At 35.3% G+C, this 72,089-nt stretch overlaps 2 protein-coding genes across 2 annotated transcripts; both read left to right on the top strand.

The window, feature by feature from the left end:
• The first annotated feature begins 3,007 nt into the window (after positions 1 to 3,007).
• LOC142550474 (heat stress transcription factor A-6b-like) lies at positions 3,008 to 5,028 on the top strand. Its single transcript, XM_075659566.1, has 2 exons — positions 3,008 to 3,603; positions 4,086 to 5,028. The coding sequence occupies exons 1-2, from the start codon at positions 3,304 to 3,306 to the stop codon at positions 4,923 to 4,925; spliced, it is 1,140 nt and encodes a 379-aa protein (XP_075515681.1). The 5' UTR covers positions 3,008 to 3,303; the 3' UTR covers positions 4,926 to 5,028.
• A 44,399-nt stretch (positions 5,029 to 49,427) lies between these two features.
• On the top strand, positions 49,428 to 50,105 carry LOC142552403 (secreted RxLR effector protein 161-like). The gene is made up of 3 exons (XM_075662179.1): positions 49,428 to 49,500; positions 49,619 to 49,777; positions 49,885 to 50,105. The coding sequence occupies exons 1-3, from the start codon at positions 49,428 to 49,430 to the stop codon at positions 50,103 to 50,105; spliced, it is 453 nt and encodes a 150-aa protein (XP_075518294.1).
• The last annotated feature ends 21,984 nt before the right edge of the window (positions 50,106 to 72,089 follow it).

The following is a 72,089-nucleotide window of genomic DNA, read 5'->3' as shown; positions in this document are numbered from 1 at the left end:
TCACGTTATATTTTTGATGTAATGTCAATATTCCAGTAAATGATAACTAATGATTGGATTCCAACTCATAGAACTTGTAACAAAAATTCAAGTACACGACAGATTGGATAATAGTCTTTTTTAAAATAATAATTCAAATAGATGGTTTCTAAGCTTATTTTTATTATTATTAAAAAGACCATATACCACATTTGTGGTTACATTCGATATAAAATATATACCGTCATTAATATCTCATGTCGGATATTATGTGAACAAGTGTCGTATAAGTACTCTGAAAAAATTACTAAAAATGAAAAGAAAAAAACTTATTCTACTAAGACAAGATTTGTCAGACTTAAGTTAGTTCTTTGAGCTATTTAAATTTATTCAAATCCAATCAAACTTGTATGCAACTGGATTTCAAAAAAAAAAAGTTATTTAATAATCATAATAATATTCTTTATTAGATTTAGATAACATTAATTTAATAAAACATAGAATATTAATTTAATAAAAAATTATAAATTTAGTTATCTAAATTGTCATATTTTATATTTTCATCCTCTCCTGTGAAATTAAATCACACACACACACATATTCATTGAAGTACTGATTTAACGTTAGATATATCAGAATTTTGCAATGTCCCATAATTGGTTTGGTGAAATTGACAAATTTATATAATAATAAGACCAAAATTTGATAAGCGAGAGTACGGAAACAAAAAAAAAATATGAATTCGACAATTTTTCCCGTATTGAAGTTTTTCTAGAGTTCATCATGATTGAGAATTTCGTTTTACATTATACATTATTAGTAATTTACATGTTCAATCAATATAATTTTTAATTTTAATTAATATGCCCGTGTAATTAATATAGATATATGTAAACATTGATATAATTTCGGACCGAAAAATAATTATTCTTTTTATGCGATGATGTAACATAACTAGCTACGTGTCCTTTATTAGATGTGTTTTAAAGATATTTACCATAAAAAAATAATGTTGTGCTTTCCAAAATACAATCTGTCCCTCACTAATTGGTTAGAAATCTTTTCACAAATCTTCGTGTTGGTCATTTTGGACAATAGTAAATATAATCTCAACAATTCCCACTTGTCTGAAATTTTTATTAACAATTCCCACTTGTCTGAAATTTTCGAACAAAATTTTTCCTTAGATTATATTTCCTTGGGAGTACACTTGTCGTTGCCACCACCATTCATGGGTCATATTAACACAACAATCATTTTTTTTAAAAAAAAAAAGAGCAAGTTTTTTGGAATATTATTATAATAACATTATCAATAACATTTAAATAAAATCGCATCTCCACTCACAATTCATGTATTACAAAGATTGCTTTTTGCATTAACCTATTTAAAGAGTATTTTAAATTTAATTCCATAATTCTCTATATTATGTGATTATTTAATAAGTAAATCTATATGAATTTGGAGAAATTATATCAGCATCTCTGTAAAAATTCGAAAAAGCAAAAAACTTGATGATATTTTTCGACCACGAAAAGAAAACGCGCTCAAAAACGGAGTCATGCCCTCGATTCGATGAAACCAAGAAACGGTTGTGTTGTTTCGATCTTTTTGAACAAGTAAGGTTATAATATTCGTATCTAAATTACGAAAAATTTAGCAACAAATATTAACGAGATAAACGATCGATCTCAAGCGAACCTTCAAAGAACTCGTCTTTGACAATCCGAGTGAAGAACAATCGAAAAACGCCACAAAGTGTTAAACTTAGATAAGTTTGATTTAAGAAAGACACAAAGGTGTATACAAAACCATGCTTTGAATTTGAGATAAAAACTCACAAAATATTATTAAAACTCCAGCATTCTTTTTTAATTCGTGTTTACAATGGAGTATATAATAAAATAAAACAAAATCGCAATTTAGGGTTTCCATATCTAAAATCTGCACTGCGGCGCGGCGCTGACCAAATGGCGCCTAGACGTTGAAGCTTCGGCAGAGCTAACGCCTAGGCGCTAGGCAGCTTCCTTTTAGCGCTTCTTCCTTAGCGTTGTGGCGCTAGTCCATCCACCGTGCTCCACAATTAATAACATTCATTTGGCCTTCAAGCTCACTCCTATGCATCACGACTTCTTCGAGGCTTGGAACTTTGATTTCAATCTCATCTCGATTTCTCATGAGTCCATATAATGCTTCTTTGAACCTCCTTCCAATCATTTGCACTTCATACCCAACCAGATTCATATAAAAAATCTTTGTAAAATTGATTGTATTCAGAAATTTATGTTTTTAAAAATCATTCATAAAACCCCTCGTGAATGAGGTAAATATATTCTAATTAAAAAAACATAGGATTAAATATACTATTGTGTCGAACTTTCCTTTTTGGAATGGTCTGCATCGTCACATTCATGTCTATTTCACCGAGCCTTATTTTAAAAAATAAAAAACATAATAGACTATTAATATTTTTCGGAGGTTTTAATAGACCGATCTTGGGCAATTAGCCCGAATTTTATATTGTAAACAATATAACAGAACATATTATTTGTTTTCCAATGTATCCTTGACCAATCATGTAATGCCAGAGAATCCAATATAGCAAGGTGCCGCGTGTCTATATTGGTTGGCAATAAATTGTCGATATAATTGTAATTTAATTTGGAGATTAATTGAATGTTATTGCAACAATAATAAATAATTGTCACTTTTGCTAGGAAAACGAGAAAGATTTACTCAAAATAGATAAGGTTAATCAAACATGAAAATATATAAATATTAAAATAAAAATGTCATAAATATTCGTGCTAAAATAAATTTCATATGAAAAATATCCATTTTATTAAAAAAATTTACGAAATATAAAATATCAATTACATCAGATATATTTCCGTCACAATTACTTGATCAATCAAATTTAATTCTATATTTAAAGTATTCAACACTTGGTTTAAAATAATGTTATATAATATAAATTAATGCATGTTGCGATTAAATAATTCAACGCTTATTCTGATTAAATCTTCTCTCCATCTTCCCCAAAACCTAGCTAGCCCCATTCATTTCCACCGGCTGCTACTTGTTCTATGCCTTTTTTGAAACGAGGAGTGATTGAATAACCTCAATTTTCTTGTTACTCGTAGTTTAATCTTAATCTTCTTGTTTCATTTAGTGACCATCGTAGATTTTTTGGTTTTCGAATTTGAATTCTTGATAATCTTCTGTCAAAACCCTTTTATCCTCAGATTTGTACAAGGAGGTAAACAGCCAAGAAAAGAAGGGATATAACTGATCTTGCTACATCGAAAAAACCCTAAAAATATTATGAACTTTTCTGTAGTTTCCATGAAGGAGGAACATGTTGGATCAAGTTCATTCCTATACTGGGATAACGAGGAACTAATTCCACAGCCACTGGAGGCTTTACTCGAGACCGGTCCTCCGCCATTTCTCAGCAAGACTTATGATTTTGTCGACGATCCGAGTACGAATGAAATCATTTCGTGGAGTCGAGGTGACAATAGTTTCATTGTTTGGGATCCTCAAACATTTTACATGAATCTTCTTCCAAAGTACTTCAAGCACAATAATTTCTCCAGTTTTGTGAGGCAGCTCAATACTTATGTGAGCAATATTCTCTCTTTTTCGCAATTTATTTCATAATGTATTCTATTTTTCTTTCTCCGAAAAATAGATCTTATTGACCTTGAATTTAGTATAATTTCGATCCACGTCTAGGTATAATTATAGTTGATATAAGAGTACTTATAATAAGTTGTGTGGATAATTCCATTGTGTTAGTTTAATTTTCTGCGATTCTAGTTCTTCAAAATCATTTCGATCTAATTGGTAGATACCGAATAATTATGAAAACATAATGAAGAAATTAATTCTTAGTGTTGAGCGCTTTTTTTTTTTTAAAGTGTGTTGAGCTTCTTAATTAAATTATTTCGAATGAATTTTAGAGCAAAGTCCCGGATGCTAAGACTTTTCACCAAATATTGCATTTTATACTAAAAACTTGCGATTTTTTTTGCAATATTTCACAAGATTTCCTGGCTTTCTGTATTATGAAATATAGAATATGAATAAATGTAATGTTCCAGGGCTTCAGGAAGGTTGATCCAGATAAGTGGGAGTTTGCAAATGAAGGGTTTTTAAGGGGACAAAGGCATCTTCTAAAAAACATTGCAAGAAGAAAGACTCAGTATTCGAGTTCTCAAACGTCGATTAACCAAAGTCTAGGCTCGTGTGTGGAGGTGGGAAGTTTTGGATTAGATGCAGAAATTGATCGTTTGAGTCGCGACAAACTAGTTCTAGCAACGGAATTAGTGAAACTTAGGCAGCAGCAACAAACCACTTTATTATGCCTTAGAACAATGGAACAAAGGCTAAAAGATACAGAAATGAAGCAAAAACAAACTATTAGTTTGTTGGCAAATGCTATACAAAGCCCCACTTTCTTGCAACAAATATTGCAGCGAAAAGACGAGAAGAAAGAGCTTGCGGTATTGTTATGCAACAAAAGGAGAAGAAGAATATTGGAGCATGTCTCAAAAAATGTTGGTCTTGAAGAATTAGTTTTCCAAGAAGGGGGAAGTACCAATTTCTCCACAAATATTGGGATCGGGTTTTCGGAATTAGGTCAAGGAAGTATGGAATATGCAATCAAAAACGATGTTGGAATTGGGCAACTTGGGGATGGAAACTTTTATGTTAAGCTAGAGCCTCAAGAGTATGGTGACATTAATCCAAGATTTGGTGATTTGCAGCTTGAGAAATTGGCATTGAGTATTCATAATCCTCAACTGATTATGGCGGAAAAATCTTCGGAAAAAGGGGATTGTGAGCCAATTGATGAAGGGTTTTGGGAAGAATTGATAAATGAGGGTATTGATGAAATTGGGAAACTTGGTGTTGAGGAGGGTGTGCAGGATTTGGCTTGAGCAATTGGGAATCTTGGGTGCAAACCTAAGATTAAAAAATAAACATTTATTTTTTTAGGGTTCATGATTTTTGGCTCATAATGAGGCCTATTTGGTAACATTCGGTAGTGCAATTGTTTTTCCATTATGGATTCTTAGGAGTAATATATTCTGATTTTCTTATATATTATTGGTCTCACTAGCATTGTCGTCCTACCCATGGTTTTCTTAGTATCCAATAAGGACGTTTCATTTTCGGAAAATTATCCCATTACCCTCATTTAATTATGTATAACATTATTTTTACCAAATTATTTAATCAATAAGTTTTTCAAATTATCTTTTGTTCGTCATTTATTCAATTGATTTGACGTTGTTACAAATTTAATTCAAAGGTGGCACATTGCTGGTCCTTTATCTTCTTGAATATCAAGAATTAATCTTTAAACTATATTCAATTACCATTAATCAATATTCTTAGTCTTTTATCTATTTGATCATACAAAATATAGTCCAACAATTACTATTTACATATTCTAGTCTTTTTTAATATCAATGTTAAGTGTTACTGGTTTTTATCCATTTTATCTAATAATACAAAAGTTAGGTAGTGTTTTGCAAAACTTTGTATATAAAAAATCTATAATATTATTTTTAAGCATTTACAAAAACTTTACTTTACTAAATCTATTTTGTTTGCAATCAGGGATGGAGCTAGCAGACTTGTCGAGGCATTTTTTTTCCCCTCCAAAATAGTTACGCTCCTCCACTGGTTTGCATGTATGCAACATTTTTAATTGCAAATAACTTACAAATTAATACGAGAAACATAATTTTTATAGATGAATTTTCGTAATTTTTGTTATAATTCAATGTAAAAATTTCTAATTAAATATCCAATAGAAGAACTAAAGTCATGTTAAATTTTAGAAAAGTACTAAAACATTTTCTATTCTTCGAAACCAGAAATAATACTATTATTTCATTTTTAACTATTAATTCAATTTCAAACCTTCTATTATACTTACCACCCATAATTCAAATCTAGATAACAAGCATAGCAGTCCCAACGTTATGATCTCCTAACTTAGAACCCTTTGGGATTTAGTATGTGACTGGTCAAATTGTTCACTAGATGGTGGAGTTTGGTGACATTGACATCAAATTTGAGGATTTTATCTTCGTGGAAAATTTAGCCACCTAAGATGACACATAGCTTGTTAAGCATTATTTTATCTTTTATCTTATGATTTCTTTAAAAAAAAAAAAAAGAGAGATACGTGCTCTCTATTAGTTGGTTTAAGAGAATTTTTGTTTTAAATTATTATTATATGTTTTTATAATACCACCTGTGCCAAAGTAATTGGGTAGAGGTCTTTGTACTCAATATTATACTCTTAAACATGACACGAGAAATCTTTGTATGGGCATAGATTCGTCTTTTTGAAAGAAGTGATACGTTTTCCCACGAAGGATGAAAAAGGGAAAACAAAACTCTCTCACAATTGCTTCAATTCCCACTTGTCTTAAAAACATTTTTGACAAATTCCCACTGGTCGAAGTATCCAGCAAATCGCTCTCAATACTCTGCAGGAAGACACCTGTCCTCACCACCATTCATAGTCAGACCAAATTTTGGGTCGTGATTCGTGTAAGTAGTAGAAATTTAGTTTTACTCTCACAACTTGATGCTTGTTTTACATTTAGGGTTTTTTGACCGTATTGTTTATGTGGTGTCGGAAATAATAATAATGTCTAATATCACATGATCAATTTATAGCACCACATTAATACAATTAAGGAGAAAAATTAAATGTGAGACAAAGATCGACTTCTCGTAAAAAAATTAATTTTGACGACTTAGATGATAAAAGTTGAAAATATCCAATTTAATACGAGTAAAATCTTAATTTTTCCAACATAAATGTTTCAAAAATCTAATTAAGCTTTTACATATTAAATACATTTATCTGGATTCTTTTTATTTTAAAGTATAAAAAATATATTATTTTTATCATAACATTTGTTACCTCATCAGCGATCATATAAGCGTTCATAATAAGTATCCACGAAATCAATTCTATAGATATATATCATAACATATTAAACATGTATTGTTCGATTTTTGTTGGATATAACAAGGGTTAATTGGTTGAAAATCCTTCTGCACAAAGTTTTGTTTGGATTCAGAAACCGTCGCCAATAGCGATAATTTCATCAGAAACCGTTGTCTATTAGCGTGTTTTTTTGGACAAAAGACAATTGTTTTCTAAAACCGTTGTGGAGTAGCGTGTTTTTTTAGAGAAACGACAACGGTTTTCATGAACTATTGTCGATTAGCGTGCATTTTTAGACAAACAACAACGGTTTTATGAAATAGCGACGGTTTAAACTAACACCGTCGCCAATAGCAATAGTAGTATATTAACCGTCCCTAATAGCGACGGTTTCTGATGAAACTCTCCCTATTGGCGACGGTTTAGTACATAACCGTCGTCAGTCGCCAATTTTTCTATAAATAATCGTATTTTCGGTCCATTTTCTCCACACCTTCCCCATCTACCATACATTTTCCTCTCTTGTATGATTTCCGTTTCGATTTATGTAAGTTTTTTCGCTTCAATTCTTGTTAAATTTCTAAGTGTTAGTTATGATTATGAATTTTATTAGCTTAAAAAGATATCAAGTTTTTTTTTTATATTTATTAAATTAAAAAAGTAATTTTTTTATTTTAATTAAAACATTAGCAACAGATTATGTCTAAACCATCGCTAAGTAGCGACAGTGTTCTTGTAAAACTGTCGCTAATTAGAAATGGTTTAATTAAAAACCGACACTAATTAGCGACGAATTACTCTAAACCTCGCTAAATTTAGCGACGGTATAAATTAAACCGTCGCTAAAATTAGCGACGGTTTAGACATAATCCGTCACTAATTATTCAAAAACCGTCGCTAATTTGAGCTACTACAATGGTTAAAAACCGTTGTCGTAGAACACACTTTCAACAACACTGTCAATTACAACAGTTGTAACAGTGCCTACGGTATAAATTAAACCGTTCGTTTGACGTTTTTCTTGTAGTGAGTTGTGAATCCACGGCTAGCTATATACCTGAATTATTAAGGATCGAACAAGCACTTGATCATTTTGTTTCATTGAGAGAATAAATTCAAGTAGTTGAATTTGTATAAAATTATGATATAGTAAATTCAAAAGGTTGAATTTATGATAATTAAATTTTGAGAAAATAAATTCAAGAAGTTGAATGTATGAGATAGTAAATTCAAGAAGTTGAATTTATGATATATAAAATTTAGAGAGAATAAATTCAAGGAGTTGAATTTATAAAATTTGAGAATTTAATTATTAAATTAAAAAGTTGAGTTTGTTAAATATTAAATTAAATATAGTGGGAAGTATGTTTAATGGGCTTTTAGGAGTACTAATCCAACATACTAAATAATTAAAGTTCTTAATGGACTTTGATTAATTAATTGGGCTAGTCCAACTAGTCCAATTAATTAATCAAGCTCTTTAATGTTAATTAAGATGCCTAAATCTATATTTATGGATATTAGGTCTTGGTGGCATGTTTTTTTAAATAGGAGACTAGAAACCCTAGCTTGCAATCATTCCAAGTTTCCAAACTGCCTCTTCCCTCTCCAAGATTTTGGCCACCCCTAAAGAAAGTTTAGGGTTTGAGCTGCCTCTCGAGTTTTTGATCTCAACGAAAACTTCTTCTAAATGTTCTAGTGCTATTTAGAAGATGAACTAATCTTCTAGTTGTGGACCGGGTTGAGAGATTAAAGAAAGGAGATTTGAAGAACGTACGTAGGGATTTAAAACAGGAGCTACGTCCGCTTATACCGGCGTAGTTGGAGCCAAATGAAAATTGTTCACTAAAGGTATAAACTGCTAACACCCTATGAATGTTTATTCTATTTAAACCATACGAGTGTCCAAACATTTTTATTGTCAAAATAAAATTCTAAAATTTTCGCTGCGATTTGGACACGAGAAAACAATAACCCAACAATTACAATTCATAATGGTGCGACGTTGATGGAGCTTTTCGAAAGTCTTAGATAAAAAATACGTGCAAATTAATCATCAATTAACTTAAATGCAATTCATTGCTCCCATGAGAAAATTGGAGTGACTTTGAATGACGATGATGACGTACATAACATGATAAATCTCTATATGTATTTAAAGAAGATCATAATTCATTTGAGGGCATACAATAAATTTGAAGATAGTAGGAGTAGTAGAACTTTTGAAAGGTAAATTTTATTTTTTTATATTCTGAAGCAACATCTATTTTTTGGTAAATTCTTTCAGGCGTAAGAGGTTGCTAGAGCTAAAGCTAGAGCATTAAACAAGTGTCGATAGCTTTTCCAAAAGGCGTATAAGATCTGGTCCCATTGTGTTCTGAATTGATTTTGATGGTTTTTTTGTACTTTGTCATGTAGCATGTTGTGTATTACTACATTATCTCGTACTCCATTAAAACCTTGTTATAGTTCAATGCTTCATGAAACAAACACTTATTTGCTGTATTGGTGTGAGATAATTGGTTGTTGCTGGTTTGATGTCTGATAAACATAAAATTGTACATTAATTAAATGTTTTATAATATAAATTTATATTTTTTGTTTTATTAAATTTTTAAATATTATATGTTTTATAATAAAGTGTATAAAAAATATGTAGTTGTGTAATTATAAGTTTTTACTATTTTTACAGGTTCAATAAAACAATAATAACCTTGATGTTGCAAATGAGATTAAGATGATTCTTGGACCTGTAGAAAGTTGATAATAATATCTACAATATTGGTGACAAGCATGAGATAAAAATCTTCTCACAATTGAGATCAAATTAAACAACAAATAAAGTTATCAAAGGAGTGGCAGTTTTACCATGCTCTAGCATTTGAACCATATCTCTCAAATTACTTGGTCAAATGGTGAAAAACAAATACCATAATTCAAACAACTCAATTATCTACATGTTTTGTTTTATGTGGAAAAGAAAATTCGGATAAGAAGATTTTCAAAAGTGATATGAATGATGACATAATTTCTTGGAATACCAATGAAGACTTGTGTGTAAAAAAATAATATTTTATTTGCGGTTGTCTCCCCAAATTTGGCTATAAATAGGGGTTCATTGTAATGTATTGAGATATCCCTCATTTTATAAACAAACATTTGAATTCATAATATTTCTCTCTTTGTTTTTCCTTTATTTTTTTTTAAATATAATTAGTACGTTAATCTCATATTCAAAGTTTTATACTTTGAATAATGAGTAGCTAACTTCCCAAAGTTAAGATAAAAATGTGAAACTCTTGGCATGATAATAAGTATACATGTCAAAATGGGCTGATGGGGCCACCCGCCACAACCCGCCATTAGGCGGGGGGGGCCTCTAAATGGCCAACCCAGCCCAACCCACCTTGGGCCGCGGGTTAGGCGGGCCAACCCGCTTATTATTTTTTTTTAAAAAAAATACTAAACAATATTAAAATAAACATAGAAGAAAAATATATTTCAGTCAAATAGTTTCATAAAAAACTTTAAAACATTGAAATAAGACATTGAAAGCATATAACAATCAACATAATCCATAAAAAAATAAAATGCTTATTCTAATTCACACAAGATTTCATCGTACACATGTACTAAAAATTAACTCATGTAATATCACCAACGTAAATACAATGAAACCTTTAAATGTGAATTCCAAATCTTTTTTAGTATACACTTTCTCCAATTTCTTAAGGGTTTGTCATCACAAGAAAACAAAAATTAACGATCTTAAGGGTTTGTCCGCACAAGGCACCTAGCTCTTACCATCTACATTTTCTTAAAAAGTGAGAAACATTGCAAGATAACACAAAGTCGAGAAAACAGACGGTTGTAAATTTCAGAAAATATTATGTGTTCAACAATACACATAATTACTTTATTTACTATATTATTTCGATAATTCTGGATTAATTCGAGTTAAACATTAAAAAAAAGGAGGAGACTGTAGAGTATAACATCTTCAAAAAAAATAGAAGCATAGAGATTTTACCAGATTGATCGAAGTTAGACACATGAGAAAAAATAAAGAAGAAATAGGAATTTTTATGTAAAACTTAAAAATATAAAATTCGACCATAATTTGGCGGGCCAGCCCGCAACCCAAACGGGCTCGACCCGTTTGGCCCGCCTCCAAACGGGCTGCTATTTTACCAACCCAACCCGCTCAATTTTTATGGCGGAGCGGGCCGGCCCGACGGGCCTGACCCAATTTGACAAGCCTAATAATAAGGTTATAAAAGGTAATAATCTATGTTTTATATTATTTAATTATTATTTATTATTTATGTTATATTTATTTCTTTAAGTATTATTATACCCCACTTATAAGTAGGAGTTTTGATTTATTGTTGTTATATATTACACTAAATTCTTGAAACCATTTAAATGTTAGTTTGGTATTACCAACCATTTAAAGTGGATGCCTTGATTTATTATATATGAATATATCATAATATTAATTTCTTGGTACCATTTAAATGTTTGTTTAGTTTTACCAATCATTTAAAATAAATTCCTTGATTTATTATATATCAATATATCATAATATTAATTTCTTAGTACCATTTAAATGTTAGTTTGATTTTACCAACCATTTAAAATGAGAACCTTGATTTAGTGTTTACAAATATATATAGCACAATAAATACTTGACAATATTTATAAGTTTTGGTATATATACTTATAAGATAATAATATATAACATAATATAAATATGAGTATTTAATATATTGGAACCATTTTATAAACTGAATTTTAATAATATTCATTAATGTTAACTTTATTAAAATATCAATAGTAAATCCTTTAATCTCAACTACATAAATTAAAATTTGAACAATTACAAATTACCAATTAAATATTCAAACAATTAAAAGAAAAAAAACAAAACAAAAAGACATTGTAGTGTACTTGTAATTACTTTAGCTTCCCTGTGGATACGATATCAGACTCATTAAATTATACTACTTGTGGACAACCTGCTCTTGGCAGTGCAACAATCAAAGTCACATCAACGTCGTCTGTAATGTGCACTCATTATCTAATTTAATTGTTGTTGGTCTGTGGTGGGTTTAACATTTTGGTTTGACATTTTTCAAAGGTGTAATGTCAAAATCTCATCAGGATTCGATTATAAAAAATGAACAAACAAAACAACACCACACGAATTCCATGTTCTCCAAATTTTTTCTCGGGTTTCAGAGTGATCGTGTGGCATATATGGCATAGGTTGAGCCGACCTATGACCGGAGGAACTGATGATTGCTCGTTTACTCTGGAATGGACATTATTATAATCACATATATATAATCCCTCATTTGTCACTAATGGATGATTATTCCACATAAAGACAATCTGGTACCTAATTAATAACAATTAATACACGAAATAGGGTAATATGTTCTGGAATTGGCTATATTTATAGCAGTTTTAATGTTGAAGATACAAAATCGAAACATATTTACTTAATGAATATTTGTTGATGTTAGGATTATTTTATCCGACATATGCTAAAAATAATAAGACTTTCAATATAGGATGTAAAACAGTAAATTTGTGTTTTATCAGAATTAGGTGTTGTTCCAGATGTTACAACATCTCGGACAACATGCAGCGGAAAATTATATTTTGTAACACAAATTGACTTTAAATAAATAGATGGTCAAGATTAAATTTGCACAAGTATTTTTGCACAAGTATAAATACTTGTGCGGTGCCTTATGGCAAAAATTAATCACTAGAAAAAAACAATCGTTTACAAAAAAACCAATCACTAGTGATTCTCACTAAAATCAATTTCCTCAACAAGTTGAGAAAACAAATGCTTTCTAAAAACAAACAACCAGAATAAAACTAAAACAAGAAAGCAAAAACGTGTTGCCAAACAGTAGATCCACGAGAAGCAATCTTCGGTCAACTTCTTCCCAGATGTTGTCCACAGATGTTCTCAACATTCACAGCAACACCTTATCACCACTCTTCTATACACAACACGTCTCTTGAATAAAGTTTTCTCTGAAATTCTGAACGTGCACATCTGAGTGAATATTTGACCGAGAGAAAAGACCACCACGAAAATCTCCCACGAAGAACTCCCACGAAAATCACCTCCACGAAAAACTATCTCTACGAAAATCTCTTCTACGAAAAATTTCTTCCACTAAAACTCTCTGAATTTTTTTCGTATCTCTCTCTCTCCTAAGCTTTTGAATCTACATCTCTTATTTATAAATGTCTCATCTTCTATGATTTATCTTCAAGGAAATCTATAAGATATGATATACAAGAATTATATTAGAAACAAAATCAATAATATCATATCATGTAAATCATTATCATAAATATTATATCTATAAAATCTTTATCATAAACATAATATCTAGAAAAGTAAAACACAATATTCCACATAATCTTATCAAGATGAAATTAAAATTAAGGAAGATATTATATCACAATAAAATCTTAACATAATTATCTAGAAAGACAAAACCATAATTAAATATTATACTCAATCAAATCAACAAGGAAAAGATAATATTAAGAAAATCAATTTAATATGGAAATTATATTTCCCTTCGGTTGACCCATCAACTTGGTATTTTAGTGTTAGATGTATAATGATTGATCGAAAACAGGTTATGCCATATGAATTGGTCCACCGAATCATTACTCAACTTATACAATTGTAATCCATATTAGAATACATTGTACTAAAGAATTTTTAACAATATTTGATTGATCCATACACCATTGCATTATGTTCAATCATATATTCTCCCACACATATTAACCACATATAATCACTCATTTGTCACAAATTGATTATTATTCAACATAAAGAAATTCGGGTACCCGATTAATAATAATAAATACACGAAACAGGGCAATCTATTCTGGCATTGACAATATTGATAACACTTTTAATGTTGAAGATACAAAATCCAAACATATTTGTATAATGAGTGTCCGTTGACATATCAATATGATATTCAAGGGTTAGATGCATAATGATTTTGATTGAAAAATGTTAGGTAGTATGGATTGGTTCACACTAATTAGATATCACTTGAATCAGTACTCAAGTCTATATGAAACTATACGTGTATCATTGTACTAAAGATTTATTAACAATATTTGATTTATACATACACCATTGCATTGCGTTCAATCATATATATATATATTCTCTAACACATATCATAATGGACCTTCAGTATACAAGTAGTCACTCGATGTGGTAATTGACCTTAGTCACCACACTATGTTATCATTAGGTACCACTAACCTTGAATTAGATATTAATATATTTTAATCAAGAATCGATTGCTCTATTTCACGTATTAGTTAGCAATAAGCAGGCACCAGAGGTTTCATACTGATCATAGGTGGTTACACTGATTATGAATAAAAAATTTGAATGTCATATTGATGTCTTAATGAACATTCATTTAGCAAAGTATAATATATTATATAGATGAATAAAAAAATATTGAGAAATACTTGGTAGAAGTTTACACATCTAACCTCATATGGATAACAATTGCATTACTTGAGTGGTTAGTTAATCAAGTGATATCCACTTAGCATGAACCAACTCATACTACGTACGTAACTTATTTTTAAACAAAGTGACTACGAATCAAACATTTTGAATGCCATATTGACGTGTTAACGGACAGTCATCACACAAATATATTTTAATTTTCTGTCTTTAACCTTAAATGAGGTATGATTGTAGTAAATTCGAGTATGTATCTTCCAATAATTTAACGTATTGATTGATAGTAACGAAGCTCAATTTTGTCGTTGGATGAAACAAACAAACTAATTCCAACGAGGGATTGTGTGTGGTTACAGCGACTGTAGAATGTATGATTGTACACAGCTTTTTTTAACAAAATGAGAGGAATTTTTGGAAGATTTGTTGGATAATTTTGATGCTTAATGAATGAAAATTAAGTAAAATAATCAATGTGTTTGATTTGAAAAATTCGAAACGAAGAACGTGTTAGAGTAGATGTCCTGCAAGCCAACTGTTGGCTAGGGATTTTATTGACTCAGTTGTAAAGAATAATCTTTATTTTAATATAATTCATTATTTTATGGTTTGTTATCTCTTTATCTGTATACCCATGTTATCAAACATAGATAAAGACCTTGATTATACTTTAATACAAATGAATCGTAATTCGATGTTGAAACTCGTTTGTAAACACTGTATAATCTAAATTCGTTCCTAGTCGATTCAGCCGCCTAAAACATGGATAAAGGTCGCTTGAGCTTGAGACTAGCATCTGTGATGTTGTGTACTGCGTTTCTTGGTAAGGACATAGAGATGTCCAAACATGCAGATGAGTAGTCATATGATGATTATACCAAACAACCCTCCCTCGGACTTTCCAAGTGGTTATCATTCATCGAGAGGATAAGTCTGTGGTTATGATTGTACACCATTAGTCCTTACGACCCGGGACAACACTGAGGCTCTATATGCGAGGGTTGTGCTTTGACTCGTTTACCGGCTCCAGGAGAGTCATCAGGTGGCGAGGTTGGGTACAGTTACGACACATATAGGAGCCAGTGCATTGTAGTCGGGAATTCACCGCTCACCTACGGGTGTGGATATCCTATGTGACCTAATGTAATAATAGTGCATGGAATCTCTGGCCAGAGTATAAGATGTACGTTGGAGAAGGAGTTCTCAAATAGTACACGCGATGCCTCTATTATAGTTATCACATAGTTATCGAATTAATATGCAACCCTCAATGAACCAATGGTTGCTGATTCGATCGGGATATATGAGATGAAGGGACCGTACTGTACGTTAATCATAATCGACTGGTTCTTGCAGGCACTATCAGTGATACGTAGGGGATCATGGGGCGATGGTACTAGACGCTCTTACCATGATCCGAAGGGTGCAATCAGAAATGAGTTCTGACATTCTTGATCAAGGTGTTGATGAAAATAATGGGGCTAACTGGGGTAAGCCCGAATAAAGGATTATGTCCTGAATCACAAAGAGTTGTGAACCCACGGCTAGCTGTATCCCTGAACCATTGAGGGTCACACAAGTACTGGATTATTTGTTCCCGATGAGATAATAAATTCAAGAAGTTGAATTTAAATTATGATATAGTAAATTCAAAGAGTTGAATTTATGATAATTAAATTTTGAGAAAATAAATTCAAGGAATTGAATTTTATGAGATAGTAAATTCAAGAAGTTGAATTTATGAAATTTGGAGAAAATAAATTCAAGGAGTTGAATTTGTAAAGTTTAAGAATTTAATTTATTAAACTCAAAAGTTGAGTTTATTAAATATTAAATTAAATATAGTAGGAAGTATGTTTAATAGGCTTGTAGGAGTACAAGTCCAATATACTAAATAATTAAAGTTCTTAATGGACTTTGATTAATTAATTAAATCAGTTGGACTAGTCCAATTAATTAATCAAGCCCATTAATGTTAATTATGATTATTAGGTCATGGAATTTTAAATAAATAAAAATTCTTGACCTAAAATCATAGCCTCCACAAAATTGAGTTGTGCCAATTTCGAGAATCACCAAGTTTGGAAATGCAATAAGAATCTTTCATTAACTTAATTAATCCAATTAATTAAGTAAAGGAATGATTATTATGGAAAAGGATTGATTAATTCTTAAAATTGATTGCATGTATTCGGTGGATTCTTTTCTTTTGAAGATTTGAGAAATAAGGCATCCGATAATTTTTTCTTGCCTTTTGGACAATAACTTTCGGCTCCTCCATAATTCTTCTTTATGTTTAATTCACGTAAACCATACGAGTGTCCAAAAGAATTATTTTGTTTTTCAAAATAAAATAAAAATTTTAAACTTCCGCTGCGTTTGGGCACGTAGAAAACCAAGATACAACAGAACGAAGCTTAATGAACGAATATTAAGTTCGGTGGTTCTAAATTAAACTCGAATTGAGTTAATCGAATGTTGAAAGAACTTCAAACGAGTAGTCGGAACATGTAAGGGACGGAAACTGAATGAAAAAAATCGAGATCAGTAGCAGGCACGTGTGCCGAGAGCTCTAGGTAGGCGCTGCCGAGAGCGCTCGGCAGTGCGCGCGGTCTCGGCAGCGCGCACGGTTTTTCGTGTCCCTTCGGATTTTTCTGGTATTTTTTCATTTTTTTGGCATTGTTTGATGCTTTTGGTCAGTTATAATGGCCAAGGGACACCCCTATGAATGAAAGATCATTTATTTTCACATGAAAAAATTAAATGCTTGATTTATTAAATATGAAACACACATTATTTTTCTAAAAAAAGGTTGAAAATCATTTTGCATATTGTTCATTTTCCTTTCTTCAACAAGAGAGAGTTCCATTTATTTCCTTGTTATAGAACATGGATATTTGAGTGCTCATTATCCAAGAGTTGTAGCTGTATCTTTGGAGAAGATTGCCACAAAACTCTAGCACATTGTGAGGGGCAAATTCTTCTTAAGGAGAAAATGTTCAACACTTGCATCTACAAGCCAATTTTTTTGTTTTCTTCTTGTTTTTCCTATCAAATTTGAATCACTAAACAAAAATCTTAAGAAGAATTTCTGCATTTTTAATCATTTGCAAGAAGAATCTCATTGACATCATCATCTACAACACAACATGCAACCGTTGCACCAGGAGAGAAACCAGAAAATTTTTCCGGTGCAGATTTCAAAAGATGGCAACAAAAGATTCTCTTCTATCTCACAACCTTGAGTTTGTCAAGGTTCTTGAAGGAAAATCCTCCCACTGTTGCTGAAGACGAGACAGACACCAACAAGGGGGCCGCTTTGGATGCATGGAACCAAAGTGATTTCCTGTGCAAGAACTACATTCTCAATGGACTTTACAATGCTTTGTACAATGTGTATTGTCAAGTCAAGACCGCCAAGGAACTTTGGGATATGCATGATAAGAAATACAGGAAGGAGGATGTGGGTTTGAAGAAGTTTATTGTTGGGAGATTTTTGGACTACAAGATGGTGGACTAAAAAACCGTGATGAGTCAAGTGCAAGAATTACATCTTCTCTTGCACGAGATTCATGCGGAAAGAATGAGTCTAAGCGAGTCTTTCCAAGTTGCTGCTTTGATCGAGAAAATCCTTCAATTGTGGAAGGATTTCCAGAATTATTTGAAGCACAAAAGGAAGGAGATGGAATTGGAGGATCTCGTTGTGAAATTGAGGAGAAGAGGACAACAAAAGCACCGACGCCAAGGCAAGTAAAATGACAGCAAGGGTGAACATTGTTGAATCGAGTTTCAAAAGGAAGAAAAGGAAGTTTGAGAAGAAACCAAACAAGGCCAACAACCACCAAATAAGAAGAAGTTCAAAGGCACTTGTTATAACTGTGGAAAACCGAATCACATGGCTAAGGATTGTAGGAAGCCAAAGAAGGGAAATCCTCAAGCCAACGTAGTTTAAGAAAGGTCGGTACCATTTGATTTTTCTTAACTTAATTTGGATGCGGTTATTTTTGAAGCAAATTTGGTGGAAAACCCCAACGAGTGGTGGGTTGATACTAGAGCAACTCGACACATATGCTCCAACAAGGGAATGTTCTCCACACACACTCTATGTACCGGGAGAAAACTATACACGGGGAACTCCGCTACATCTGAGGTGGTGGGACCGGAAATGTAGTACTGAAGATGACATCGGGTTTGGAAGTAACACTTGTTGATGCACTTCATATACCAGACATAAGAGAGAACGTCGTGTCGGGGTCTCTGTTGGTCAAACACGGCTTTAAACTAGTATTTGAGTCTAAAATGGTTGTATTGACCAAGAATGATCATTTTATTGGAAAAAGATATCTCGATGAGAACCTTTTCAAGTTGAATGTAATGGCTATAAGCCAAAATGTTGTTGAAAGTAATAAAGACAAAAAGTTCTATTTACTTGCTTGAGTGTTCATTTATGGCATGTTCGTTTAGGACACGTAAATTTTAACACCTTCCAACATTTAATGAAACTGAAATTATTGCCTAAACACAACATCGATCCAACACACAAATGCGAGATATGCGTTCAAGCAAAAATGACCAAAGCGCCTTACCACTCGATTGAAAGATGTACAACTCCTCTAGAACTAATACACACCGATCTTGGTGATTTAAAGTTTGTAAAACTGGAGGAGGGAAAAGATACTACGCGACATTCATTGATGATCATACAAGGTACTGTTACATATATCTTTTGAGGTCGAAAGATGAAGCTCTTGAAGCATTCAAAGGTTATAAGACTGAAGTTGAGAAGCAACTAGACAAACAAATAAAGAGGGTTCGAAGCGATAGAGGGGGCGAATACAGAGCACCGTTTGATGAATTCTGCACATCTGCGGGCATAATTCATGAAACGAATGCTCCTTATTCACCCCAATCGAATAGCATTGCCGAAAAGAAGAATCGAACTTTGAAAGATACGATGAATGCTATGTTAATAAGTTCAGGACTACCCCAAAACTTGTGGGGGAAGCAATACTGTAACGCCCCGAAAATTTAAAAGTCCACGCAAACCACATGCATGCAATTATTAAATTCTCTTGTATTTCAATTAATTGTTTTAATTGCATTAATTAATTATGTTATTCATATGACATGTTTAAATTATATTTTTCTACATGGTTGCATTAAAATGTATTTTTAAAGGTTATTCGAGTTGCGATCGATGAATGGATACCGAGGGCTGGAAAATAGAAAATGTTTTTATTGGATAATTATTTTTAATTGTTTAAAATATGAGTGATGGTTTTTCTTATTTTTGAAAATAAGAGGTTTTGAGGTGATTTTATACGTCGAGACGTAATTTTTATCGGTATTGGTTTTTCAACAAAAACTTGAACTTTTTGGCAACCCAGCTATTAAATTCACAAATTATTTTACTAAAACAATTTTATGATTTTAATTAAACTCTAATGAAGCACTAATGAGCCTAAATTGTGTGCTTAATAGGCCTAAGCCTTGGTAGGTGATTTTATCATATTTAAAGTGTTAAAACCTACCATAAACCATCACATAACTCACGCCACTTCTGAATTTTCACTCTCAAATTCTCTCCCAAACACACGGCCACACACTCACTATTTTGAAGAAGAATTTTCGGATATTCAAGGGAAGCATCAAAGCCATCGTCTCCTCGTCCCCGTTCTTCGTCGTCAACGTATATTCGTGCGTTTAAAACGCAAAGACATGCCATATTCTCCTTTTACTCATCATCACACCATATCAAGATTTTATGCATGAAAATTATGGAAATCAAGTGTCACTTTGAATTATTTTCGGAATTTCATCATATGTCAAACTTTTGGCTTCCATATTCCTTCAAAAATCATGTTTTTGTATGGTTTAAAGGCTGCCATGATATAGGTATTGATCAAGCATTTTTTTATATGAATTTAGAGCCCTAGCACATCACCTAAACACCACACACGATCATGAAAATAATCTGAAATGGAGGTTGCTGTCATGCGAGTTGAAGGGCTTCGGGTTTGTTCTTAAGGGCTCGGCTTGGGCTTGGCTAGGGTCAGGGCTTAGCCAGGGACGGGGAAGGGTCAAGGGAAGAGTCCTAGACATGCTAGGACTCGAACTAAGTGGGCTGGGAGAGTGGCAAAAGGCACGCGCAGGTTGCTGGTTTGTGTAGGAGTCAAGGGCTTGGCTTGGGGTTTGAAGGCTGGGCTAGAGTGAGTCCTAAGGGTCCTAAGTGAGTGAACAAAATGTTGGTTCAAGGGTTGAGTTCGCTTGTAGGGTCCTGAAAACTAGAACAAAGAGCCCGTTCACCATTGAAGTTCTCGGCCATCTTATGCTTGGGGTTGGGGCTTCGGTTTCGTGGTTTGGGTTGGTTCCTAAGGGTTCCAAGGGTCCAGTAGGGTGCCTTAGGGGGTTGGTTAGGGTTTGGTTCATCATGGTTCGAGGGTGGCTCGAGGAAATCGAAAGATGGCTCGAGGGGTTCAATCATGGGTCAAGTTAGGGTTTTTAAAGTTAAAAATAATCGAAACACGGCTCATGGGGGTCAAGTCATGGTTCATAAGGGATAAAATAATACAAAAAGTATAAGTTTCAAATTTAGAAATTTTATATTAAAGTTTGGGGTTTTTTCGGGATGAAAACGCCTTTCAAACGACAAATCATGAATTAATTGAAAAGCCTAGTTTTAAGCTAAATAAAATTATGAGAATTTTAATTATTTGGGACATGTTAGTCCATGAAATCATGAAAAATATAAAAAGGGAAAATGTTACGTCCAGGGGTAAAACGGTCTTTTTACACCTAAAAATTTGTAAAGATCATGGCGGTGTCTTGAATGCTGTTTTGTATGCTTATATGATTATTCCAAATGTTCATGAATTTTTATGACATTGATTTTAAATGTTTATGATTTATTATGTCAATTTGACATTTTAAATGTTTACGATTTATTACGTCAGAATGTTATTTTATAAGGTTATGATTTAATATGTCAAAATGTTTATTTAAAATATTGATGATTTAAATGCATAATTTAAAGGTTTATGATGTTGAAATGTTTATTTAAAAGATTTATAGATTTTTATATGTAAAAGATTTCTTTTAAAACGTTTATGGATTTTTAAGAGGAAACAATAACGTTAAAAGATATGTTGCATTCTTGTTTTAAAAAGGAAAAAGATATTAAATGCATGATTTTTAGGAAGTGATGAAAAAGCAAAACGTTGATGAAAGTGAAGTAATTGTGATTATTGAGGATATGAGGATATGATTGAGGATAGGCCAAGGCTCAGTTGACGATTTTATGTCGCTGATGTCCCCGCCGCCCAGTACTGTTGTTTCATGTAGATGAATCCATCGACTATTGAGGATATGAGGATATGATTGAGGATAGGCCAAGGCTCAGTTGACGATCTTATGTCGCTGATGTCCCCGCTGCCCAGTACTGTGGTTTCATTAGATGGATCCATCAACTTTTGAAGATTGAGGAAAGTCATAATTAACGATCTGAATTCAATAAAAAGAAAATGTTTATGATCATGATGAAAGGATACATGTTATGAATGAGGAAAAGGAAAATGTTGAGGTTTAAAGTATACATGTTCATATGAATATGTTGAGGGTGATATGAAAACATTTATGAAAAAGTTTACGAAAATGTTTATGAAAAGCTTATGAAAATGTTTATGTTTAAAGTTTATGCATCATGAAAATGTTTATGAATATGATTATGTTTAAAGTTTATGCATCTTCATGAAAACGATATTTTAAGTACAAGTATTTTTTACTGTTGCATTGTATATGTATATGTATTACATGTTATCAAGATTATAGTGTGTTGAGTCTTTAGACTTACTAGGTATGATTGATGCAGGTGATTATGATAATAATGTTAAAATTGGTCTTGATGGTTGACTTTGGTGGACTGAAGGTGCACATAACCCGAGGACCGACGCTAGTTTTCCGCACTAGTTATGATTTATGATTTTAAGTTATGTTAAAGATATTTTTACGACGATTTATTTATGAGTGGTTTTCAGAGGTTATAGTATGTGCTATACTTTTCAAATAATGTTTTTGAGTTGATAAAATAGCTGGTTGTTTTACTTTTAAAATGGTTCCAAAATATTTTATGATTCGGTCGAATGCTATGTGAGGTTTGAAAAAAAAATTATAGCAGGTTTTAAGAAAACAAGTAGCAGAAGTTTCAGTTGGTATTAGAGCAATGGTTCTGTAAAGGGTTGTGCCACCATCAGTGCCAGGAAGCTCAGTCGTCAAGCCTCAATCTGTAAGTTTACATGCTTTATTTGATGTTATGATGTTATCCGCATAATTACATGAATTATATGTTTACGTCACATGTTTAATAGCTCTATGAGGATATATGATTTTTATGCTTTGGAATTTTATACGTGATAAGATATGAAATAAGAATATATTTGATTTCATCGCATGTTGGTTTCGTGGTGGAATTGGACTATGTTTGTAGAACCCGTAAGTCAGTAAACGTATAAGCCGTGCATAATTCTAGATTTTTAAATTTAATTGACTTCATTGCATGATTATTTTAAATGCATTTATTTGAAGTTAATTATTTTATTATTTCAGTTCAGTAGTTTGATTTTTAGCATTTCAGTTATTTCAGTGAGGCCGGACCGGAGTTGGAGTTTTGAGATAGAATTTAAGATTCGAGAAATATTTCCAGAAGTTAATTTAGCTAGCAACCAAGTTCTTTAAGTTAGAAAGGGAGGTTTGAGGATTTAATTTAATTATTTGAGGTGATTAAGAAATAAACTCATTTAAGTTATTAAATTAAGGGGTTAGCTCACTAAAATTATTTAAAGGATTAGTAAGGCTTTCAAGGATTATTAGTTGACTAGATAACCAACATTTCCCCTTTATTTTATTATGCATTTTTCGGCCACCCTTAGTTGCTAGAAGATTCATTTTCCAACTCATCAACTTTGACCAATTCTTTGCATGTAATTAGTAGGATAATTCTAGGATTTTTGGGAGCACAATTTAATTAATTAATGGACATATCCTAGACTAGAAAACAAGCTAATATTCGGCCACCTCATCCCCAAGTAGACTTGATATCAAACAACAATTCAAATTTCAAAGGAGAGTGGACTTAGTCTTGATTCATTCCTTATATCTTGCACCATTTCTCCTCACCTTCCTAACCATTTTTCCCCCTCTCTTTTCTTTCGAAATCTGAGTGAAATTTTAAGCTGAGAACCGTAGGAATCCAGTAGGAAAATAAGGGAGAGAAATCGAGAGCAAGAAAGGTAGACAAGAAGCGCTCCACCTCCTCCGTGCCGCGTCGTCGTCGTTTCGTTCGTTTTCTTTCGAAACGAAACCAGGCATGTCTAGATCTCTTTCAAACCTCAATCAAGTCATATTATTAATTATTTTTCAGTACATGATCAGATTTTATCATTTCAAAAACCGAAATTTTCAGCAAAACAAGAAAGAAAATTCTGCACAGATTTTTTATCGACTTCCATGCTTCACGATTGGTATGTTTTGTTTCGATTTCAGGGATGGATCGTTCCAGGGGCTCGAGGCTTCATATAGACATGTACTAGGACATGTTAGGGCCATGATAGATCGTGAATTTCAATTCCATACATGCTGGAACGAGCACATGACAGCAACCTCCCCATTAGTGCAGAATGTTGTTCGAAAAATTCAGTTTCTTGTCATGGAGGAAGGATCTGATCTTGGCTGCCCCAATGGCCTATAGCCATGGTTGGATCACTTCCCTAGCATGTCTAAGACGTGACTAAGTTGCCCTTTTGGTGGCTTGGTCCATGGTTCATCGGTTTTTAATAAAAACGTCAAAACAGCCCCTATACCCCTTCGGCTTCTTCATTTGTTCAGCTTTTGGTTCGTTCTTTTGTTGCTTGGTATGGATCTTGGTTGGCCTATGGCCCTTAGCCACGATTCTTATCATGCTCCTAGATGTCTAGATCGTGCCATGGTCAATCAAATGGCCACTGGAATGACGCAAGACATCGATCATAGCATAAACACTACACACGCATTCAAGATGCTCTCGGTTGGACCCTTCGGTTGAGTTATGGTGTGATGCGGATTGTGGCTGGCCTAGGGCCCTTAGCCATGGTTCAAATCATTCCTTGGGATGTTGGTAAGAGTCTCTGGTCGGTGGTTCACTCCCCTAATGGCCGATAGTCTCGAAACCAACGCAAGTCTTGTAGTTGCGCAGCTGCTGGAAATTACAGCAAGTTGCTGTGTCGGTTCAGAGGCTCGTTCGAGTTCTTGGTTGGCTTTTAGCCCATGGCCTTGGACTGGACAGTGCCTCATTGAGTTAGGAAGGTCATGTTTTTGACCGTTTGTCATTTGGATCATTTTTGAGGTCGTACGAGAATTTACGGTGCAATGTGCCAAATTGACTCTCGAAAGAGCGTTTCGTGTTTTGGCCTCCATTCCACCTAGATTTCGACCCTATCATTTTAGGAACATTATTTTATGATTTTTCGGTGTATTTTAATCATGACTATACGTCGGTTCAGTGTCGGTTCAGGTTGGCTCGGAGTCATGATTAAATGCGAAGTCATTAGGCGTCATAGTCGCATCTTTTGAACGTAAATTGCATAGTTGGTCAAGTTTAAGCTATTGCATAATTTTCATGGCACAGTTAGGTTGCAGCGAGCCTGGGAACGATCCAATCCAATCCAGTTGGTAAAATTACGGGACATTTTCATTATGCCAGTTAATTATTTTACGTGCATTAAATAGAAAATGATTATTTTTGAGATTTATGCGATATGGCTTGTGGTTCATTCACTATGTGGGAGTGTTATTTTATACGGTCGCCAGTGACCGATCAGTTCAGTATGGTACCACCCGGTCGCCAGTGACCGGCCAGCTCAGTTCAGTTTCAGCCTCCCCGGTAGCCAGTTACCGATCAGTTCAGCTTAGTGCAGTGGCCACAGGCGTAAAACATAATCTCAACAGAAAATTTTACCAGATATTTCAGTACAGGCTCCAAGGAGCAAATATTTTTACAGTGATTTCCAGTTCAATTATGCACGTATTATAATTGCTCCGTACAGATTATTTTCAGTATGCCTCAGGACAGGATATGTTAACTCATGCATATTTTTAATTCAGATTTTTACTCGTTACCTGTGATATATGCATGCTGAGTCTTTAGGCTCACTAGACTTGATTGTTGTAGGTACTGATGAGGCCAGGGCCGAGGGCGGGGACCAGTGAGCCAGCTTAGGTCGGCAGTAGTGGCACCCGAGGACCTCAGAGCAGCAGTTGTTATTTTTTTCCGCAAACAATTTTATCAGTCGTTGGATATTTTTAAATCGTTGTTGTTGGCAAAACTTTAATTTTCTTCCGCTGCAATATTTTGAAATATTGAACTTGATTCACCAGTGATTTTATGAATGAGGCCATTTAAGTTCTTTTAAAAAGAAAATTTTTAATTTTCCGCAAATTTTCAAGAAAGGAGTTTTAGGCCCTTCACAATGTTGATTTTTGGGTTTTAGTATTGACGTTCAGCTTTTTTGGCCATAAGTTAATCGTGAATATTATGAATGCTTTGGGACACATAGATTTTCTAAGAAAATATTTATGATTCATGGTTACTAGTAGAATTAATTTTTAGGAATTAGACATAAGGGATAATTACTCGAAGACTGTAGTTATCTTTGGAAGTAAGAAAATGTATAAATTGTGATTTTAAGATTGATTAAAGGTAAATATTGGTTATGAGAATTGATTTTGGATAATTAAGTTTAAAAATTTTGAAATTATGTTATGGGAAACCTGTAGAATGAAATTAAGAACGCCAAAAACTTATGGGTTAATAGTAGGATTTTTGGAATTAAGAATCAATTAGGATAATTTTTGAGGAAATTAAGAATTGATTTTGCAATTATTAAGGAATTTGGGGACTAGTTTAGTAATAAGTGAGAATTGAATTGGTTAAATGATAAAAATTTTCGATGATTTAGACTTTTAAGAATATTTGGAACCTTGGGATATCTTGGTTATAATGTGATAAGGAATGTTAATCAAGGGTTTTTAAGGATGAATCGATATTAGGCTTGAAAATCTAAGCGTTAGCGGATGTGTTTGGGATTTTAAGATTGAAATTTGATAGGTTGATGAACATTTTGGGTATAAAATAAGGAAGGTAATATACGATAAGTATGTTCATCCATCTTTTATTATAGAGAATTGTAAGAAAAGTTGAAATTCGAGGTTACAATAGTAACAACACTAAGTCATTATGGGTCTTTTTAAGTTACGATTTGCAAATAAGGATTTAGAAGGTAAAATTAATTGGGATCAAGGAGACGTAAGGACATTCTAGAACTTAAGTTTGATCAGAGTAGCGAAGCGAAAGCGTGGATTTTTGGGATACTAGAACTAAGGCCAAACTTTGGGTTATTAAGGATAAGCGAATTTCGAGGACGAAATTCAATTTAAGGGGGGAAGATTGTAACACTCAGAAAATTTAAAGGTCCACGCAAAGCACATGCATGCAATTATTAAATTCTCTTGTATTTCAATTAATTGTTTTAATTGCATTAATTAATTATGTTGTTCATATTGACATGTTTAAATTATATTTTTTTAAATAGTTGCATTAAAATGTTATTTTAAAGGTTATTCGAGTTGTGATCAAGGAATGGAGACCGAGGGTTGGAAAATAGAAAATGTTTTTATTGGATAATTATTTTTAATTGTTTAAAATATGAGTGATGGTTTTTATTATTTTTGAAAAAAAAGAGGTTTTGAGGTGATTTTATACGCCGGGACGTAATTTTTATCGGTATTGGTTTTTCAACAAAAACTCGAACTTTTTGGCAACCCGGCTATTAAATTCACAAAATTATTTTACTAAAACTATTTTAAGATTTTAATTAAACTCTAATTAAGCACTAATGAGCCTAAATTGCGTGCTTAATAGGCTTAAGCCTTGGTGGGTGATTTTTATCATATTTAAAGTGTTAAAACCTACCATAAACCATCACATAACTCATGCCACTTCTGAATTTTCACTCTCAAATTCTCTCCCAAACACACGGCCACACACTCACTATTTTGAAGAAGAATTTTCGGATATTCAAGGGAAGCATCAAAGCCATCGTATCCTCGTCCCCGTTCTTCGTCGTCAATGTATATTCGTGCGTTTATAACGCAAAGACACGCCATATTCTCCTTTTACTCATCATCACACCATATCAAGATTTTATGCATGAAAAGTATGGAAATCAAGTGTCACTTTGAATTATTTTCGGAATTTCATCATATGTCAAACTTTTGGCTTGCATTATAACGCCCCGAAAATTTAAAGATCCACACGAACCACATGTATTTGAATTATTAAATGCTCATGTATTTTAATTAAATGATTTAATTGCATAAATTAATTATGTTGTGCATATTGCATGTTTAAAATCTATTTTTCGAGATGGTTGCAAAAATTCTATTTTTAAGGAATATTCAAGTGACGATCGAGGAATGGGGACCGAGGGCTGAAAAACATAAAATGTTCTTATTAAATAATTATTTTTAATTATTTAAAATATGGTTGATGCTTTTTAGTATTTTTGAAAATAAGGGGTTTTTGAGGTGATTTTATACGCCGGGACGTAAATTTTATCGGTGTTGGTTTTTCAACAAAATGCGAGCTTTTTGGCAAACACAGCTAATAAATTCACAAATTTATTTAATCAAAGCTATGATAATATTTTATTTAACCCTAATTAAAAATAATGGGCTTAAATTTCAAGGTTTAATAGGCCTAAAGCCTAGTTAGTGGTTAATTAGAGTATATAATATATTAAAAATCTCAAAACACTACACCTTGCAAAGCAAATTCACGGCCACCTAGTTTTAAAATTCTGAAAATTCTCTCAAGCACCTCTCCACACCCACGACACTTCACTCGATACTTTGAGGAGCAATTCGTAAGGTTCAAGCACAAGTACAAGCCAAGGTGTCCCTCCGTTCTTCGTCGTCAACGGATATTCGAGCGTATTTAACGCAAAGGCACGCCATATTTATTTCCTTCAAACATCTATCATATCATAATATTTATTGGAACATGATTTGAAAGAAAACAAGGCACACAACTTGATCCAAAAACATGTTTGTTTTGTTGTCAAAGGGGCTGCCATGATTAGGAATTGTTAGGGGATGTTTTTACATGTTTTAAAGAGTCCTAAAACACACCAGAAACGTTGCAATCAGGAAGAACCAAAACTGAAGGCATGAGCAGCAAAGTAGGGGCCGAAGTGTGTTGGGTTGTGCAAAAGTCAAGTGGCTCGTTCTTTGCATGGACTGTTGGGGCTCGTCCAGGGGTAGTGGGGGTCTCAGTCTAGGGCTAGGAAGGGTCCTAGAGTGGCTAGGGTTTGAGTTCTAGGCTTGTGGAAGGAGTCCACCCGAAGTGGGACTCCTCCCATCTTCACGCGCAGGTTCTGTTGAGGCTGAGAAAAAGGGGCTTGCGGCTAGCCTGGGGGTGAGCCACGTGGGTCCTTTAGGGTCTAATGATGATGGGAAAGGGCTGGGCCAGGGGCTGGAGTAGCGGTGCTGGCCGCTGACTCGAGAGGAGAGGGAACCCGTGAGTTTCAAGGGGTAGTAGCGCAGGTTGCTCTCATCTGGTTCAGAGCTTCGCTGCTTGGGTTCAGGGGGATTGTTCGGTCTGGGCTTGGTCTGGGCGTGGTCCAGGGAAGGTTAGGTTCATGAGGGGTCGAGCAATTCACAGCTAGATGAGTCCTAGTTCAATTGGGAGTCCTATGGCTCAAGGATAACACACGCACACACAGGGGCAGAACTTGGGTCAGTTTCCAGGAAGGTTTGTGCGGATTAGGGGCTGGTTCTTGGGCGTGGGGCTGGTCAGTAGGGTTCATTTACGGGTTGGCTAGGTTTTGGCTCAAGGTGGCTGGGGCGTGGCTCGGGCAAATTAGGAGATGGCTCGGTGTGTTCGATTAGGTGTCAAAAACGAAAATTAAAAGGCTAAAATTGAATCCATGGGTCCACGGGTGTGGCTCATGACTTGGAAGGGTAGAATAAATCTTAAAAATGGTATGTTTAAAATTTGGGATCAAAATAACGAGTTTTGGATTTATTCGGGATTTAATCGCCGCACGAAACGATAATTAAAGAATTAATTGAAACGCCTAGTTTTAAGCTTAATAAAATTATGAAAAATTAGGTTTAAGCTTGAATAATTATTAGAAGTCTAAGTTTTTAATTTGGGAATTTTATATTAAGGTTTGTTTTAATTCGTGATTAAAACGCATTAATACGTCACATTTAAAGATTAATTTAAAAATTCTCGATTTAAGCTAAAAAAATATGAGAAAATTCTTGTAGGCTTAAATATTTATTTGGGACATGTTAGAGTCAATGAATTCAAGAAAATGTCAAAAACGGGAAGTTTTACGTCTAGGGGTTAAACGGTCTTTTTACACTTAAAAATTAGTAAACGTCATGGCACTGCTCTGAATGCTGTTTTATGTGCTAATATGATTATTTTTTTATAGTTATGGATGTTTGTTGAATTTTTATGTTAAGAGGATATTTTAAATGTTTATGAGATTTTATATGTTAAAATGATATTTTAAATGTTTAAAGAATTTTAGATGGTTATGATTTAATATGTAAAAATGTTATTTTAAATGTTTTGAGGTTAAAATATCATTTGAAATGTTTATGAAATGTTCATTATTAAATTATGATTTTTAAATGTCTATTTGATTTTTATGATTGAGGGAAGACAATTAAAATACATGTTGCATGCTTGGTTTCAAAATGAAAAATGCAAATATTATTCATGATTTTCTAAAGTGATGGGAATAAAAAATGTTGAAGGAAGTGAAGTGATTGTGACTAATTCGTTAATGATGGCGATGTCGTGAGGGTGATGGTCCCAGTGGGAGCCCGACGATCGTGTTTCCATTATTGCGAATATGAGGTTATGAGGATATGGGGTTTGAGGTAAGAATGGGAATATTCTGAGGGGAGGAGGCCCCAGAGGGAGCCCATTTATGGGAGAAGGCCCCAGAGGGAGCCCCGACGATCGTATTTCTATTCGATCATGATAGGCCAAGGCTCAGTTGACCGGTGAGAGTGTCGCTGATGTCCCTGCCGCCCAGTACTGTGGTTATATGTAGATGGATCCATCGACTTTTGAGGTTTGAGGAAAGTCACAATTAACGATCTGAATTCAACAAAGGAAAAAGAAAAGGAAAAGGAAAAATGTTTATGATCATGTTAAAAAGGTTTTATGTTATGTCATGTTGAGGAAAAAGAAAGGAAAAGGTTAAGGTTTATGTGATGCATGTCATGAAAATGTTTATGCTTAAAGTTGATGCATCCTTTTGAAAATGTTTCTATTTAAAGTTCATGCATTATAAAAGGTTTATGAAAATGTTCATGTTTGAGGTTTATGCATCTTCATGCAAACGATATTTTAAGTACAAGTATTTTTCACTGTTATATGTTGACTGTATTACGTATTATTTGTTATAAAGATTATGGTGTGTTGAGTCTTTAGACTCACTAGGTGTGATGGATGCAGGTGGGTATGAGGGAGGTCTTGACGGGTGATTCTACTGGACTGTCGGTGCACACTATCCGAGGACCAGCGCTTCTACTATTTCCGCATTATGTTTTATGATTACTGATTTTAGATAAAGATTTTTAATACTATTTATTTATGCTTTTGAGAGGTTTTTGAGAGGTTTAGTATCGGCTATACTTTTCAAACTTATTGCTTTATTTAGGTTGGGTAAAATAGTTGACGATTTCATTTTATGACTATTGCACTTGATTTTTAAAATACTAGTTGGTTGAGATTTTATTTTAAAGGGTAAAATATTTTCATGTGTTATTTGTCATGGCCAAAAATTGAGTGTTAAAAAAAAATTTCTAGTACTTTTAAAGCAATAAAAAGATCAGACGTTTCAGTTGGTATCAGAGCAATGGTTCTGTAAAGGGTTGTGCTGCCATCAGCGCCGGAAAGATCAGTAGCCAAGCCTCAAATTTGTAAGTTTACATGCTTTATATGATTTTATGATGTTACCTGCATAAGTACATGGTTTATAAGTTCACGTCACATGTTTAATACCATTATGATGATAAATGTTTTATATGCTCTAGAATTTTTATACGTGATATGATATGAAATAAGAAATTATTTGATTTCAACGCATGTTGGTTTTGTGGTGGAATTAGAGTATGTTGATTTTTTGGTATTAGTATTGAAATTCTACTTTTGGGGTATAAGTTAATCATGAATATTATGAATGCTTTGGGACACGTAGATTTTCTAAGAAAATATTTATGATTCATGGTTACTAGTCGAATTAATTTTTTGGAATTAGACGTAAGGAATAATGATTTAAGGATTTGTAACGACTTGGGAGTAAGAAAATATATAAATTGGGATTTTAAGTTTTTGAGAAAGGTGAGAATGATTATGAGAATTGATTTTGGGTTAATAAGTTTAAAATTATCGAAATTATGTTATGGGAAACTCGTAGCAGAAAATTAAGAATGCCAATAACTTATGGGTTAATCGTAGGATTTTTGAAATTAAGAACCAATTAGGATGATTTTTGATGAAATTAAGAATTTGTTTTGCCATTATTACGGAATTTGGGGACTAGTTTATCAATAAGTGAGGATTGAATGAGTTAATTGATAAGAGTTTTTGATAATTTAGACTTTTAAGAATATTTGGAACCTTGTGATATCTTGGTTATAGTATTATAAGGAATGTTAATCATGTGTTTTGAAGGATGAATCGATATTAGGCTTGAAAAATCTAAGAATTTGAAGGTGTTTTTGGGATTTTAAGATTTAAATTGATAAGTTGATGAATATTCTGGGTATAAAATAAGGAAAATAATATATGATAAGTATGCTCATCCATCTTTTAATATTGAGAATTGTAAGAAAAATTGAAATTCGGGGTTATAATAATATAGCACTAAGTCATTATGGGTTTTCTTAAGTTGCAAATCGCAAATAAGGATTTAGAAGGAAAATTTAATTGGGATCAAGGAGACGTAAGGACCTTCTAGATTTTAAGTTTTATCAGAGTAGCGCAGCGAAGGCGTGGATTTTTAGGATATTAGAACTAAGACTAATCTTTGGGTTATTAAGGATAAGCGACCCTGAAAATTTAAAGGTCCACACGAACCACATGTATTTGAATTATTAAATGCTCATATATTTTAATTAAATGATTTAATTGCATAAATTAATTATGTTGTGTATATTGCATGTTTAAAATATATTTTTTGAGATGGTTGCAAAAATTGTATTTTTAAGGAATATTCAAGCGATGATCGAAGAACGGGGACCGAGGGCTGAAAAACATAAAATGTTCTTATTAAATAATTATTTTTAATTATTTAAAATATGGTTGATACTTTTTAGTATTTTTGAAAATAAGGGGTTTTTGAGGTGATTTTATACGCCGAGACGTAAATTTTATCGGTGTTGGCTTTTCAACAAAATGCGAGCTTTTTGGCAAACCCGGCTAATAAATTCACAAATTTATTTAATCAAAGCTATGATAATATTTTATTTAATCCTAATTAAAACTAATGGGCTTAAATTTCAAGGCTTAATAGGCCTAAAGCCTAGTTAGTGGTTAATTAGAGTATATAATATATTAAAAATCCCAAAACCCTACACCTTGCAAAGCAAATTCACGGCCACCTAGTTTTAAAATTCTGAAAATTCTCTCAAGCATCTCTCCACACCCACGACACTTCACTCGATACTTTGAGGAGCAATTCGTAAGGTTCAAGCACAAGTACAAGCCAAGGTGTCCCTCCGTTCTTCGTCGTCAACGGATATTCGAGCGTATTTGACGCAAAGGCACGCCATATTTATTTCTTTCAAACATCTATCATATCATAATATTTATTGGAACATGATTTGAAAGAAAACAAGGCACACAACTTGATATTTTCGTAACTATGCATATATGTGTTCTAAACTCTTGATTTTTCATCCGAAAACATGTTTGTTTTGTTGTCAAAGGGGCTGCCATGATTAGGAATTGTTAGGGGATGTTTTTACATGTTTTAAAGAGTCCTAAAACACACCAGAAACGTTGCAATCAGGAAGAACCAAAACTGAAGGCATGAGCAGCAAAGTAGGGGCCAAAGTGTGTTGGGTTGTGCAAGAGTCAAGTGGCTCGTTCTTTGCATGGGCTGTTGGGGCTCGTCCAGGGGCAGTGGGGGTCTCAGTCTAGGGCTAGGAAGGGTCCTAGAGTGGCTAGGGTTCGAGTTCTAGGCTTGTGGAAGGAGTCCACCCGAAGTGGGACTCCTCCTATCTTCACGCGCAGGTTCTGTTGAGGCTGAGAAAAAGGGGCTTGCGGCTAGCCTGGGGGTGAGCCAGGTGGGTCCTTTAGGGTCTAAGGATGATGGGCAAGGGCTGGGCCAGGGGCTGGAGTAGCGGTGCTGGCCTCTGACTCGAGAGGAGAGGGAACCCGTGAGTTTTAAGGGGTAGTAGCGCAGGTTGCTCTCATCTGGTTCAGAGCTTCGCTGCTTGTGTTCAGGGGGATTGTTCGGTCTGGGCTTGGTCTGGGCGTGGTCCAGGGAAGGTTAGGTTCATGAGGGGTCGAGCGATTCACAGCTAGATGAGTCCCAGTTCAATTGGGAGTCCTATGGCCCAAGGATAACACACGCACACACAGGGGCAGAACTTGGGTCAGTTTCCAGGAAGGTTTTGTGCGGATTAGGGGCTGGTTCTTGGGCGTGGGGCTGGTCAGTAGGGTTCATTTATGGGTTGGCTAGGTTTTGGCTCAAGGTGGCTTGGGCGTGGCTCGGGTAAATTAGGAGATGGCTCGGTGTGTTCGATTAGGTGTCAAAAACGAAAATTAAAAGGCTAAAATTGAATCCATGGGTCCACGGGTGTGGCTCATGACTTGGAAGGGTATAATAAATCTTAAAAATGCTATGTTTAAAATTTGGGATCAAAATAACGAGTTTTGGATTTATTCGGGATTTAATCGCCGCACGAAACGTTAATTAAAGAATTAATTGAAACGCCTAGTTTTATGCTTAATAAAATTATGAAAAATTAGGTTTAAGCTTGAATAATTATTAGAAGTCTAATTTTTTAATTTGAAAATTTTATATTAAGGTTTGTTTTAATTCGTGATTAAAACGCATTAATACGTCACATTTAAAGATTAATTTAAAAGTTCTCGATTTAAGCTAAAATAAAATATGAGAAAATTCATGTAGGCTTAAATATTTATTTGGGACATGTTAGAGTCAATGAATTCAAGAAAATGTCAAAAACGGGAAGTTTTACGTCTAGGGGTTAAACGGTCTTTTTACACTTAAAAATTAATAAACGTCATGGCAGTGCCCTGAATGCTGTTTTATGTTCTAATATGATTATTTTTTTATAGTTTTGGATGTTTGTGGAATTTTTATGTTAAAAGGATATTTTAAATGTTTATGAGATTTTATATGTTAAAATGATATTTTAAATGTTTAAGGAATTTTAGATGGTTATGATTTAATATGTAAAAATGTTATTTTAAATGTTTTGAGATTAAAATGTCATTTGAAATGTTTATGAAATGTTCATTATTAAATTATGATTTTTAAATGTCTATTTGATTTTTATGATTGAGAGAAGACAATTAAAATACATGTTGCATGCTTGGTTTCAAAATGAAAAATGCAAATATTATTCATGATTTTTCTAAAGTGATGGGAATGAAAAATGTTGACGGAAGTGAAGTGATTGTGACTAATTCGTTAATGATGATGATGTCGTGAGGGTGATGGTCCCAATGGGAGCCCGACGATCGTGTTTCCATTATTGCGAATATGAGGTTATGAGGATATGAGGTTTGAGGTAAGAATAGGAATATTGTGAGGGGAGGAGGCCCCAGAGGGAGCCCATTTATGGGAGAAGGCCCCAGAGGAAGCCCCGACGATCGTATTTCTATTCGATCATGATAGGCCAAGGCTCAGTTGACCGGTGAGAGTGAAGCTGATGTCCCCGCCGCCCAGTACTGTGGTTACATGTAGATGGATCCATCGACTTTTGAGGTTTGAGAAAAGTCACAATTAACGATCTGAATTCAACAAAGGAAAAAGAAAAAGAAAAGGAAAAATGTTTATGATCATGTTAAAAAGGTTTTATGTTATGTCATGTTGAGGAAAAAGAAAGGAAAAGGTTAAGGTTTATGTGATGCATGTCATGAAAATGTTTATGCTTAAAGTTGATGCATCATTATGAAAATGTTTCTATTTAAAGTTCATGCATCATAAAAGGTTTACGAAAGTGTTCATGTTTGAGGTTTATGCATCTTCATGAAAACGATATTTTAAGTACAAGTATTTTTCACTGTTATATGTTGACTGTATTACGTATTATTTGTTATAAAGATTATGGTGTGTTGAGTCTTTAGACTCACTAGGTGTGATGGATGCAGGTGGGTATGAGAGAGGTCTTGACGGGTGATTCTACTGGACTGTCGGTGCACACAACCCGAGGACCAGCACTTCTACTATTTTCGCATTATGTTTTTTGATTACTGATTTCAGATAAAGATTTTTAAGACTATTTATTTATACTTTTGAGAGATTTTTGAGAGGTTTAGTATGAGCTATATTTTTCAAACTTATTGCTTTATTTAGGTTGGGTAAAACAGTTGACGATTTCGTTTTATGACTATTGCACTTGATTTTTAAAATGCTAGTTTGTTGAGATTTTATTTTAAAGGGGAAAATATTTTACATGTGTTATTTGTCATGGCAAAAAATTGAGTGTTAAAAAAATAAAAAATTCTAGTACTTTTAAAGCAATAAAAAGGGCAGACGTTTCATGCATATTCCTTGAAAAATCATGTTTTTGTATGGTTTAAAGGCTGCGCTCTGGTCTCTGCCCAAACACCGCGGGTGCGGTGCCTTACCTGGCGCGGGTGCGGTGTCACCTGAAGCCAACAATATACTCTTGCAACTAAAATCGAATCACAACGTCGCTTCTCCTCATAATTCGGCAACACTCTCAACATGAAAGTTGAACCTCTATGTCTTATCTAACCACTCCAATTGGCCTCATACCAATCAACTCAACATACGAATTACCATGAATTAAATCGCAACGACGCTACAATAAAACCACATATCAAGTATAACCAACGATACTATAAATCATAAATCGAAACTCTTAACATCTAAACTATACTTAAACATGACCAAGTAGTCAAAATCATACGAAATCTTAAACCGAACCGTTCACCAGGCTTGGCTATTACAGCTTGGCTTGGGTCAGGGCTTAGCCAAGGTCGGGGAAGGGTCAAGGGAAGAGTCGTAGCCATGTTAGGACTCGAGCTAAGTGGGCTGGGAGGAGTCCTTGTTGGCAAGGACTCCTACCCGAGAGTGGCAAGAGGCACGCGCAGGTTGCAGGTTTGTGTAGGAGTCAAGGGCTTGGCCTGGGGTTCAAAGGCTGGGCTAGAGTGCGTCCTAAGGGTCCTAAGTGAGTGAAAAACAGGTTTGTTCAGGGGTTGGGCTCGCTGGTAGGGTCCTGGAAACTAGAACAAAGAGTCCGTTCACCATAGAAGTTCTCGGCCAGCTTATGCTTGGGGTTGGGGGCTTCGGTTTCGTGGTTTGGGTTGGTTCCTAAGGGTTCCAAGGGTCTAGTAGGGTGCCTTAGGGGGTTGGTCAGGGTTTGGTTCATCATGGTTCGAGGGTGGCTCGAGGAAATCGAAAGATGGCTCGAGGGGTTCAATCATGGGTCAAGTTAGGGTTTTTAAAGTTAAAAATAATCGAAACACGGCGCACGGAGGTCGGGTCATGGTTCATAAGGGATAAAATAATACAAAAAGTCTAAGTTTCGAATTTAGGAATTTTATATTAAAGTTTGGGATTTTTTTGGGATGGAAACGCCTTTCAAACGACAAATCATGAATTAATTGAAAAGCCTAATTTTAAGCTAAATAAAATTATGAGAATTTTAAGGTAAGCATAAATAATTATTTGGGACATGTTAGAGCCAATGAAATCATGAAAAAGTAAAAAATGGGAAATGTTACGTCCATGGGTAAAACGATCTTTTTACACCTAAAAATTTGTAAAGCTCATGGCAATGACCTGAATGCTGTTTTATATGCTAATATGATTATTCCAAATGTTCAGGAATTTTTATGACATTGATTTTAAATGTTTATGATTTATTATGTCAAATTGACATTTTAAATGTTTACGATTTATTACTTCAGAATGTTATTTTATAAGGTTATGATTTAATATGTCAAAATGTTTATTTTAAATGTTTATTATTTAAATGCATAATTTAAAGGTTTATGATGTTGAAATGTTTATTTAAAAGATTTATGGATTTTTATATGTAAAAGGTTTCTTTTAAAACGTTTATGGATTTTTAAGAGGAAACGCTAACGTTAAAAGATATGTTGCATGCTTGTTTTAAAAAGAAAAAGAATATTAAATGCATGATTTTTATAAAGTGATGAAAATGCAAAACGTTGATTAAAGTGAAGTATTTGTGACTATTGAGGATATGAGGATATGATTGAGGATAGGCCAAGGCTCAGTTGACGGTTTTATGTCGCTGATGTCCCCGTCGCCCAGTAATGTGGTTTCATGTAAATGGATCCATCGACTATTGAGGATATGAGGATATGAGGATATGATTGAGGATAGGCCAAGGCTAAGTTGACGATATTATGTCGCTGATGTCCCCGCTGCCCAGTACTGTGGTTTCATGTAGATGGATCCATTGATTTTTGAGGATTGAGAAAAGTCACAATTAATGATTTGAATTCAATAAAATGGAAAGGTTTATGATCATGATGAAAGGATACATGTTATGAATGAGGAAAAGAAAAAAGTTGAGGTTTAAAGTACACATGTTCATATGAATATGTTGAGGGTGATATGAAAATGTTTATGAAAAGGTTTACGAAAATGTTTATGAAAAGCTTATGAAAATGTTTATGCATCATGAAAATGTTGATGAATATGGTTATGCTTAAAGTTTATGCATCTTCATGAAAACGATACTTTAAGTACAAGTATTTTGCACTGTTGCATGTGATCTGTATATGTATCACTTGTTATCAAGATTATGGTGTGTAGAGTCTTTAGACTCACTAGGTGTGATTGATGCAGGTGATTATGATAATAATGTTAATAGAGGTCTTGATGGTTGACTTTGCTGGACTGAAGATGCACATAATCCGAGGACCGACGCTAGTTTTCCGCACTAGTTATGATTTATGATTTTAAGTTATGTTAAAGATATTTTTACGACGATTTATTTATGAGTGGTATTGAGAGATTATAAAATGGGCTATACTTTTCAAATAATATTTTTGGATTGATATAATAGCTGGTTGTTTTACTTTTAAAATAGTTCTAAAATATTTTATGATTCGGCCGAATGCTACATGAGCTTTGGAAAAAAATTATAGCTCGTTTTAAGAAAACGACTAGCAGACGTTTCAAATACTATCGACTAATCACATCCTAAACAAGACACCCCACAAGAAAAATGACAAGTCACCGTACGAATTGTGGAAAGGTCATAAGCCTTCCTACAAGTACCTCAAAGTGTGGGGGTGTCTAGCTAAGGTTGTGTTGGAACTTTTCAAGTTCGAAATCTTAATTTTGATGTTAACAAAACTTGTTATTTTGTTTTACTAATGTTTTACCCTAGTGTGCAGAAGCTAGGATCAGTTACGAGCTGTTTACATCGCAAACTGAAGATCCAACTGATCGCACAAACTGAATCAGGCGAACTGATACGTCAAATGAATAGTTCAGCTGATTGTCCTGTTGATAGGTGGTTCAGCAAGAGAACCTTAGAAGCCCAGCCAGCCAAAGGAGTGTTTAACTGATGAAGAAACCCAGCTGATCAGTTTAACTGAACGAGATTGAAATCAGTTCAACTGATGAGTCAACTGATTTCACCAGCCCAACTGAAAGATCGGTTCAGCTGACTAGTTCGGAGCGTCAGTTAAGAATCTTTTAGTTGTAGAAGAAGACAAACTCTTTCAGTGGATTCCAGCTATACACAAAGTTACAAAGCAATTGTCCAGTCAAATGACAATAATGAACGTTGCATCAGAGCATTAAAGACAAACGTTTCAGAAGTACAGTCGAAAAGTCGAGACACAGAGTCCAAGGAATGAATTCAAGATGCAACGGATACAATAATTTAGTCTCACTGTACGATCATTTTCTCGCCTATATAAAGAGGAAATCAGTGAAGACGAATAGAAGAGAAAAAAAAGAGACACAAGAGCAACAATGCAAACACCAGTGAGAGTGTGGTAAAAAAAAGGGAATGCTTATTGCATATCAGCTTTCAAAAGCAATCAGCCTAGATGGAACTATTCTCAGTCATATCAGCTTAGTTTAGAAGCTTATTTCCCTCAGTGTGTGAGAACATCCTTGTTCAGTTGTCACACACGAACACACTCACCACCACCCAAATACACTCTTACATAAAAACGTTAAACTTGTTTATGTAGTCTTTCTCACATAGCCGTTACAAAAGTGTTGGCTGGAAGGTGCTGCCTTCAGCTTAGTCTAGGAGTTCAGTTAGGCAGTAGCGTAAGTTCTAGCTGAATGAGTTTGTACGAGTAGTTGTATAAATCAAAGTTTTCTAGTGGATCCTTCCCGAGGTGGTAGAATGGGTGACGTAGGAGCAGTTGAAGTCTCCGAACATCTATAAACATATCTTGTGTATTTAACTGATTAAATGTTGTTTTCAAACTGACTTGATCACTTAGAGCATTCATCAGTTCAGTTCTTGCCATAACTGAACTGATATATGCGATGTAATTTCCCGAAAATCTGAAGGTCCACGAGAACCACATGCATTCAAGTTATTAAATTTCTTTGGTATTTTATTAAATTCTTTTAAAACATAAAATGCATGTTTATTTTATTAATTTGTGTTGAATTATTTTCATGCATTTTATGCATAATTATTGCATGAGGGATTTATTTCATGAATTTTATCTGTTCATGTATTAGGATTTCTAGGCGCATTTTACGCTTGAACGATGAACAGAGACCGGAGAAATTTCAGGAAAATTATTTTAATTACACGATTTACTTTTATAAATTAATTTAAAGCGTTTTTAAGTGTATATTTCAAAAATGGGATTTTTATTGGGTATTTTTACCCTCATGACTTTATTTTTATCGATACGCAAATTTAATCGAATCGGGGGACGTTTTGAGGAATCGGTTAATATTTTCAAAATCTTTCCAACATGAAACATTTTTCGGGAGTGTGTTTGAATTTATTGGGCCTACTTTTAAGCTTATTGGGCTTAAAACTCTTTTAAAATTTTTAAAATGCAACTTTGAGGCCCATCAAGTAATTATTATCAACATAATTGGCACTTAATTACTTCCTAAGCGTTTCCACTATCTAATAACTCTCCAATCAACCGCCCACCCCTTCCACTCACAATCATTCTCGTGCATTGTTGCTGCAGCCTGCAAAGGTTTTCGGTGTCTTCATTCTTCATTTCAAGCAAGGATTCTCCACTTCGGCCGTGTGTCCTCGATTGTTTGTCCAAAAATAATCACCGAGGCACGTTTTTGTATCTTTCTTCATGCATCATACATGATATATATGCTGTTATACTTGTTTGTTTGTGTAAGTCCCGATCCCCAGCATGTAGTAAAGAAAGGCTTCGGTTTTGTTTATCCTTGCATTGTATTTTTTACCAACTCACGTTTGTTTGATTTTGCTGCGAGGGGGCTGTAGGATTGATGTCATGAGGGGTTTGAATCACGTGAGTCAGTAAGGGAATAGGGTTGGAGTCGGTTTGGTTGAGGGAGTAGCTCGGTCATGGGAGATAGATCTTAGCCGAGAGAAAATGGGTTAGGCTCGGCCGTTTTATGCCATGGTTTCGTGCAGCAGCTTTTGTTTGGGTTTGGCTTAGTTTATAAGGGGTCATTAGGTTCCTAATGGTGTGTCTTAAAGGTTGGATAGGTGTTGGAATTAGAGAGGACAGAAAGGTTATGAGTTGGAGGCAATGTGTTGTCATGGGATTATGGGAAAGGGATGGCCGAGAGTTTTGCCTCTTTTTGGATCCTTCAGCAGAAAGTTTTGCAGCTGTTAATTAGAGTTTAGGGGCCTTTTAGTGTTTTTAAGATATGGTTAAAAAAAGTGGGCAAAATTTGATTAAAATTCGAGTCGATTTGGGTTAAAACCGAGACCCCGACCCAAGTCTTAAAACAATACGGTTAAATTATGAAATGGGCTCGAGTTTACGTCTAGGAATGATTATAAATGTGTTTTGGGACATTTTTAAGAGTTTGATAAGCTTTGGATCAAAATAATGAGTTTTGGACTGATCCAGGATTTAATCGCCGCACGAAACGTTAATTAAAGAATTAATTGAAAGCCTAGATTTAAGCTTAATAAAATTAAAAAAAATTATATTTAAACTCAAATAATTATTAGAAGTCTAATTTTTTAATTTGAGAATTTTATGCTAAGATTTGGTTTAATTCGGGATTAAAAAGCATTAATATGTTATATTTAAAATTAATTTAAAAGTTATCGATTTAAGCCAAATAAAAATATGAAAAAAATTCATGTAGGCTTAAATAATTATTTGGGACATGTTAGAGTCAATGACATTAAGAAAATGTCAAAAACATGAAATTTTACGTCTAGGGGCAAAATGGTAAATTTTGGGTTTCCAGGGGCAAAATGGTCATTTTGCACCCGGGGTTAGATTTTTGTCCTAGCAGCGCCCTGAGCACAAATATATGATATTTTAAATGTTTATGCATCATTTTTACGATTTTTACGCAATTATGATAAATATGTTGCATGCTTGGTTTGAAGGAAAAGTTACGCATATGCATATTTTTATTAAGTGATGAAAATGATGATATTTTTGAAGGATGAGAATTGGTTGTGACTGAGGATGTATATGTATACAATGACATGAGATATGATGAGCTGAGGCCCGGGCTCAGTGAGCGGGTAATGCTGTCCCTGATGTCCCTTGCCGTCGGGTACAACGGTTTTATAGATGGATCCATCATTAGAGCTGATACGATAGAGCTGATACGAAAGTCAAAACTAATGAACTGAATTCAATTAAAAGAAAATGTTTAAGTTTATGCTGATTTGATGAGCTGTTTTGACACGTACATGATGACATGCTTTAATACGATATGATTTTACATGACACGTTTACGTATATGATGAAATGAGATGACATGCTCTGACACGATATGATTTTACACGACACGTTTACGTTATGCTTTTAATTTCATGAAAGATATGTTGAGTATGATGTTTTTCACTGTTGTGTGTTATGTATATGTACTTGTTATTTCTGGTACAGGTGTGTTGAGTCTTTAGACTTATTAGGCATGTGTGATGCAGGTGAGCTTAACGATGAGGAGACTGGAGGTGCCGAAATCTGAGTAGGCAGACCTGGTGCGGTGACACGACCCGAGGACCATATGTTTTCCGTATTACGATTTATGAGATCGAGAGGAGATGAACATTTTATATACGCTATATTACGATTTTTACTCCTTTACGTTTACGTTTGATGTTGGTCATTTTAAACTGTGAGATTTTTATTGTCAAATAAAGACGATTATTTTAAATGTTATTTTGTAATGGCGAGCTTTAAAAAAAATATTTCCGTACTTTTAAAACGGTAGACGTTTCATGCGACAACTGATCCCCTGCTTTTCAGTTATTCAGTTTACATAAGTTAAAATATTTTCTAATTTATCAGTCTTCTTCATGAAGGATTATTTCGAGTTTCTTCCGCTTGGCTTTTGACCAAACTCGATTTAATTCATTAGTGTTAACATTCTTAGAACATGAGTTATTGCAGCTCATAGGAGAATATTGTGTTTGAAATGCCTTCAAATGCACCAACACACGATCCTTCAGGTTGAAATACCAAAGCCTAAAGAAGAGCGAATTGGACCAAAGACGGTCGGCTGCATATTCAACGTATATGCACATAATAGTAGTGCCTATAGGTTTATAATGCACAAATCTGAAAATGCAGAAATGAATACGGGCATGACAATTGAGTCAAGAATGCAATATTTTTTGAAAATATATTTTCTTATAAGGAAATGAATGAAAATGGTTCTAGCAAGCGAAAACTTGAGACGGAGCATGCAGGTCAAGTACCTACACATGAGCCAACTCTAAATGAAAATGCTATACCATTGGAAGACTCTTCAAAGGAGCAAGAGACAAGAAGAACCAAAAGGACTAGAATCTCAAAGTCCTTTGGTCCAGACTGTAAAATCCAAGATTTTTGTTTAATTGTGATAATATTTTGTAATTTTAGGATACTACGATTTTCGCAAATCGTCGGGTACCTATTTTATTTTAAATATAAGATTTGCAAGATTTTCTAAAGGTTGAGTGGATAATTTTGTGCAATATTTTAAACTCAAGGTTTAAAGATAATATCGTGTACATATTTTCGAAATGATAAGCAGATAAAGATCTAAGATTTGAGATGATACTAAGATACCGGGATAAAAATCAAGCAAAGGATAATGTGATCCCCTAGATTTCGAATCATGGTTATAATTTTAGTGTATAAATTCGAAATATTCATTAGATGGGGATGTAGATTTTGGTTATCATCCAAGATCATGGATAAAATATTGATAAAGATCCTAGATTTAACTTTGATTCAGAAATTCAAACGCAAGGATAACACTCGATCACGATAGCAGCCAACCCCTATAAATAGGAGGGCCCTGTATCTCGAAATTCAAACTCCAAAACTCATCAAATTTTCGAGTTGCTCTCCCTAGTCTCCCTAGGAAGTTTTCGAGATTTGCTCTCGTTGTTCTGCTGAGTACCGAAGTGCTGCTGTAGTCCAAAGCCAAGGAAGGAAATTCGAAATTTCCAGTGCAAGAAACCCCTAGTCTTTCACGTTTTTCTCAAAAAATTTAAGGTAAGTGGGTTTGTTTTAAAGATTAAAATTCGTTACGCATGTATCTTCATTTTTAAGAAAATACAGTCGAGTACACATTCTTCTTCTACTCCGTTCTTATGTTGGTTGTCATGTGATTTTAGGCACTGTGAGGATTTGACTATATATGGGTGGGAATCCCAACCATGATATGAATGTTACACGGTGGGGATGTAACTGATTTGGCCTCGCCCCCTTAGAGGAGTAAAAATTAGGGACTGATATCAGTAAACCATAGAAAGTTGAGGAATATCAGTGTATGGTGAATGTTATGCATGGTATATGAATGTTATTGTAACACCCCGAAAATTTAAAGTTCCACGCAAACCACATGCATACGATTTATTAAATTTCTTGTGTATTTCAATTAATTGTTTTAATTGCATTAATTAATTATATTGTGCATATTGACATGTTTAAAATATATTTTCTTTATGGTTGAATTAAAATATATTTTTAAAGGTTATTCGAGTTGCGATCGAGGAACGGAGACCGATGACTGAAAAATAGAAAATGTTTTTATTAAATAATTGTTTTAATTATTTAAAATATGAGTTATGATTTTTTTATTTTTAAAAATATGAGGTTTTGAGGTGATTTTATACACTTGGACGTAAATTTTATCGGTGTTGGTTTTTCATTAAAAATACGAACTTTTTGGTAAGCCGGCTAATAAATTCACAAACTTATTTTAACAAAACTATTTTTAATATTTTAGTTAAAGATTAATGGGCTTAAGTTGTATGCTTAATATGCCTAAACCTTGTTATTGTTTAATTAATTATTTAAAGTGTAAAACTCACCCCCAAACCCTACATATGCACGCCCCAAATTCAGATTTGCACACACAAACCTCTCCACTACAATACACGACACACACACCTCAAGTTTGAGTAGAAAAAATCGAAAGCTTCAAGGGTTTGTCAAAGCCTAGGACCTCTTCGTCATCGTTCTTCGTCGTCAACGGATAATCATGCGTTTAAAAATGTAAAGACACGCCATATTCTTTCCTTAAACATCTATCACACCATATTATTTTATTTAATTGAGTTTTTGCATGAAAAACAAGTGCATCATGAAAGAATTTCGTTTTTGTGACATATGTCAATTTTAAAGCTTGTATTTTCACCAAAAATCATGTTTATTATGATCTAAAGGGACTGCCATGATTTGGATAGGGATAAGGGATGTTTTTACATGTTTTATAGAGTCCCAAATCACCCCAAAAAGCTTGCAAACGTGAATATAAGAAGCTTGGAACCCAATTATGTGAATGTGTCTTGGGGGCTCGGTTAAGGGGAAAGGTGATGCATGGCTCGATTTGGCTGGACCAGGGCTAAGCTAGGATCATGCTTGGGTCAAGGGAAGAGTCCTATCCACACTAGGACTCGAACACCAGGGCTGGGAAGGAGTCCTAGCAACCCGTGAGTTTCAAGGGGAAGGAGCGCAGGGTTCAACAGATGGGCTGGGAGTGATGGCTCGGCTTGGGGGCATTGGGCTGGGCCAGGACGAGTCATTAGGGTACTATAAGGTCTGGGCAGGGGCTGGTGCAGCTTGGGTGGCTGCTGGCTCGAGAGGAGATGGAAGCCGTGAGTGAGCAAGGAAGTTGCGGAGGTTGTGCTGCTGAAGTCAGGAGCTTTGCTGCCGGGTTCTAGGCATTGGGATAGTCTGGGCTAGGTTTGGGCATGGTCCAGGGAAGTTTAGGGTCATGAGGGGTCAAGTGGTTAAGGGCTGGAAGTGTGCTAGTTGGGTTAGGAGTCCTACTATTGCTAGGATACACACGCACACCACGTACAGATTTTGGGTTCGGTTCCAGGTAAGTTTGAGCGAGCTGGGGCCTTGTTCTAGGGGCTGGGCTTGGTCAAGAGGGTGCCTAGGTGGGTTGGCTCGGGTTTGGCTTGGGTGGCTCGAACATGGCTCGAGTATTTTGGGAGATGGCTCGGTGTGTTCAGTAATGTGTCAAAGACAAAAATTAAAGAGGAAAAATTGAATCCATGGGTCCACGGGTGTGGATCATGATTCGCAAGGGTAGAATAAATAATTAAAATATTATGTTTAAAATTTGGGATCAAAATAACGAGTTTTGTATTTATCCGGGATTTAATCCCGCACGAAACGTTAATTAAAGAATTAATTGAAACGCCTAGATTTAAGCATAATAAAATTATGAAAAATTATATTTAAGCTCAAATAATTATTAAAGTCTAAGTTTTTAATTTATAAATTTTATATTAAAGTTTGGAATTTTTTGGGATTAAAGCCTTCAAAACGACTAATTACAAATTAATTAAAAAATCTAGTTTTTAAGCTAAATAAAATTATGAGAATTTTAATTTAGGCTCAAATAATTATTTGGAACATGTTAGAGTAAATGAAATTAATAAAAATTCATAATCGTGAAATTTTACGTCTAGAGGTAAAACGGTAATTTTACACCCGAAAATTAGTAAACGTCATGGTAGTGCCCTGAATGATGTTTTATGTGCTAATATGGTTATTTTCAATGGTTATGGATGTTTATGGAATTTTATATGTTAAAATGTTTATTTTAAATATTTATGGAATTTTATATGTTTTGGGATTTTTATGTCAAAATGTTATTTAAATGTTTTGATGTTAAAATGTTATTTTAAATGTTTATGAATTTTTAATATGTTAAAATGTTTATTTTAAACGATTATGGATTTTTATGATAAAACGATAAAGTTAAAAGACATGTTGTATGATTGGTTTAAAAGAAAAACATTATATACATGTTTAAATTTTATAAAGTGATGATAATATGAAACGTTGAAGGAAGTGAAGTAATTGTGACTAATATGATGATATGTTGGAGATATCGTGAGGGTTATGGTCCTAGTGGGAACCCGATGATCGTATTTCCATTGATACGTATATGATGATATGATGATATGAATTGAGATGTCGTGAGGGGAGAAGGCCCCAGAGGGAGCCCATTTAGGGGAGAAGGCCCCAGAGGGAACTCATTTATGAGAAAAGGCCCAAGAGGGAGCCCGTCTATGGGAGAAAATCCCCGAGGAAGACCGACGATCGTATTTTCATATGAGGATATGATAGGCCAAGGCCCAGTTAACCGTTGAAAATGTTGCTGATATCCCCGCCGCCCAGTACTGTGGTTATACGTAGATGGATACATCGCCCAACACGTAGACGTAGATGAACACGAAAGTCACAATTAACGATCTGAATTCAACGAAAGGAAAAAGGAATATGTATATGTTGATGATGATATGAATATGAATATGAATATGACGAATAAGGATATGCTTATCATGATATGAAAAAGTTTATGAAAATGTTTATGTTTAAAGATGAAGCATCATTATGATAATGGTCTTAATTAAGGTTTATGCATCATGAAATGTTTACGAAAATGCTCATGTTTAAATTTTATGCATCTTCATGAAAACGATATTTTAAGTATAAATATTTTTCACTGTTATGTGTTATTTTTATACGTATTACTTGTTATCAAGATTATGGTGTGTTGAGTCTTTAGACTCACTAGGTGTGATTGATGCAGGTTATTATGATAATAATGTTAATGGAGGTCTTGATGGTTGACTTTGCTGGACTGAAGGTGCACATAACCCGATGACCGACGCTAGTTTTCCGCACTAGTTTATGATTATGATTTATTTTAAGAATATTTTTACGACTATTTATTTATGTTTGATAGGTTTTTGAGAGGTTATAGTATGTGCTATACTTCTCAAATGGTATTTTTATATTTAGTAAAATGTTAGATAATTTTATGCTAAACTATTTCCTTTAGTTTTCAAATTATAGTTGGTTGATTTATTTTAAAATGATGTCAAAAATATTTATGGTTCGGACGAATGCTAAGTGAGGTTTGAAAAAAAAATTCTAGTACTTTTTAAAAAAACGAATAGCAGACGTTTCAGTTATGCAAGTCATGTGATTTCGAAATTTTATGCATGTTGTTATTTTGTGCTCGAACAGCCCTCACTTGCTGAGTATTCTCATAATACTCACTTCTTACTCTCCTCTCCCCAGATTTTTATCCGAAGAGCAGGTTGAGGAAGAAGAGTCCGAACAATTTTGGGGCTGGTGATTCACAATATTTTAGTAATAGCCATTTTTTTTTGTTATTTTTGAATTTCGTATTTTTAATTCCATGTAAGACGTTTCCGCATTTGTTACTTCAGTTGTAAAGACATTGGTATCTTTTCGAGAGTTTATGAAATAAAATGGTTTCGATTTATACTGTGCTACGAGGCTGGTTGTTTTTCGATTGTGTGATTGATGAACAACGCTAATGTTGACTAACTCCGGTCTCGGGACGTGACACATACTTCCATACTTTTATGTTTTAGAATGAACATACAAGATGCTCTGGCTAGCCCTGAAGCTTCTTATTGGAAAGAAGCCATCAACGCTGAAATGGTTTCCATTTTGCAAAACCATACTTGGGAACTAGTGGATCTTCCACCAGGTACCAAGCCATTGGGATGCAAATGGATATTGAAAAAGAAAACTAGAGTTGATGGATGTATTGCAAAATACAAAGCCAGGCTTGTGGACAAAGGCTATAGACAAAGAGAAGGTCATGATTTTTTCGACACGTATTCACCAATTTCAAGAATAACGTCCATTCGTGTGCTCATTGCCATTGCAGCTTTGCATAACCTTGAGATACATCAAATGGATGTCAAAACGACATTCTTAAATGGTGAACATGAATAAGAAATATATATGGAGCAACCTGAAGGCTTCATTGTTAAAGATCAAGAAAGAAAGGTCTGCCAAGCGCCCAAGTAGTGGCACTGGAAAATTTGACAAGATAGTATTGTCAAATGGATTTAAATAATCAGTGTGACAAATGTGGTTACGTTAAAGGCACTCGAGAATCTTATGTGATAGTATGTCTATATGTGGATGACATGCTAATAATGGGGAATAGCCAAGAATTGATTAAGGGTACAAAGAAAATGTTGAAAAAACATTTTGATATGAAAGATATGGGTATTGCTGATGTAATTCTAGGGATTAAATATTTAAAACTCCAGAAACAATAATCCTATCTCAGTCTCATTATGTAGAAACAGTGTTAAATAAGTTTAACGCTTATGACTCTTCCCAGTAAAAACGCATTTAGACGTGAATGTCTATTTGGAGAAGAATCGTGTAGAACCAGTTTCCCAACTGGAATACTCCAAAATTATTGGAAGCCTTATGTACATCACTAACTGTACTAGACCTGACGTCCCTTGTGCGGTTAACAAGTTAAGTCAGTTTACAAGTAACCCCAATGATGCACACTAGAAGGCGTTGACAAGGGTGATTAGATATTTAACCACACATCAGAATATGGACTAAATTACACAAGGTATCATACACAATTTGAAGGATACTGTGATGCAAATAGGATTGGTTACAACAAGGACTCCAAATCCACCAGCGGCTATGTATTTAGCATTGGTGGAGGAGCAGTCTCTTGTAGGTCATCGAAACAAACTTGCATTGCTAGATCTACTATGAAATCGGAGTTCATAGCGCTAGATAAAGCTGCAGAAGAAGCTGAATGGCTTCACAACTTTCTAGAGGACATTCGTGTTGGACAAGCCTAGTGCCAACAATCTTGATACATTGCGACAGTCAGTCAGCAATTGCAAGGGCACAAAACAGTATGTACAATGGCAAGTCTCGATACATTCGTCGAAGACATAATACTGTGCGACAGTTGATCTCTAATGGAGTTATATCTGTTGATTATATTAAATCAAAGGATAACTTAGAGGATCCGCTTACAAAAGCATTAAATAGAGATCAAATGTACTGTCTGTCAAGAGGAATGAGTTTAAAACCTACCAAATAAAGTTTTCATAGTGGCAACCCAACCTTGTTGATTGGAGATCCCAAGATCTTGGTTCAATGGGACAACTAAGTTATGAGGACTTGAGGAATCACTCCTCATTCCTAAGACGATGAGTGAAGTTGCCTACAAAGGTAGTGAGGTTAAGTATTGTACTTTTAATGATTCCATAGCTTGCAAAAGCGGGGTAAGTAGGATACCCTTTTACAAAGAGATAACCTATGTACGTGTGAGGACGGGCCGCCTCAATGAAACACATATGAAGCCAAGATGTGTTCCATGGCCAAAACGGACACAACCGATAAAACAAAATGGAAATGGAAGGAAGGTTATTCTGTGGGTACTGTTGTCTAGGTTTACATGAACCGCAAAGAAGTTCAAGACATCAAGTTCACTTCATAGCCTAGTAAATCCGATTATATTCCACTAGGGAAGGTTCAAAGCCAAAAGCCACCTTTCGTGATGCGATAATTTTTCGTATATACTCTCTCTTATGCATCACGAGCATTCATACATTAATTTCATTCATGTGGGGTATTGTTGGATAATTTTGATGCTTAATGAGTGAAAATTAAGCAAATTAATCAATGTGTTTGATTGAAAAAATTCGAAACGAAGAACGAAACTTAATGAACGAGTATTAAGTTCGGTGGTTCTGAATTAAACTCAAAACGAGTTCATCGAATGTTGAAAGAACTTAAAACGAGTAGTCGGAACATGTAAGGGACAGAAACCGAATGAAAAAAAATTCAACTCGGCAGCGCGCGCGGGGGTTTTCGTGTCCCTTCGGATTTTTGGTATTTTTTCATTTCACTGGCATTGTTTGATGCTTGTGGTCAGTTATAATGACCAATGAACACCCCTATGAATGAAAAATAATGTCTTTTAACATGAAAAACATTAAATTCTTGATTTATTTAAAATCAAACACACATTATTTTTCTAAAAAAAGGTTGAAAATCATTTTGCATGTTGTTCTTCTTCCTTTCTTCAACAAGAGAGAGTTCTATTCATTTCCTTGTTACACTTGGATATTTGAGTGTTTATTATCCAAGAGTTGTAGTTGTATCTTGGGAAAATATTGCCATAAACCTCTAGCACATTGTGATGGACAAATTCTTCTTAAGGAGAAAGTGTTACAAGCCAATTTCTTTGTTTTCTTCTTGTTTTTCCTGTGAAATTTGAATTCCTAAACAACAAGATTTACATAGAGAATTTGTACTAAATTTCCACATAATTTGAACATGCAAAGAATCTACCAATTTCTCACCGATTTAACCTATAAATTTTCAAACAATTAAAAAATACTCGCCTCATAAATTTTGAAATAAATAGAGGAATTTTCCAGCTGAAATTTTTGACAAATATTTGCATTCTTGTAGCTACAAGAGTGTGAAAACAATGTCCATTTTTGTCTCTACTATAGAGATTCTAAAAAATATAATCGTTCTCACTTTAGTTTATAATAGTGATGAAAACGTGTACATTCTTTGTATTTACAATCATTATGTCTCGAATGAAAGATTAACGTACTTTCACGACTACAATCAATAAATAGAAGGTAAACATATGTCAAGTCTTTGGACCGAAGGAATGTTTTTTATATGAACCATATACCAGAGTATAAATTTGTTGTTCATTGAACTCATTTTCTGGGTCGAAGTTGTGTTGGACTGGCAATCCGATATATAGACGGTTGTCCAGGACTCCAGTCATTCATTCATTCATACACTCATTCAGTCATTATAAATTAGTCAATTGCCGATCAGTAACTAGTAAGGAACCAATAATTTCAGAAATTCAAATACGCATAACAATATGATCAATAAATGTGTAGTGTACAATATATATGAATAAATAGGTAATCTATAAAAATTTACTGTAAATTCCAAGCTGAATTCCAAAAGAACCATAATTGAAGGAAAAACCGGTAGATAATTCACGATAAAACCTCAACTTTACAGAAAATAATTGAAGGGAAATATAATTTTTCCTTGTTGATATAATTTTGAATATTGAAATATGGTTTTTCCTTTCTAGATAATGTGATAATTATGGTAAGATTTTTGTGATATGGTATCTTTGTTTAAAAATATTTTGTTTCTAATAAAACTCTTACATTCATATTGTGTAGGTTTCCTTGTTGATAAATCATAGGGCTATAAATAAGATGATTCATCTTATGCAAAAAGAGGGGTGATTTACATAGAAGCACATACATACTATTGCACATTTGCACGCCATAAATGTTAGAGAAAATAATCTACAAGGTTGCTGCTAATCGAAGGAGTGCTGAATCTACATGTTGCCGTGATTGTTAAAAACATCTGCAGACAACAACAGTGAAGGACTTGGCTGAAGATTTGTTTTTGTTGCTTCAGTTTTGGTATCGTGTTTTGCTTCCTTATATACTGTTTTAATGTGGTTCTTTGTTTTAGGAAGCATTTTATTTTCTCAACGTATTGAGGAAATTGATTTTTGATTAAAATCACTAGTGTTGGTTTTTGTGTAAACTCATTGGTTTTCTAGTGATTATTTCTGACCTGAGGTACCGCGCAAGTATTTAAATTTATTCAATTCCATCATATTTACTTAAAGTGAATTTGTGCTACAAACTTATATATTCCGCTGCGTGTTGTCTGAAATATTGTAAGATTTCACATAACACTTAATTCTGATAAACACAAATTTATAGTTATATACGATCTTACTTGTTTTACTGTTAAACAAAATACATCTCATACCATACAAGTGGTATCAGAGCCGTCTCTTGATATACTAAGTGCTAATTCTCACTTCGACCACCTGTTTTGGATGGATCTAACTACAGTCTATGGAAGGTGAAAATTAAAATATATATTAAATTCATAGGTGAACGAACCTGGAAGCGTGTTGTCAGCGGTTGGAGTCCACCAAAAAGGATAGACGAAGATGGTGATACCCTGATAAAGCCTAAGATGAGTAGGACTGTTGAGGAAGTACAGATATCGAACCACAACTCGAAGGCCCTAAATGCCATTTTAACGTTAGTCGAGCTGAAGATGTTCAGCATGATCACAAACTATGTATAAACTAAGGATGCTTGGGAAATTATCCAAAAACAATGTGAAGGCTCGGAAAGTGTGAGAAGAACTGAAACTAAGAATGCTTGCATCAAAATTTGAGAATCTAAGGGTGGAAGAAAATGAATCTATCATCGACTATGATAGAATCCTTAGAGAGATTTCCAATGAAGCTTTCAGCCTAGGTGATCCAATCTCAAATGAAAGGTTGGTCAGCAAAGTTCTCAAATCATTGCCCGAACGGTCCAACATCAAAATTTGAGCAATTGATGAAGAAAATGGTACAACTCTAATTGCACTGGAGGATTTGATAAGCTCACTTCGCACCTTCGAGATGAACATGGATATGTAGAAGAAGGAATAATGTAAAACGATCGCTTTCCAGGTATCAAATGTTTCCTATAATGATCTCTTTCAATTGTCACAAGAAGTAAATGAGTCGAACCTTTGTAAAGACTCTATTTCATACATCACGAAGAAGTTTGGAGACTATTTGAAAAGGATCAGAGACAAAAAGAAGACTGCACAGCCATCTAATTTCCTAGCATCACTGCCCCAGAAAATCTCAAAAGTTTATAGTCCATGGACAGTTTCGACAAAAAGAATTAAGGTAAGAACCAGCTGTATCCGAATAAAATATTACTCTGTGCAATGCAGAGAATGTCAGGGGCTTTGGACATTATGCCAACAAATGTGCAAATAGATCTCGCAAAAATAAAGGACTTAATGTTTCTTTGAGTGATGAGGAATCTTGTGAGGCCCGGGGCCGAAGAGGGCGGGGGGTGATCGCCGGTGCCATCAGTTGCACGGACAATGAGCGGCTCCTGGCATGCTTCTAGGTGGAGTGAACATGAATGAACCGACCCACACGGGAATGAGAGGGATTCCGAGACTGTTCAATGTAATGGACTGTACAGTTGAAGAGGGCTTAAAAGATTTGATATGTACTACTCATATCACGAAGGTGCATCTTCTTTTCGATAGCTCATCACATAAGAACTCCAAAGTTAAGAGTGCTTGACTTGGGGCAATTTTGGGATGAGTGACCTCCTGGGAAGTTTCCTAGGGTGCGTGTGAGTGAGGACATAAGCACGCTGGAAAGACTCGTCTTGGTACAGTGAGGACAGTCATCGAATCTGAGGCGTTACAAATCTGATGAGGAAGAGTCAAATGAAAAAGTTAATCACACCTTCTTGACTGCATTGGTTACAAGTGAATTCCTTGGGTGTTGCCTTAGGTGTTGCTACACCTTGGCACAACACCTGTTCGGAATCATTCTGTCTCAAATCAGTATCTTCTGAAATTTTGAAGATAGATGAAGAAGTCGAAGCTAATGATGAAGAAATAACTCTTGAGAGTGTACAGAAGTTATATGAAGAGTTGTATGCTGATTGGATTAAAAGAAACAAGTTTAACTCAACTCTCATGAAGGAGAACACTGAACTGAAAGCTGTGGTTTACAAGCTTGAAGTAATCCTGAGAAAAAAGGACTTGGAACTATGCAAAATCAAGGATGAACTTTAGAAGACGACTGAGACACTAACCAAGTTCAATTCGAGCACATCTAAGCTTGAATCCATACTTTTGATGGAAAGAGATGACAAGAAGGGTTTAGGTCTCAAAGACAGTGTGTTTGAAATTGGTGAATCATCTATATCAACTGTTTTTGTGAAAGGAAAACCTGATCATTCTAAACACTCACAATCCACATCTTCAAGTAAATGTCCTCCACGAAAGAGACAACATGTGGCACCTATTTTGAAGCAAAGCAAACATAGGTATGTGTGTCATTACTCCTTTAAGCCTAGACATATCAAGCCCTACTGCTTTAAACGCATGAATATAAAGGCGAATCGATGTTGCACCGAATGTTACCCAACACTTACCGCAACACCCCCAACCGTCAATCTACAATAAGACAAATTTGGGTACCAACGGTAAAAACTCACTATAATGTTGTCTATAGATTATTAAAAACTAACACTGCATGTCACATGTACTTTGATAGTGAAAGCTCACGTCATATGACAGGATCACGAGAACATCTCACTGATTATATTGATAAAAAAGGTGGCAGAGTAACCTATGCAGGGGGAGCTAACAGAATGATTGTTGGAAAGGAAACATTGAATGTCAAAGGACTATCAAAGCTCCACCACGTGCTTCATTTCGAAGGATTAAATTCAAAGTTGATAAGCATGAGCCAATTGTGTGATGATAATTTACATGTCAAGTTTGATTACATACTTGTGAGGTTTTTATGAAACTACTAACGTGTGCATTATGACAGGATCAAGGTCTTTGGACAACTGCTATCAAAAAGGTGAAGAACATACATGCAAACATGCACAAGTCAGTGAACTTGACCTTTGGCATAAAAAACTTAGTCATGTGAATTTCAAAACCCTGAAGAATTTGTGTAAGTACAATGCAGTACGAGATATGCCTAATCTACCATATGTTTGTGGAGATTGTCAAAAGAGTAAGCAAACTCGCGTATCACAACCCGTGTTGCCACACTTTGGGACAACACGTTGTCTCGAGTTACTACACATGGACCTTATGGGTCCTATGGAAGTGGAAAGCTTCGGAGATTAGAAGTATTATTTTGTGTGTGTCGATGATTTCTCACATTTTTCATGGATGAGTTTTATTATAGAAAAGTCAGACACTTTTGATGTTTTTAAACAGTTAATCACAAGAATTACAATCTTCCATAATTTGAAGGTGAGAAGGATCAGGACTGATCATGGTAAGGAATTTGAAAACTCTTCATTCTCATCTTTTTGTGACAAGAAAGGTATTTCACATGAGTATTCGGCTTCAAAAATACCACAACAAAATGGCATAGCCGAATGCAAGAACAGAACATTGCAGGAAATGGCTAAAGTAATGGTAGCTTTGAAGAACATCTCAAAGTGTTTTTGGCAGAGGCCCTTAACACTGTATGCCTTATTTGGAATAGTGTGCATTTAAGAAGTGGTTCAACCACGACATCCTATGAGATAATCATGGGAAATAAGTTTAACATTAAATATTTTCATGTTTTTGGTTGTGTTTGTTATAGTTTAAATTATATGGATCAACTTGCAAAATTTGATTCGAAAAGTGACAAGTGTTTATTTGTGCGATATGCCACGAATAGTCGTGCGTACCTATAAGAACAATGACTATCATTGAATCAGTTAATGTTGTTTTTGATGACTGTGAAGATCTCAAAAAGAAAATAGCTGAAGATGATGTGGAAGATCTTCTGGAAATTCCAATCTTACTGGAAAATGCAGGTGTTGCCCCAGATGTTATAACACATAGCACAACACGTAACACTGAAGTCACTGAATCAGCAGATGAAATATGCAGTGATGATGATTCAGTAAGTGATGGACCTAATGTTCCAACCAAAATCCAGAAAAATCATCCACCATCTCAAATAATTGGAAATGTGCGTGGACAAGTTCAAACTCGAAAGAAAGAAAAGATCGATAATCGCAAGATGGTTGGCCTAGTGTGCATGAGCTCTATGAACTCACAGGGCAGATTTTCATGCTTTGTTTCAAATCTCAAACCCAAAAATGTTGATGAAGCTTTAAAAGATGAGTTTTGGACCAATGCAATGCATAATGAGCTTGAAAAATTTGTTCGAAATAATATATGGTATTTAGTTCCACCTTGTTGAAGCATTTCATATTCGCAATCTTGATTTTGATGTTAAAAAACTTATTATTTTGTTTCTAATGATTTACCTCAGTGCGCAGAAAGCTGGAACTGATCAGTTATTGATCCAAAACTAAAGCTATCGAGACGTAAACTGAAAACACCAACTGATTGACCAAACTGAATCAACTCAACTGATTTATCAAAGAACTGTTCAAATGATTGTCCTGCTGATAGGTGGTTCGGCAGAAGACCTTCAGAAGCCCGACCAGCTGATGAAGAACTCAGCTGACCAGTTCAACTGAAAGAGTGAAATCAGTTCAACTGACGAGTCAACTGATTTCACTAGCCCAATTGAAGATCAGTTCAGATGACCAGTTAGGAGCATCAGTTAGGAATCAATAAGTTGGAGATCAAGACAAGCTTATCTATAATGGATTCCAGCTACGCACAAAGATACAAAAGCATCTGTACGATCAAATGTACAACAATGGACGTTGCAACAAAGATTAAAGCTGAGAGATTCCTGGAGGCACGTCAGAAAAGTCGAGACACATATATATCAAGGAACGAATTCAAGCTGCAACAATCACATGTGATGAGTCTTGGAGTACAGTCTCTGAAACGTCCTGTCCTTTTTATTGCTTTAAAAGTACTAGAAATTTTTTTTTCTTTTTAAAACCTCACATAGCATCGGCCGAATTGCATAACCAAGCATAAAATATTTTTGACATCATTTTAAAATAAATCAACCAACTAACATTTGAAAAGTATAGCCCATACTATAACCTCTCAAAACCACTCATAAATAAAACGTCGTAAAAATATTATTAACATAACTTGAAATCATAAATCATAACTAGTGCGGCAAACTAGCGTCGGTCCTCGGGTTATGTGCACCTTCAGTCCAGCAAAGTCATCCATCAAGACCTCCATTATCATATTCATAATCAATATCACCTGCATCAATCACACCTAGTGAGTCTAAAGACTCAACACGTCATATTCTTGACAACGAGTAATACATAATACAGTTAACATATAACAGTGAAAAATACTTGTACTTAAAATATCGTTTTCATGAAGATGCATAAACTTCAAATATTTTCGTAAACATTTTCATGATGCATAAAACTTTTAAATAAAAACATTTTCAAAATATTATGCATAAACATTTTCATATAAACGTAAACATATTCATATTCATATCCATATTCATATCAACATATTCATGTCCTCATATTCATATTCATATTAACATATTCAAATTCATGTTCGTGTATGTTGAATTCAGATCGTGATTGTGACTCGTATTGTTGATCGTATTGGGCGATGGATCCATCTAAAGAAACCACAGTACTGGGCGGCGGGGACACCAGCAACACTCTCACCGGTCAACTGGGCCTTGGCCAACGTATTAACATATTCGTATTCGTATCACGTATTCGTATCCGTATCAAAGGAAACACGATCGTCGGGCTCCCACTGGGACCATAACCCTCACGATATTTCCAACATATTCAGTAGTCACAATCCCTTCACATCCTTCAACAGGTTATCATCACTTAATAAAAACATGCATAATATTATTTTTATTTTGAAACCAAGCATGCAACATATCTTTTAAATGTCCAATTTAAATCATAAAAAAAATCATAGACATTTAAAAATCATAACTTAACATATTAAAAATCATAAACATCCATGAATATTTTTAAAATAAACATTTTAACATCATAAATGTTTAAAATAAACATTTAAAATAAACGTTTTAGCATATTAAATTAAATCATAAAACATTAAACATATTAACATCTTCAAAATCCATAAACATTCAAAACTGACATATTAACATATAAACATCCATAATCATTGAAAATAATCATATTAGCATATAAAACAACATTTAGAGCACTGCCATGACGTTTACTAATTTTTAGGTGTAAAAAGACCGTTTTACCTCTAGACGTAAAATTTTACGTTTTTGACCTTTTCTTAATTTCATTGGCTCTAACATGTCCCAAATAATTATTTAAACTTACATGAATTTTCTCATATTTTTATTTAGCTTAATTCGCCGACTTTTAAATTAATCTTTAAATATAATGTATTAATGCGTTTTTAATCTCGAATTAAACCGATCCCTAATATAAAATTCTCAAATTAAAAACTTAGACTTATAATAATTATTTAAGCTTAAACTTAATTTTTCATAATTTTATGAAGCTTAAAGTGGGCGTTTCAATTAACTCGTTAATTAGCGTTTCGTGCGGCGCTTAAATCCCGAATAAATCCAAAACTAATTATTTTGATTCCAAATTTTAAACAAAGCATTTTTAATATTTATTCTACTCTTTCAAGTCATGAGCCACCACCGTGGGCCCATGGATTCAATTTTTCTTCTTTAATTTTCGTTTTTGACCCTTTATCAAACACACCGAGCCATCTCCTAATTTACTCGAGCCACGCCCGAGCCACCTTGAGCCAAAACGTAGCCAACCCACCTATGGACCCTACTGAGCAAGCCCAGCCCAAAAACCCGGCCTTGGTCCGCTCAAAAACTTGCTGGACAGAAGGCCCGATTGCATGCTTGTGTGCGTGTGTTAGTGTCTTTGAACAAAAGAGTTCCTAACAAGTCTAGGACTTCTCCCAACCCTTAACCACCGAACCCACCTAACCCTGACCATCCCTGGACCACACCCAGACTCGACCCAGACCAGCCCAAGCCCCTAAACCCGATCAGCGAACCCCTGAAGCTGACAGCAACCTCACGCAGCCCCCTTGCTGCCAACTCACGTTGCCCACGTTTTTTGCTGCTAGGGCCCCAACCACCAAGCCAACCCTTGAACCATCCCCTCAAGCACCTTCCTAGGACCCTAAGGACCTAACCTAGCCCAGCCTCAAAGCCCCTGGCCGAGCCACAAGCCTGCACAAGCTGCTGCCAACCTGCGCAACTTTCACAGCTTATTCTCGAGTGGATTCCTTGTTGGCAAGGACTCCTCCCAGCCCCTGGATTTCGAGTCCTAGCATGGCTAGGACTCTTCCCCTGGCCCCTCACTGACCCTAGCCAAGCCATGGTCCCAACCGAACACCAGCCAAGCAACCCAACTCAAAAAGACGAGCCCCTCATCCCCCTTGACAGAAAAGTGGTTCAGCTTATTTCCCTTGATCATGTGCTGTGTTATGGTTGAGTTTTATGACCCTAATGCTTCGAGTAAACCCCCTTGATTGTACTCCTAACATGGCAGCCCTCATAACCACATAATAACATGAATATGGAATCAAAAACAAGCCAAAAACAACCAACACATGAAAAGAACGTGAATATCACAAGTTACCCCTTGTTTTCCATGCAAACTAATTTTAAAAATTACTATGGTGTGAATGATGAGTAAAAGAGAGAATATGGCGTGCCTTTGCGTTTTAAACGCACGATTTTTCGTTGACGATTGAAGAACGACGACGAGAAAACGATGGCTTGAAAATCCTTGCAAATTTTGATGTCTTTTTCCTTCAAAATTTTGTGTGTATTGTGTATTTGATGTTGAGGGGAGAGTTTGTAAATTATTGGGGTGTGTGGGCGTGAGTTTTCTTGAGATTATGAGATAGGTTTAGGCTTAAATAAGAATTAAAACACTAATAAAAAGTTTGGGCCCATTAGGAAAGTAAATTAGGCCCATATAGCCCATTAGTGTTTAATAAAAAATATTTTAAATTATTTTGAGTAGAAAAGTTTGTGAATTTATTAGTCGGGTTGCCAAAACGTTTGCATTTTTACTAAAAATCCAACACCGATAAAATTTACGTTTCGGCGTATAAATTCATCTCAAAACCCCTTATTTTCAAAAATAAGAAAAAGCATCACCCTTAATTTAAATAATTAAAAACAATTAACCAATAAAAATATTTTCTATTTTTTTCAGCCTCGGTCTCCGTTCCTCGATCGCAACTCGAATAACCTTTAAAAATACATTTTAATGCAATCATGTATAAAATATAATTAATTCATGCAATTAAAACATTTAATTAAAATACAAAAGAATTTAATAAATCGTATGCACGTGGTTCGCGTGGACCTTTAAATTTTCGGGGCGTTACATGGACGACCGGACGACGAAGAATCCTTGCTTTTCTTACACAAGTTTAATGTATTTGTGCAAGACTGTATTTGAGTGGTGGTGTGTGTGTATGTGTGTGAGAACTGAACAAGGAATGCACGACGAAGGTGTTCTCACCCACTGAGGAAAGTAAGCTTCTAAACTTAGTTGATATGAGTTGAGAATTCCCTCTAGCTAATAGCTTCTTGAAAGCCGATAAGCAAATAATAGTGCAATTTCTTTTTCCACACTCTTTGTTGTATGTTCTTCTCTTTGTTGATGGTCTTGAGCTTGTATTTATAGAGGCATTGAGACTGTGAGGCCCGGGGCCGAAGAGGGCGGGGAGTGATCGCCGGTGCCATCAGTTGCACGGACAATGAGCGGCTCTTGGCAGGCTTCTAGGTGGAGGGAACATGAATGAACCGACCCACACGGGAATGAGAGGGATTCCGAGACCGTTCAATGTAATGGACTGTACAGTTGAAGAGGGCTTAAAAGATTTGAAATGTACTACTCATATCACGAAGGTGCATCTTCTTTTCGGTAGCTCATCACATAAGAACTCAAAAGTTAAGCGTACTTGACTTGGGAAAATTTTGGGATGGGTGACCTCCTGGGAAGTTTCCAAGGGTGCGTGTGAGTGAGAACATAAGACGCTGAAAAGACTCGTCTTGATACAGTGAGGACAGTCGTCGAATCTGGAGAGTTACAGTTGGTATCAGAGCTGACCTCTCTTAGTACGGTGTGGTTCGGGGACGAACCAAGCGGAAGTTGGTGGGCATGTGAGGCCCGAGGCCGAAGAGGGCGGGGAGTGATCGCCGGTGCCATCAGTTGCACGGACAATGAGCGGCTCCTGGCAGGCTTCTAGGTGGAAGGAACATGAATGAACCGACCCACACGAGAATGAGAGGGATTCCGAGACGTTTAATGTAATGGACTGTACAGTTGAAGAGGGCTTAAAATATTTGAAATGTACTACTCATATCACGAAGGTGCATCTTCTTTTCGGTAGCTCATCACATAAGAACTCCAAAGTTAAGCGTGCTTGACTTGGGGAAATTTTGGGATGGGTGACCTCCTGAGAAGTTTCCCGGGGTGCGTGTGAGTGAGGACATAAGCACTCTGAAAGGACTCGTCTTGATACAGTGAGGACAGCCGTCGAATCTGGGGAGTTACAGTCCATCTTCGCACCTTCGCCAACGATTGAATATTCGAGCGTTTTAAACGCAAATGCACGTGTCTAAACCCTTTTTACGCATCATTCAAATCTTAGTATGCATGTTTTAATTGTTTAATGCATGAAAAATACGTTTGTACGATTGGTTCATCGTTTTGTCAAATATTTTCAAAAGTTTTCAACGTTTTTACGTATATGTGATCATGTCATGATTTCCAACAAGTAAGCTGTCAACGTAGGATGAAATATGAAAGGAATATGAATAAATTTAAAAGAAAACAAGGCTAGAAACCGAGGGATAACAAGGGAGTGGAGTCCTAGGGTTTTCGAGTCAATCCATGTGCACTAGGAGGGTCATGGGATCGGATAGCTTGCATGGGTTTTTGAATCTCGGCCAGGGCTTATTCAGGGGTAGTGATGCTCTTTTTCTAGGGCTAGGTTGGGTCCTAGTGTGGCTAGGGTTCGAGGGAGTGGCTAGGGAAGAGTCCCTATGAACTATGTCTCTTCCCACAATCACGCAAGCGCAGCAGCGGCCATGGGGGGGTTCATGGCTGGCTGGGGATGGCTAAGCTGGTCCATTAGAGTCTAGGGAATGTGGCTCGTGGTTGAGGCTGGGCCTGGTGCAGGTAGGACTCGAGGCGGCTCGAAGGGAAGCAAGGTAGAAGGTCGCGATCTAGGGGTAGCACATGCATTGGTGTATGCGGCTTAGATCAGGGCTGAGGGTTTAGTGCTGGTCTAGGCAAGGTCGGTGAGGGTCCAGGAGTGTTTATGAGGTTTTTGGCTCGGAGGTTGATAGGCTAGGAGAGTCCTAGCTCGACTAGGACTCCAGCAATTCAAGGGAATGGGTGTCGCGTGTGTCATGGTTGTGCGCAGGGTTATTTGCATGGGTTAGGGGCTGGTTTGAGGGCTTGAGCTGGTCTAGACAGGGCTGAGCGTGGTCCAGGGTCAGTGAGGGGCAGTTCTGGTCGAGGGTTAAGGAGTTGGTTGAGTCCTAAGCTAACAAGGAGTCCTAGTGAACCTAGGAGACTTTCGCACCAATCGGGCTTAGGGGACAGAGGCTTCTTGATCGGGCCAGGGCTGGGCTCGGTCAGTAGGGTTCCTAGATGAGTTTGCTCGGGTTTGACTTGAGGTTGCTTGGGCTTGGCTCGAGTAAATTGAGAGATGGCTTGTGGGGTTTTAATAAGGGTCATATTTCGAAATTATGAATAAAAATTGAAACCATGAGTCCATGGGGGTGGTTCATGGCTCGTAAGTGTATTTTAGGTAATAAAAAGATTGTGTTTAATGTTTGGGAAGAAAATATTAAAATTTGAATTTAATCGGGAATTAATCGTCTCACGAATTGTTAATTAAAAAATTAATTAGAAAACCTCATTTTAAGCTGAATAAAATTATGAAAAATTATATTTAAGCTTAAATAATTATTCAGGATAAGTCTGTGTCATTAAAAGGAAGAAAAATTTAAAATCGAGAATTTTTACGTCTAGGGGCAAAACAGTCATTTTACACTTGGGTAATTTCGTAAAAGCTTAGAAGCGTCCCGAAGGGATAATAACGCATGTTAAATGATTGAAAATTATGATTTTGATAAAGAAAAATATGATATTTTATTATTTATTCTACAGATGTGCAATTTTATTGTTAAAAATGCTTTTTTTGGAAAGTTATGATATTTTATGTTTTAAAAGAAAAGGAAAAATATTTTGACGGATGTGAATTGACTATGACAAATGATATATGATATATGGGGGATCCGTTTTAAGAAGAAACAGTAAACTTACAGTTTTGTGGAGATGTCGTGAGGGAAAAGGCCCATAGGCAGCCCGTTTACTGGAAAAGTCTCAGAGAGAGCCCGACGATCGTATTTCCATGGCGAAGCCTAGTGCCCGCCCCCATGGGCCATGTGAAGCTAAAGACTGATCAGTCAACCAGAGGATAAAAGCTAGTCACTTTCGATGATCAAACTTCACCCAAAATGATAAATGATTGAAAGCGTTACGATTAAAATGATTTTTAAATTTATGATTTATTTATGCTAAAAATCTATTTTAAAATAAAAGTATGATTTTTACTGCATGTGATTCTATATGTATTATTTGCTACTCATGTTTAGAACGTGCTGAGTCATTAGACTCACTTGGTTTGAATGATGCAGGATTTGATGATATGAGAAGGCTCTGACGTTTGAGTGGATTGAGTGCGACAGTATACTCACGAGGGACATTTATTTTCCGCACTAGCTTGATAGATAAAAGATTTAAAGATTTATTGTTAATGATTTTATTATGATTTTTTATTTTTTATTTTATTGTTATTTGATCTTTTTAAAGGTCGATGTTGGAGTTTTGATTATTTGACGATTTAGATATTTATTTTATACACTTGGGATTCAAATGTTAAATTATTATAAGTTACGGAAATGTTAAGTTATTTTATTTAGTAATTTTCGAGTTTCTGATTTTTTTAGAAAAAGAAGTCGAGGTCGTTCCAACATAAGTATTCAATTCTCGGTAAGGAATATATATTCTTGATGGTTACTCTACTCAGCTCTCAATAATCAATACAAAGTCGCATAATACCATCCTTCTTCTTCACAAACAATATCGGTGCGCCCCACAGAGAACGACTAGGGCGAATAAAACCCTTGTCCAACAACTCTTGGATTTGATCTTTTAACTCTTTCATTTTTGCAGGTGCTAGATGATATGGTGCTTTATAAATGGGTACAGTGCCCGTCATAAACTTAATATAAAATTTCACCTCACGCTCTGGTGGAATGCCAAAAACATCATCGGGAAAGACACTAGGAAAGTCTCTGACCACCTCAACATCCTCTAGCCTCTGACTATCGATAACATGTGATGTCGTAACACATGCTAGATAAACTTGGAATCCTCGTCTAATAAGTTTCATCGCACACATATAAGAGACAATGTCCAGTAGCCGCCTCAAAAATAAATGTAAGGTCCAGGAAATTTAAATTTACGTAACCTGAATGCATGCAGTCTAGAGTTGTATTTAATATTTTTATTGATTTTATGCATTTAATGCATAAATATGGCATGATAGGATTCATTTCACTATATTTTTATAAGTTCACGCATTAGGGTTTCTAGATGCATTTCGTGCTCGGTCGAGGAACGGAGACCGGAGATTATCAGAAAAATTATTTTTATTACATGTTTAATATTTTTATTTATTATTATGAGGTGTTTTTAAGGGTGTTTTTAAAAAATGAGCTTTGGTGGATATTTTTATTCGCTAGGTCGTAATTTTTTATCGATACACAAATTTTAATGATTCGGAGAACTTTTTGATGGTTCGGGCGATATTTTCGAAAACGTACCAAACGAAATATTTTTCGATAATGTTTTTGGGCTTGTTGGGTTTGTTTTATTGCTAAATAGGCTTAAAACCCTTTTAATTTACATCTAAGACCCATTAGTGCACTAACATCCTACATAAACCTAATTACCTAAATCCTAAACCTATTTTAAACACATTGGCCGCCCCTCCCCTCACTTAGAAGACTCCCTCACATCACTTCAGCAGCAAAAATACAGCAGAACCTTGCTGCATTTCATCCCCTCCCTTTTTCTTTCAAGAAAAGGTCATTCCCGCTCTTCCAGTGCCTCCCCGACGTGCATTTATCCTAGTTTTCGAGCATCTAATCATCAAGACACGCCATGTATTTTTATTTTCGCATCATTCACGCTATATATCTTCTGTTATGTGTGCTTTATACGTATATATCTCGGTCCTTGCATGTATCAAAGTTATGGCTTCCGTTTCTTGGCTCACACATGAATTTTATTTGCAACTCACGTTTTTTTATTTTGTTGTGGCTGTGCAAGGGGCTGTCGGCTGTTGTTATTTAGGGGCTGAATCACGTCAATGTTTAAGGGAAATTATGCTGGATTAATGGCTTAGTCGAGTGGGACTCGTGTATGATGCATAGTCCGAAGGTGAGGCTTGATGGATGGGATTGAGTGTGCTTCTTGGGTGACTAGCGAGTGCAGGTGCTTCATGGCTTGCATGGAGCTGTGGCCATGGGTTCAGTAAGTCCAGAGAGATCCTAGGGTGGTCTAGGTGAGGTTGGTTAGTAGCTGGGTTCCATTGACTAAAGGCTAGGATTGATGGTATGGGAAAGGGGTGGCTAGGGTTTCGAGTTGCGATGCACATAATTTTTCCAGAAACATACGAGGTATGGTCGAGAGGTTTAGGGGTCTGGTTTTGAGGGTTTTAAGGCTGTAAAGGTGTTTATAAAGTGTGGTTAAAAGTTGGGAGAAATTTGGTTAAGTTTCGGTTCTATTCGTTTTAAAACTTGGACCGTGTGTTTTGAAATAAGCTCGAGTTTACGTCTAATAAACACTTTTAAATATGTTTTAGGATGTTTTAAGGTGTTTGGTAAATCTCGGGTTTAGAGGTTTAGGAGTAAAACGGTCATTTTGGGTTTTCAGGGGCAAAATGATCATTTTGCATCCGAGGTGAGTTTTTGGTCCTGGCAGCACCCTGAGCACAAATTTATCATGCTTTTAAATGTTTATGAATCATGAATATTATTTTTATGAAATTATGAAAACTACGTTGCGTACTTGATTTTAAGAAAATTTACGTATTTTTAAGTGATAAATATGATGATGCTTTGAAGGATTTGAATTGGTTGTGAATAACGATGTATATGTACATGATAATGATGAGGCTTATGAAAGGGGATCGGTTACAGTGCCCGGATTCGCAACGTAAATTTCGAAAAATCATATTTTTCAAGCAAGAAAAACCGAGCACCCACTAGTGTGTGTAGCAAATACCAAAAACACAAAAATGTCATACATAATGTGTTAAGAATTTTTACATATCAATCACAAAGATTGATTTTTTAGCTCCAAGTAAGTTGTAAACAACAATCTATAAGCTTCCCTTCAGCAATCCTTGCTCGAATTCCTTCTTTCCTTCAAATTAGGTCCACCACTAACAAGGTAGATCTACCCTAATTTTGCACTAGAAAAATTAAAGCATTTTTCTTTGAGAAGTTTGTACTTTCCTCAACAATTGAAGAAGCAAAAATTGGAGGGAATAAACATCAAAGTTTCGGCCACTATGCCTTTTAGGAGCGAAGGGGAGAAATATTCTTGGTTGTGGAAAAAGTTAAAATGCGTGTGAGACACATGCCTTGTTTATTGAAAAAGTTGTCTCCCAACTCTTCACCTCCCCATGCATATTATTTGGGCTTGTAACATTTACAAAGCCCATGGACTTTTATTTAAATATCTCAAACACATTTGAGATCAATTAAATCTTTAATTGAATTTACTCAAGTCCACTAGTTGAATAATTATTTCTAATTGGGCTCTACAAAGCCCAATGTTATTCAATACCTGAATTAATTTAATTATGCGAACTCACTAGGTCCACTAGTATTTAAATAATTCAACACTTGAATTAATTTAATTTAGTCCATAATAATGTTTATGAAAATCACAATTTTCAAATACGTTATTTATTTAAGCCATCTTTTGATTTAGGAACACTTCCACAAATTAAAAGTTACATTCCACATAATCCCCTTATTGAAGTCATACTTCTATTTTTCTTAGCGCTTATAAACTCTTTTATTAGCCGTTCAACACATTGAACTATTTTACATCTCAATGGGATCTAGAAAGTTAGCACTTGTGTGATCCTCAATGGTTCATTGATACAATTAGCAGTGAGTTCAGATCTCTATGTGATTTTATACTAAACATGTTCTTATATGAGCATACCCTTGTTGCTTCATTTTTACTTATAAACTCCTTGATAATAAGAACGTCAGAACTCAAGTCTGAAAGTACCCACTCTATCATGTTAAATACCTAGAAGCATCGCTTACATGATTCCCTAGGTATCAAATGATAGTGCCTGCAAGAACCATTCATTATGGTTAGCGTACAGTACGGTCCCTTCAACTCATATATCTCGATCGATTCGACAACTATTGGTATATCGAGAGCTGTCAAATAATCAATCCTATGTGTCATGTAGAAGTTGCATCGATAGCGTAATCTATGAAACCCCCTTTCATAATTACCACAAACACTCTGATCAGATATTTCAAACTATATATACATAAGATCACATATGATATCCATACCCTAAGGTAAGTGGTGAATCCCCGACTACAATGCATCGAGTCCTATATATTTCGACAAAACACCCAACCTTGCCACCTGATGACCCCATGAGAGTCGGTAAACAAGTCAAAGTGCAATGCTAGAATATAGAGTCTAAATGTTGTCCCGGATCATAAGGACTAATGGTGTACAACCATAAACTAGGACTTTTCCACTTGATAAGTGAGAACCACTTGGAAAGTTTTTTATGGAGGGTTGTTCAGTGCACTCTACAAGGAGCACTTATCTGCATGCTCGGACATCACAACGTCCCCTACCAATGAAACATGGTACTCACGTCCAGATACTAGTCTCAAACTCGAGCGGCCTTTATCCTTCTTAGCGATGGCTGAATCGACTAGGATCTGTTTACAATATACAGTATTTCAAATATGAGTTTCATGATACTCATCATATGAGTATCTCATATTATTTCTACTATTTGTATATTCATGGACTTTATCTATGCAACAAGCATGGGTATACAGATAAAGATGTGCCAAAACAATAATTTCAAATATTATTAAAATAAAGATTGTTTATACATAGAGTTTCAATGTGAACCATCGGCCAACACTTGGCTCGACGGGCACCTATCTAACAGCTTAGGCAAAGTGGATGGGTGATATTGTCGCTGATGTCCGACAGCCGTCGGGTACCATGGTTATATGAAGATGGATCCATCGATTAATGATGAAACGATAAAGATGATACGAAAGTCACATCTAATTAACTGAATTCATTAAAGGAAAATGTACAAGGATATGACGTTAATATGAGCTGTTTGACACGTTATTAATTCATACGACATGGTTACGTTTATGCTTTTAACTTCATGAATTGTACGTTGATTACATTATTATTTTTCACTGCTGTGTGCTATGTATATGCATTTTCTATTATTCAGTACAAGTGTGTTGAGTCTTTAGACTCACTAGGCGTGTGTGATACAGGTGAGCACTTAGATGAGGAGACTGGAGGTGCTGAACTCTGAGTAGGTAGAGCTGGATGTGTGCACACGACCCGATGACCACACTTTTCTGCACATCACGATTTTTAGAGATTTGATTAGTCACAATCAGTCTTATACGTTTTTATGTTATGCTGTTGATTTTCAGGATATTACTTGTCTTATTTATTTATGCATGATTGTGGGCTGAGTTGGCAATATTTTTAAAACTGCAACATTTTATTTGTCGATTGATTTTAAATGGCGTATATTAAGTAGTGCTTCATGCATGCAAAATATTTAAATGATATTTTCGAAATGTGAGCTTGTAAAAAAAATATTTCGCATCATTTTAAATTAGTAGACGTCACAGTTGTTATCAGTGCAAGGGTCCTGTATATGTTCGTGCCACCGCCAGTTCCTGCAGCTTAGTCTTCAATTCTCAAGTCTGTAAGCTTTATGTTTTAAATGTTTTAAATGATTTACTTCTATCACTTGCATGAACGTATGTATGATATACATTTTACGATAATTTACAGTGCATGTTTAGCTGCTTTTATGATATAAAGACTTATTATTTTTAAAAACTAGAGTAAATTGCATGATTGGTTACGTTTAGAATCAAATATCATACCTCCTAGACGCGCTCCTAGTGCAAATCATCAGGATGAGATTCCTGGAGGCGGCAGAGGCCCTCCGCCACCACTGCCGCCAGGGGATGCAGCTACTCGAGTACTAGAGGCTATGGCTAGACTATTGGAGCAGGTACAGCAGGCTCCCAGACCTCAGACCGATGTTTTTGAGCAGTTTGGGCGGCTCAACCCAAAGGAGTTCGGGTGTACCACTGATCCATTCCTGGCAGAGTGTCGGATTCGATTTCTGGAACTGCATTTTCAGTACCTTGATATGAGGGACGACAATCGGGTCAGGTGCGCCGCTTACATACCGAGGGATGACGCATCCCTATGGTGGGAGGAAGCTGCCCACGGAGTGAAGTTGGCCACCCTCACTTGGGAGCAGTTCAAAGAGATGTTCTACGGCAAGTATTTCCCATTGGATGTCAGGGGTCGCCTGACGAGGGAGTTCATGAATCTACGCCAGGGATACTCGACTGTGGCGGAGTTCATCAGCAAGTTTGACAGGGGCTGTCATTTTTTACTCCTCATTGCTAGAGATGTCGCCCAGAAGGTGAGGCCGACGTTGCGCCGGGATGTGATGCTAATGAGACCGGCTAGTTATGATGAGGTGACTGGTTGTGCTTTCCAGGCCGAGCAGGCCTTGAGGGACATCGATTTTGAGATGCAGCGAAAGCGGCATCAGGCCAGCCCAGCTCCCAGCCGCAGAAAAAGCAGTTTACATGGCCTCCGAGGCAGCATGGGCAGCAGAGGCCTCAGGGATATATTAGGAGGCCTATTCAGCATAAGCAGCCATAGGTACCAGGGGCGCCAATGCTCGCAGAGAGACAGTTATGCACGCGATGCAACAAGTTCCATCTTGGCAAGTGTTTGTGGGGTACATACAAATGCTTCGTTGTGGGCATGAGGGTCATAAAGCGGCAGACTGCCCTAGGAACACGGGCCCCAATACTGTTCGATCATATGTGATGCATGTCGAGGAGACCGAGGCGGAGCCAGATTCGACATTGATTACCGGTAACCCTTAAATTTAAGATTTTGATTAATTGTTTGATTGCATGGATTTTGTGCTTGTTATGAGAATTAAATTATAGGATTGATAAGTTAGAACAGATTAGGTTTCATGCTCTACCTAGCTAGGATTAAGAATGTAATTGTTTAATTGGAGGATTTTAGGACCCAATTGTAATAGTTGATAATATGAGGAACTAATTGCTAAAATCGAGATTTAATTTTTTGGGGACTATTTTCGAAACTTCTGAAATTTTGGGAATTTAATTTTAATTTTTTCGAGAACTTTGTGATTTTATGGGGTTAGAATTCAAAAAATTTCAGGGATCAAATTGCATTTTTCGAAAATTTTGAAGTCAAATTCACAAATTTGGAAGAATATTTCGGATTAATCCAGTGAAAGGATTTTGGTATAATTTCCGGTAAGAAATTTCTTAAGTTTCAACACGATTAGATTTGATGATATGTTTTGTCGCAGAGGAGAATATATATTTCAAGAACCACGCATGCATTGCTAGATTCAGGGGCTACGCGTTCGTTTATATCTGAATCTTTCGTCAAGCGACTAGGAATCATACCAGTGGCGATGGATTCAGAGTTCAGAGTATCGATTTCATCCACGGATCAGATGTTCACTTCTCAGATAGTGAAGAGATTGGAGTTTCAGTTACAGAAATATACGGTGCAGGCAGATTTGATAGTGCTACCATTGTCGGAGTTCGACATTATTATGGGTATGGACTGGCTCTCTTTGAACGGAGCTGTCATAGACTTTCGACAGAGGTCAGTGTCTATCCGACCACCCAGCGTTAAGCCGTTTATTTTTTAGGCAGCTAGAATTTCACGCTCCGAAACCTAGGTGTCGGTGACATCCGGCAATGTTTAACAATTACTTGAAAACAATTAAGCCTCGTAGAAAATGGCCAAAACCAGTCTTTTTCATATAACAAAATATTGTCTTTACAATGACAATGAAATAAAATTACATCAGAAATGCGGAAG

The sequence above is a fragment of the Primulina tabacum genome, chromosome 7 (assembly GCF_025594145.1).
Source record: "Primulina tabacum isolate GXHZ01 chromosome 7, ASM2559414v2, whole genome shotgun sequence".
Classification (NCBI taxonomy): Eukaryota; Viridiplantae; Streptophyta; class Magnoliopsida; order Lamiales; family Gesneriaceae; genus Primulina; species Primulina tabacum.
This window is presented reverse-complemented; position numbering and strand designations above follow the sequence as displayed.

Coding starts and splice junctions, on each gene's coding strand:
- LOC142550474 (XM_075659566.1), top strand. CDS start 3,304: ATGAACTTTTCTGTAGTTTCCATGAAGGAGGAACATGTTGGATCAAGT. Junction 3,604..4,085: donor TGAGGCAGCTCAATACTTAT/GTGAGCAATATT, acceptor GTAATGTTCCAG/GGCTTCAGGAAGGTTGATCC.
- LOC142552403 (XM_075662179.1), top strand. CDS start 49,428: ATGGGGAATAGCCAAGAATTGATTAAGGGTACAAAGAAAATGTTGAAA. Junction 49,501..49,618: donor TTTTGATATGAAAGATATGG/GTATTGCTGATG, acceptor GACTCTTCCCAG/TAAAAACGCATTTAGACGTG. Junction 49,778..49,884: donor CAAGTTAAGTCAGTTTACAA/GTAACCCCAATG, acceptor CACAATTTGAAG/GATACTGTGATGCAAATAGG.